The sequence below is a fragment of the Scomber scombrus genome, chromosome 20 (genome assembly GCF_963691925.1).
Source record: "Scomber scombrus chromosome 20, fScoSco1.1, whole genome shotgun sequence".
NCBI lineage: Eukaryota > Metazoa > Chordata > Actinopteri > Scombriformes > Scombridae > Scomber > Scomber scombrus.
In genome coordinates, this window is record NC_084989.1 from 23,562,914 (window position 1) to 23,635,002 (window position 72,089).

The following is a 72,089-nucleotide window of genomic DNA, read 5'->3' on the forward strand; positions in this document are numbered from 1 at the left end:
TGAGAGCTCAGGTGAGAGCAGGAGAACAGGTGATAGTAGCAGCTGTGACCGTTAATAAACAAAACAGCCACACAGTAACACACACACACACACACACACACACACACACACACACACACACACACACACACACGAATGAATGAGACTGCAGCAGGAGCAAGGGTCGCCAAGTTTATTAAGTCCCGCCTCTTCTAATCAGCCATTGGCCAACAGCTCCACACTGTCGTCATGCTGCGTTCATGACCAAAGGAAATTCAAGACACTGCAATCAGAGACTTTATCCATCAAACTACTCCCGCAGAGTTGCACACATGGAGTTCAGATCAGGGTTATATTAGTCTATAGTTTTGAAATGTTCATTAGTTTTTATTTTTATTTAGCTTTTCAGTTTGTTTCAAATATCAGTTTAGTTTTAGTTAAGTTTAATAAGTGATTAAGTATTTTTATTTTTATTTTGAGAAAATGTAAGTGTTTCTATTCAATGAATACTTTACAGAAATGTTAAGTTTAAACTTTGTCATGTGATGCTTAACTAGTTACGCATAGCATTCTTACAATTCTTATTCTTATTAAATATTTATGTGGTAATATCCATCCTATTCTCTTCCATTGTAGATGCTCTATATGTATCTTCTGGACCTGGGACCTGCTGGCTTTATTGTTATTGTAGAAGAAAAAACTAATTCTCCCCTTAAAGGAATCGACAGGTCTAACAGAGGAGATCTGAACAAGTTGTTTAATATACATTTATTATATTACATTATTTTTGGTCTGTTTATAAGTACAGTATTGATTTTGTATGTTTTAATTCACATAAAAAGACTCTGCTCCGATTACATATTTGTCTTTTTTTTTAAACAAAGAAAAAAAAAATGTTAATACCAGATTTAAAGGTAATGTGTAGAAATTTAGTGGCATCTAGTTGAACTGACTTATCAGAAATAGAATAAAATAGTTATAAGTATATTTTAATTGGTGTATAATCACCTGAAAATAAGAATCATTGTGTTTTTGTTACCTTAGAATGAACATTTATATTTACACAACCTTTCACCTTTAACATGAGTTTGGTGGCCACCATTGGGGTTCTCCTGCATGCTTGGAAGGGGAGGGTGAGAGGAGGGTTATTCAGTTGGATGCAATCTGCAACCTTACCACTAGATGGCACTAAAGTAGCCTATACACACTGGACTTGTAAAAGACATGCAAGAACTAAAATGGCCTGTTTCAGACAAGGGAGGCTTAACTGAGGCATAAAGGGCCAGTATAAGATAAATAAAGAGTTTTTAACTATAAATCATGCAAAGATATTCCATTAGGGGTTGAGAATATAAATATCGAAGAATATATGGGAAATATGGGATGCTTAATATGTCCCCTTCAAAAATTACAGTTAACAGGAGCTCATGTCCACCAGCAGATGGCTCTAAACTCACTCAATTTCATGTTCAGTCTGTACAAACAGATCAGGGAGATTCTCAGAAGAAGACAAACCACACAGCATCATCAACAGGAAACACAGCTTAGCCTGCTGCCCACAGCGCTGCATTATGGTAATATATAGGGCACTGCACCTGACTCTAAAGATGAGCATTCATGCCAGTAACTTTAGACCTGAGATAAATGAGTCATCAGTTGAAGACTTGTTCTGAAAATTTGCAGAATGTGGGGTCAGTTAAATGAATCTTGATCTTTCCTATATGCACAAATTTAAAATTTTATGTTGATTTAAAAAATTGCCTATCAGGCTTATCGAGTTAAATCTGCCCTGTCACTGGAATTCTTTCAAACAAATCAATTAACTTATATCGACCTGTCCGAAAGTAATATATGTACATTAAAATATAAATATCTGACAACTAATCAATGATATATAACATTTCTTAACCAATGGACAGTCAAGGGATTCAACAGGTCATGATCTCTAGGTGATGGACAGTAGATGAGACAGTTATATCTTCAGGCAAAACTCACAACTGTCAAATATGTCAAGACAAATTTACACATTTTTCTCTTAATTTCATGAAAAATTGTCAAACAGACAAACATTAAAAACTCAAACATTCGGGAGCATTGTTAGTGGTTACAGCCGATGCCACGTAACAGCAGCATCCCTGGTTTAATTCTGCCAAGGCACCGATGCTGGAGGTCATCCCCCTCTCTCTTTGTTTCCTGTTGGTCTCTCTGCCACCTGCTAACACAACAAAGGCAAAAAAGGCCAAAATAATAATAATGAAAAGAAAAAAAATTCAATAAGGGATTGACGGATTCTAACCAGCAGGTCAACATAAAGTCTATGTCCTGCCTCTTCATTGTGCTTCAGATCAACCCAAGATGTTCACAGAGGAAGGGGTCGACCTCACACAGAAACTCAATCATCTCTGAACTTGCAGCTTCACCTTTCTTCCTCACTGTGTCGATGACAAAACGAGCCTTGTCTCTTATGTTTTGCATCTCATCTGGTGACTCCCTCTCAGATTCAGTTATCACCTTTTTCTCAAACAGCTTATCCAGCAGACTTTTGAGAACAGGTCCTGATATCCCATCGATGAAGCAGGTCCGTATGTCCATCAATCTCTCATTTGAAGGGGAAGTCAGAGCGCTCTGCCCACAAGGCTTTCTTACTCCAGTGGACAAAAGACAAACGCGTCTTTCCCAGACACTGTGTGAGCTGTTGGTGTCTCTCAAAAACAGCTTAATACTTTTGATATTTTTTTCCCAGTTCACCTGGAATGATGGAAAGTAGTTGTCGTAGGACTCCTCATCAAATTCTGCGTCTGTTGGTTGAACTTGAACTGAGTCGTCTTCAGGACTAATGGACAGTGTGTACTCCTGCTTTGGGATCAGTTTACAGTGTGGAGATGTGTCGATGTACCTCTCATCTCCAACTAACTTCTTCCTCATTCGCAGCACATCACGCAGCACGACGTTCTTTGGTAGCAACAACACATTGAGGACAGATTCAGGATCAGGATCAGTTGGAGGTCTGTAGAACAACAGCACCAGCGCTCGGACCGGGTCAGGAGGAGAGTCTTCATCCTTGACATTACCAAAACCAGAAAACTCTGTGATGTTTATAATGACATGAGTTTCTGTTATCTTATGAGGAGTAATAAACTCGATGCCCTCATCATTCACATGAGCAACTGAGAAGACTTCACATCCACCTGTGGAGCGAATCTCACAGTGTGGGAGATGAAGCTGACACACAGACTGCTGGAGACATTTGATGTCAAACAGGGGTCCTGCAGGCTTCTTCTGATGTTGGGCCAGTAGCCTGTGGTTCCAGGGGACAATCCTGTAAACCACGTCCCCTTCTCCCTCCATGTGAAACACCAGACCTGTCACACTGCACTGGTACAGGCCTGGACAGGAGCAGTGGAACCTGTAGGTTTCCTCATTTTCATCAACAGTGATATCAGGTGTAAACTCCTCAAAGCTGTCTTTTAACAAGATGTTAGGTAAGCTCTTTGCTCTTGTAAAGTTCTTGTTCTTTGCAGAAGGTATTTTACTAAATGCAGGCGCACTGTGTGAATGAGGCAAGCTGCTGGTGTGTTTTCTCCTCAAACCAGGATTCAAGGAAGAGGCTTGGAGGTGGGAATGTGTTGGCAGGGTTTTAGTGACAGAGTAGTGCTCAACTTTAACAGGTGCCTCCATGTCCACCAGGGCTTTCCTGTCACCTCCTGACTCACTTTCAGACCATACAGACCAGTCACTGGGTGCCGCATATATTCCACCTGCATCAGTGCAGACAGTGAAGTCCTGGAAGACTGTGGGTCTGCTTTGGTGATGTGAAGGGCCAGAAACAGTAATGGGTATGTACAGAGAGCTATAAGAGCTGGAGCCACATTCAATGTTGATCATTCTGTCTGTGTTGTGGAAAGGTAACGATTGTCCCCTGCCTGGAGGATTTCTATTTTTTCTAGCTTGTGCACTAATGGTGGCCTGCTGGTATCCCCTAGGAAGTTCCCTGTTGATATCGACAGCTTTAGTACAGAAAGCACTGTGCAGAGAGCTATAACAGTCACCATTAGTTTTGTGATTTAATGTTGTGTAGTCGGAAAAATCCTGATTTCTTAAATCGGTCACCTGGATTGTTTCGTAGCTTCTGGATTCAGATGTATTGTGAGAATTATCTCTGCAAATCCTGGACAGAGCGTCCCTGATCATTCTGGCTGCTCTGCCGAAACACGAAGCTTGTCTTTCTGTTCTTCGAGGTTCCACAGCTGGTGAGCTCATGAAGTTATACGCGTAAGTGGTTCTCCTATTCAAACTTTCATAAGTATCTGTTGCTCTTCTATGTAATCTGTCATAAGTTTGACTCTCTGGTGTTTCAGATCTGCGTTTATTCTTTTTTTTACTCATTTTAGAAATGTTCACACTGCTCCCGTGCCCTGAAATGAAATAGAAGATGCAAAAATGAAATCTCCTGTTTGTCTATTCAACAAATACAATTCTGTGTCAGCTTTTAAGCCCAAATATCACATATTAAGTCTACTGTTGGCTCTGTCTCCTCTTCTTACCTCAATATGTCACACCCTTTGTGGATTTTCCATTATCATGAAGACCATGTGTTCACAAAAATAATCTATAAATGTCCTTTTATGAAATCTGCCTGGACTATTTTATGATGAAAACACCTGCTGGCACATATAGGTTTTGTCTTCATCAGATTTGGGGCTAGTAACTTTTTAAACCTTATAGATGGATTTGTGGGTGTCTTTTTAATGCATCAGTTGAACAGTTTACCTATAATTACAGGAAGTTTGACAGTTGTTCCTTCAGCCTTTTCTTTTCAGCACACTTTTAATAAATCCAAATATCAGATCATATTAAGTTAATTGGAACATCAAATAACACAAATCAAAGCCTAATACTCAGTTCAGTGTCCACTACACTGGTAAATCTGTCTGTTTTTTTTCTTTTTTATTGGAAATAATGCAGAATAATTCACCTGTTCATTTTCATTTGATTGAATAGTATTACCAGTATCACCAGATCCGCCTCATTTGATGTAAAGATAAACTGATCATCTCACACAATTGTACACCCTATAGTCTACATAAACTAACAAAATCAAGTTATACGTTTTAGCTGATATTTAAAATGTAAAGATATCCATTTTATATCTGACTTACCTATGAGTTGCACAAGTTCAATTGTCAATGATAAAAATGATTAAATGACAGATGGTTGGTGAACTTGTGGTTTTCAACCTTCTGTGTCTGTTTTTTCCCTACTGTGGTTTTGTTCACAATGTTCAAAACAACTTAGCTGAATATTAGTCGAATGTTATTTTCCGTTTCATCCTGTGATTTTTTAAAATTAAAAATGTACCCCAAACTAGCAACAACTAACAGAAAATACAACAGCCTAATAATGCTGTATTTTTATCATAATAAGGACTGTGAGTTTTAGACTTTGTTATACACTGATATGGCATTGATGACTGTTTATAATCCTATTTAGTTTATTTTTATTTTTATGTAGCTTCTGAAAATATATTTTTGCCTCATTCTCTTGTTCAATTTTGGTAAATTAATCTGCGTGTGTGAATGTTTCCATTTCCTTTTCCTGTAAAGCACTTTGTAATCTGTTCTTTTGATAATATCTATAAATCAAAACATTATTATATTATTATCAATTAGACAATTAACAGCACAGGAACAAGAAATACAACAAAATATATTTATTTCTTGTAGCAAATAAGAAGATTTAGTCAGAAGCACTCTCTGTCCTGTGTACAATTAACTCACTCAGTCATCATGTAATGAAGACTTTGTCTGCTCTGCTGCTTTTGTACTTTCTGCTTACTACCTTGTGCTTATACAACAGAACCAAATATAACACATAACAAACATTTCAATACAATTGACGACTCATACAAAATGCCATAAACACACATGACTATATTCCCTTTTTCGCAGGTTTACATATTTAAGCTAAGTGTTTATGTCCAATTATATTTCTCTTTTACACGGACTCCACACTATGGGTAAGTTACCAGGTAGCCTAAATAAGAGTCTATGTAACACTAGGCTACTCTCCTCCAAGTCAAGAGTCTACATGAAAACACAAGGTAAGTAATAGGAGTAATAGGTAAGTCTTTAACATAGTTCCAGTCTGCATGACAGTATGAACTTCTATTGTCTTATTACTACTTTTAAACCCTAATGATGCTCTTATGAATTAACAGTTTTCTTTACTAAAATCATGTAGCTATCACAGTGTCCCTAACTAACTTATATTTCCCCGTGTACTTGCAGAAAATTACAATAAAAAGCATCGGCAGTGAATAATGTATGAGGTCATTTTAAAACTTGTACTCTTATTTTACACATTAATGAGGCCATTAATGTGCTAAAAATCATCCCATCACTTCAGCCACATTTCACTCTGTTTATTACTGATATAAATCTCACATATGTGACTCTGTTCATTTATTCAACCAACTTTAGCTCACAGTGAAAAGCACCGAACTGTCTTGTAGTTAAACTAGTGGTAATATTTGAATAAATTCCCGCCATTTAACCGCAAAAAGCGAGGGAAAACCCATTTTCAGTAACGGCCATCTTTAACGTCTCTGCATGTTACAAACTAAGGATTTACTCAAATGTACTAATATTCTTCATTGCCAAGGTTTTGTTGATTGTTGACTTACCTGTACGGAATATGAAGATATACTGTAGTTTAGTCAGTATGCTCTCTGTCCTGTGTTTATTTAACTCATTCATCACTGAATGATGACACCTTCTGCTCTGCAGGCTTCAACTACTGATGCCCAGTGTAGTGTGATGCATAGACTGCCCCCTGCTGGCGATACTGTGCATAGCAGGAATTAAACATCCCAGTAAAAGACCCAACTACAAATAATGCAAGGTAAATGATGATGTAATATTATGTTTTTCTGACTTTAGCTTTCAATGAGTTAAAAAAAACCATTAAGGGGTGCTAATATTTCCCTTTCTTTCCAAACACACGGTGCCACATACACCGCCAAATTATTAATCTATTATTTTTCCCTACAATTGTTGCCTCTTTTCAAGTGATTTATAAGTCTTACTTCTTATCTTAAATCATGGCCAAAATTGGCCCCCAGATGAATGCATTCACCATGAATAAAACTTAAATTATGAAAGTCAAGTAAAATTGCTTTAAAGTGAATTTGTGCTCATATCATGCATAATCTGGTCTGGAGTTCGGACTCCTTCAGACTTGTTTCTTCCTCTGTGCACCTTGGAAGTAGGTGAAGTTGTGTCAGAAATCCCTGCTCTGCTTTTAATCACACTGGATTTACCACAAGTTGACTGGATAGTTGAAGTTCCTCTAAGCTCAAACTGGAGTCATAACAAAAGGTCTTGGTGTTTAAATGAGGTATTTCTGTATTTTAGTTGTATGAATCAAATCAAATCAAATCATAAAATGCTTTATTGTCCATCTTTGTTACAGGAAAGTATAAATGTGTCTTCAGCTTGCAGCATGACAATCAACATTTACATCACATCATTCACATCACATGTTATAAAAACAGTGAGTAAAAAAAGACACTATATTAGATGCAATTTCGTAAAAAAGAAAGGAAGATATAGCTTCAAATAATAAGACCAATTTGAGAAGTAGAATGATACATTGGATTCAAAACAATGTTGATCCAAAACAGATCCAAGATATTTAAAGGGGATCATTTGCTCCACCTCCTGGCTGTTTACTGTCACAGACTTTAATAAAGGGTTTGGCAGGGTTTTCTTATTACTGTCTGTGCACATCTCTTTGGTTTTAAACACATTTAACAGAAGATTACAGCTTTCAGACCAGTTTGTTAGTTTTGTCACATAAGAGTAAATAAAGAAAAGCAATGCAGTGTGTGTAAAATAATACATTTAAAACTGGAAATCTGCTGACTACCTTCAGTCATAGTACATCAGGATACTATTTGAAGAATTGTGACAGGAAATTGTTTGGGTGATGCAAAAACACCAATATACAGCATATTTACAGTACTGAACTTGTATATTTATAGTGAATTAATCCTTCAGAATAATAATACAGGATGAAGAAAGAAAATAAAAATGTTACTTTACAAATTACTAGCACATATGCCTCACACCCCTGACAAAACTAATTTAAAAAAAAGATTAAAGTTCTTTCTGGTGTAAAAGTCGAGAAATTTATTCTGCAATGAAATGCAATAAAACTAATGTGAGAAGGGAATTTATCTCCTAGATCATATTTAAACAATAAAATATTTAAGTCACATTAAATAATCTTCCTCGGAAGATGTATTTTCTACCGTTGCCTTGATTTTTTTTCTCTGAGTACTTGAAAGCCTTCTTTGGCCATATTGGCTTAAAAGTTCAACTCCGTCTCTGTCTGCACACAAGGAACATAATAGTGAAATGTATTTACTTCTATATTAGTTACAGGACAATCAGTTTCTAACCACCAGGTCAACATAAAGTCTATGTCCTGCCTCTTCATTGTGCTTCAGATCAACCCAAGATGTTCACAGAGGAAGGGGTCGACCTCACAGAGAAACTCAATCATCTCTGAACTCGCAGCTTCACCTTTCTTCCTCACCGTGTCGATGACAAAACGAGCCTTGTCACTTCTGTTTTGCATCACTTCCGCTGACTCCCTCTCAGATTCAGTTATCACCTTTTTCTCAAACAGCTTATCCAGCAAGCTTTTGAGAACAGATACTGATATCCTATCGATGAAGTAGGTCCATATGTCCATCAGTCGGTCATTTGAAGGGGAAGTCAGAGCACTCTGCCCACAGGGCTTTCTTACTCCAGTGGTCAAAAGGCGAACTTCTCTTTCCCAGACACTGTGGGAGCTGTTGGTGTCTCTCAAAAACAACTTAATATTTCTCATGATTGCTTCTAAAACAACCTGGAATGATGGAAAGTAGTTGTCGTAGGACTCCTCATCAAATTCTGCTTCTGTTGGTTGAACTAGAACGGAATCGTCTTCAGGACTAGTGGACAGTGTGTACTCCTGCTTGGGGATCAGTTTACAGTGTGGAGATATCTCGATATACCTCTCATCTCCAACTAACTTCTTCCTCATACGCAGCACATCACGCATCACTATGTTCTGTGGTAGCAACAACACATTGAGGACAGATTCAGGATCAGGATCAGTTGGAGGTCTGTAGAACAGCAGCACCAGCGCTCGGACCGGGTCAGGAGGAGAATCTTCATCCTTGACCATGCCAAAAGCAGAAAGCTCTGTGATGTTTATAATGACATGAGTTTCTGTTATCTTATGAGGAGTAATAAACTCGATGCCCTCATCAATCACATGAGCAACTGACAAGAATTTACATCCACCTGTGGAACAGATCTCACAGTGTGGGAGATGAAGCTGACACACAGACTGCTGGAGACATTTGATGTCAAACAGGGGTCCTGCAGGCTTCTTGTGATGTTGGGCCAGTAGCCTGTGGTTCCAGGGGACAATCCTGTAAACCACGTCCCCTTCTCCCTCCATGTGAAACACCAGACCTGTCACACTACACCAGTACAGGCCTGGACCGGAGCAGTGGAACCTGTAGGTTTCCTCATTTTCATCAACAGTGATATCAGGTGTAAACTCCTCAAAGCTGTCTTTTAACAGTATACCAGGTAAATTCTTTGCTCTTGTAAAGTTCTTGTTCTTTGCAGAAGGTATTTGACCAAATGCAGGCACACTGTGTGAATGAGGCAAGCTGCTGGAGTATCTTCTCCTCAAACCAGGATCCGAGGAGGAGGTTTGGAAGTGGGAATGTGTTGGCAGGGTAATAGGTGCTTCCATGTCCACCAGGACTTCATTGTCACCTCGTGACTCACTTTCAGAGCTTACAGACAAAAGATTTAATGCATCATGTACTTCACCTGCTTTACCTGCAGTGCAGACAGTGGAGTTCTGGAAGACTGTGGACCTGTAGGGGCTAACATCAGTAAGCGAGCAGTGCAAAGAGAAGGGAGAACTGGTGCTATAACTGGAGTCATAATCACATTTGTCATCATCAGCTAAATCAGTGTCAAGAAATTTGGAGAAGTTGGTGGAGAGTGGGAAGGAAGGAGCATGCTGATCCATTTCCCTGGTATTATCCTGATTTAATTTTATGCCTGAATCTGAGTAAATTCCGGATCCAGAGGTATTGTGAGAAATTACAAATCCTGAACGGAGCGCCCCTGCTGAAACATGACGCTTCTCTTTCAGTTCTAATACGTTTCACAGCTGGTGGCCCCGTGGTGGCCTGCTGGTACTTATCAATGTCTTTACTTTTGAACCCAGAAGAAATCTCTGTTTTTAGACATATTCACGCTGCTCCTGTACCCTGAAATGAAGTAGAAGATGCAAAAATGAAACCTCCCACAAATATTTCACTTTGTTAATTAAACAAAACACATTCTGTGTAGGTTTTTAACCATAAATACCACAAAATATTAGTCATATTAAGTCTGCTATTGGCTCCCCTTCTTACCTCAGTGCATCACAGCACTTGTGGATTTGCCATTGTCAGGAAAATATGTTCAAAAAAGGTGTCTCCAAATGTCTTGTTATTGACTTCAAATAAGTCCTTCTCTATTTCTTCACCAAATCCCTTTTCTAGAGCTCAACAACATTTTAAACCAGGATGCATCACAGTACGGAGTCCGCTCTTAAGGTAACAAATGATTTACTGCCATGACATTTTATTTTTTATTCATCTTTATAAATAATATTTTGTTCACACCAATAACATACATACATGAAAACCCACTAAAACCAAAATAATAAAAATGTAAATGTGAACAAAAACTGAAAATGTGTATGTTAGTAATTTTATAGTTTTTAAATTTTACTTCATCAAGTCATCAAAATAGCCCATATTATGTCACTAAGGTTACATTAGTAAGTTATTATATATATATATATATATAAGTTATATATATATTTAACTGATGTAATAAAAAGTGGCCAACAAACAAATCAACAAGCTTTGTAAACGCTACTGCGTCTCAAATTGTGACTTTATATTAAGAATAATCAGAAATAAACTTGGATAACAGAAAGGAGACTGTTATACATGTTAACCAGTAACAGTTATGCTGTTTTCCTGCCAGCTCAGCCTCTTTTGATGTAAATATGAACTTATCATCCCACACAATTGTACATCCTCTAATTTACATTTCTAGTAAACTCACAAACATGAGTTGTAAGTTTTAGCTGATATTTCAAATGTAAAGACATCAGTTTTATATGCGACTTACCTGTGAGCTGATTCTTCAAACAATGTTAAAAATGAAGAAATGACAGAGATGGTCAGTCTACCTGTGGTTTTCAAACCTTGGTGTCTGTGTTTTCTTCCTCGTCATCCACCGTATTCACAATTATGCACTGTTTATTTTCAGTTTCGTCCTACATTTTCCACAAACCACAAACAGAAAACTGAAAATAAAACAGTTTAATAATGCTGTACATATAACAGAATAAAGATTGTGTGTGTGGTCTCATAAGGGAAATTGTATTTGATACTTTCTGTTATGCAGTGGCATAACAGTTATGACTGATTATTATGGAGAGGATGGAACGGCCTGCCAGCAGTCCTGACCTCAACCCCATTGAACACTTGTGGGATCAGCTTGGACGTGCTGTTCGTGACAGAGTGACCAACACAACCACGTTGGCTGACTTGTGACAAATGCTGGTTGAAGAATTTGATGCCATCGCACGGCAGTGTGTGACCAGTCAGGTGACCAGCATGAGGATGAGATGCCAGGCTGTTTTGGCTGTGTATGGTTCTTCTACACACTACTGAGGCTCCTGTTTGTTAATCAATACATTGTTAAATTGCCAATATATCTTGTTTCTTTAGACTTCTTCACACAGTTTGGGCTCACTCCAAATAATGCTGCAAACTGCTGGTTTTGTGGAACACCAGCTTGAAGTTGCCCTATCGCACGGGCCCTATCCAGATCAGTCAAACATGGCATGCTGATTCTTGGAGCAGACACCAACTGACCTGCTCACAGGTGCCTGATTGGTACCTAATTGGCAGTACCTGGGGATACCAGAAGCTCAAAACAAGAGTCAATGGCAAAAGGAAAATAAGCTGTTCGGCATTGGCAGAGATTTGCCAAATTTTTCATGGGTGCAACCCTCATACTCAGCTCTGCTGCTCATCCAACAAATGCATGTTCCTTAAAAATGTGGCACCATTTAAAAGGGAAATAAACAGGCTTTCCAACGGTATAAGATTCATTGCCAAGAAGCATTGTTACAACAAATAAATACTCTTAATTTTCTCTGTGTGTATGTATATTATGTTTCGTTTTGGTTCTATACCTGTAACGTCAATGAGCCAAACCACTGCACTGTTACATGTTCCTCTTCCTCATTTTGAGATTTCCTGATTTGCATTTTTTTCATATTTTTTTTAATTGTGGTACTTAAACGGCTTTGTGGTTGAATCACATGATGCAAAATGCATATGTAGATTGAATGCTGGCATACAAAAGTCTGGTCTAAGTCTTTTCTCAAAAACAAATTTCCCACAAGAATAAATGCGGATGTGTACACTGAATCCTGAAGCAGTCACGTGTTGTTTTAACATTATTTTTTAGGGTTTTTTTTGCCTTTATCGGAGAGTTGGTGGCAGAGAGACTGAAGGGAAACAAGGGCAGGGAGAGAAATTGGTATGACATGCAGCAAAGGCCTCTTGCCGGACTCAAACCTGGGACTTTGCGAGTTTATGCTGTAACCAATCAGCTAAGAGGGCACTCAAGAGTCATGTGTTTTTGCGGAAATGTAAGGAATTGTCAATATTTAGTTTGCTGTAACATTTTCCAGAGAGCTTCAGTTTTGTCACCACTACAGAAACACCAGTTAACCATTAAAGTATGATGAGGTTGTCTGATGTTGGCTGCTGTAAGTTATTGGTTTGATTCATTATTCACAGCCCATGATCATGTGATGATCATGGGCAACCATTTACCAGACATCACATTAACAACACCATCAAGCACATGATGTGGTTGATGGTGTTGTTAATGACTCTTGAAACTTGCAAACTCCCTGCAAAAACATTGCCCTTCATCTTCCCCTTTTATAAGTCACGTATTCACCCAGTTTGTTGGCCAGCTGTCTTTTCCCAGGCTGCTGTATCTAGTGTATTTCATGCTGTTTATGGGGTTTCCAAACAGAAATTCTCCAACTTCCAGGAGCTGAAAGTGCTGTGTCTAGATGAAATGTCTAGTTGAAGGTGGTTTCTGTGGGCAGCTGTCGATATGAAATGTGACTGTCTGATCTAAGAAACATTAAACAATAACTATCAGCATGTAGTGTCTGTTATTTCTCTTCACATTTGTTCAATTGTAACTTATTATGTTATTATGTTATGTTATGTTATTATTTTCTTTTTGGCTGGTATTTCAAACAAATCACAGCACACATAAGGGCAGCTTCTGTTTCTTCTCAATTGTTCAACAGTTTTTCTTGTAAATTTCCACGAGGAGCAGGATGGGAAATAATATCAAAAGGAATCTAGTTCTTGCAAATACTGACCCTGCAATATCCCCAGTTTTTACATCTGTAAATAAAAACTCAGTGACGTATGACACAGTGTCTTTAAAGGTGAGATGGTGTCAAAGTCTTCTAGTGTATGGTAACCAATTGAGAAATCATCAGTGACCTGTTGGCCTGTTCTCAGGAACACTGGCTAAGCACAGTGTGTATGAAGAGTAACATAATGGTCCTTTTGGTCATTTGATAATCATGCTTGCCTGAGGGGAAATACAGAGCAGGGAAATTCTCAAATATGTCATGGTAATAACAATAATATGTTTTTGTTGAGTGTTACAGTTTGAAGTGTCCACATTAAGAAGGACAACATAGGTCATATTCAACCATCATGATCGTAGTTTCATTACTAATCACATTGTCCTGTTAATGACTATTATTGTGCATCCAGTTATGAACACTCCCTTTCTCTTCTGCAGACTCATTCTCCATTTCTTCAGCAACTTCTTTGCACCTTCCCCCACTTTAATTACATTATATAGATAATCTAGGCCAGTTGAAGAGACATCTCATGGATGATGCAAGGACATAGAGTTAATCTAAACTCATTTTGGGCTCATAACAAAAGGTCTTAGTGTTAAAATAGGTATTTCTGTTTTTTATTTTTTATTTTAGTTGGTTATGTCAGTGCATAGTATTGGACATTTTCAAGTGTGTCTTAAAGCAGCAGTCAGGTGTCCATATGAACAGTAAAGAGGTTTTCCTCTCTGTAATCATTCCTCCTGTTCATACTGACTATTAAAACCTTCAAATGTGCTTTCAATGTAAAGTGATGGAGGACTAAATCCACAGTGTTTCCACACAGTCATTTAAAAGTAGATGATCAGCTTCTATTGAGCTTCATTAGTCTGAGTTAGTCATATCAAGTGATATCTGACACATTTACAGTCTTTTTAGCATCAAATTCCCTCTTAGTGTTTCCCTGTTGAGCTGTGGTGGAAGTATAGTTACAAAAAGACTTTGCTACTAAAACACTGTAACGTTGAAACATAAAAGATGAAGATTTGACTCATTCAGACGACTGAAGCTTCATATTAGCTTCAGATCAACTTCCAAATACATGTTTACACAGAAAGAGGACTGTGGGGATTTAGTCCTCCATCACTTCCATTGTAAACATGATGAAGGGATCTTCTACTGGTCAGTATGAACAGGAGGAATCATTACAGTAAACATGATGAAGGGATCTTCTAATGGTCAGTATGAACAGGAGGAATCATTACAGCAAGAAGAACAGGTTTAGTGTTCCTATAGGCACTTGACTGTTGTTTTAAGAAACTTTAAAAACTGTAAACCCATCCTTCAAGTTGTCAGATGACTCACCATGGAAACATTTCCTGTTTCAAATTCAACCACCGCCCATCTATCCCACGTGACGTGACGCGGAAAACTGTTTATTATGAAAGACACGTATTGTAATACTAACATAATGAAGGAATTACAATAACAACTTCTCCTTCCTATACGGTGCATCTCTGTTTTTAGTGGCCGACAGTAAACTCTGACATGGGAGTCTACCACGAAGTGACTTAACCACGTCTGCAGGTAAAGGAAGCACTGCTCGCACGAGGAAGTCTGTTGAAGGTTTATTCAACACGAGGACACATCACAGTTTTGTGTTATTGAACCGTCATAATGTAAAATTCAATGACTGTCTAATAGCCTATTAGTTTACATTGTATATCCTATTAGTAATAGGATATATGAAATACAATGTAAACGCTTGAAAAATATGTAGGCTGAACTTGTCAGTATTTACATTTGTGAATGAAGACCACGAGCAACAGACTAAATTCCCTCCTCAAATTTTCAAATATAAAAAAGATTTCTGCTTTCATATAGGCTAACACATTTTAAGATCGAAATGGGTTTTAATGTAAAGTTATGTTTATTTGAACAGTATAGTTTTCAGTACTGGAAAACTTGATTGAAGGTAGATAAACGTGTGGGTTCAGCTTCATTACTGTATACATTTAAAAAAAAAATACTTGTGTAAGAAGCATAGGGAAATTATGCCATTAGGCTACAATAATTATTGTTTATTATGGGTTAATCTGACAATAATTCCCCCCACGAATAATTTCATTGTTTAGTCTGTGAAACGTCAGAAAGTGGTGAATGGTCAACTTCAAATGTTTTTTTTGTCCCAATTAACAGTCCACAACCCAAAAATATTCATTTTATGATCATAAGAAACAAAAAACACTAGAAAATGTTGTATTTAAGGAACTGCAACCAGAGAAGTTTAGCATTTTTTCTTAAAAAAGGAATGTAAAAGTTAATCAATAGTTGTCATTATTTCTGCATTTTTATAATCAAACAACCTACATACCTTTATGGTTGACAATAATTGTCCATTATCTTTTTGTTTTCCAGGGTTAAGAGTGTTTGAGAAACACTGAAGCCAAAAATATGAACAACACAAGAAGAAAATCTTAGAAAGGACAATACAAATGTATTCTGGATGGAGCCCTTTGGCACTGATGAGTTAACTTACAACTCAGATCCTGATGTAAATGGAAAATGTGTGCATACTGGAGGACGGGCCATAGAGGAAACATTGTCCTGTTTCTGTGTATTCCTCTGCCCTCCTGTTTACAGATCTCCTGGCTTCCCTGTCTTTTTTTATCCTGGCAACACAAGATACAACAGAGAGCTGTGCAGGCATCATATAAATGAGTCACTTTTCATATTCAACCAATCTTTGGTGCGCCCCTCTGATCCAAAGCAGGCAATAAGTATTGATTATTTGGCACGTGCTTTTAAAGAAATAGGTGACGCCTGTGAGGATCAAGACTCCTTGATTTGCCATATTCAACGTATAGGTGATAGGATAGAAGATAAACCTACATGGTTCACCTACTTTTCACATGTAGTCCCCCAAACAAAGTCCATGATTACTTCTGCTGCTGGTCATTTACTCACAAGCATTTTCACACAGAGACATGGAAGTGACCATGATGCTCCAGAGCAAATTAAGCCACTTACTGTAGCTGACCAAACCTCTGAAAACTCACTGCCAGCCCACTCTCACCTCCTACAACCCCAAGATAGCTTCAGGAGCAGAAGAGACTCCAGCTGCTTGCCTTGTTCTCACAGTGATCCCTCACTCAGTCAAATAAACCTTGCAAAGAACAGGAACTTTACAAGAGCTGAAAGTTTACCTGACATGTTGTTAAAAGACAGTTTTGAGGAGTTTACACCTGATATCACTGTTGATGAAAATGAGGAAACCTACAGGTTCCACTGCTCCTGTCCAGGCCTGTACCAGTGCAGTGTGACAGGTCTGGTGTTTCACATGGAGGGAGAAGGGGACATGGTTTACAGGATTGTCCCCTGGAACCACAGGCTACTGGCCCAACATCACAAGAAGCCTGCAGGACCCCTGTTTGACATCAAATGTCTCCAGCAGTCTGTGTGTCAGCTTCATCTCCCACACTGTGAGATCTGCTCCACAGGTGGATGTGAATTCTTCTCAGTTGCTCATGTGAATGATGAGGGCATTGAGTTTATTACTCCTCATAAGATAACAGAAACTCATGTCATTATAAACATCACAGAGTTTTCTGGTTTTGGTAATGTCAAGGATAAAGACTCTCCTCCTGACCCGGTCCGAGCACTGGTGCTGCTGTTCTACAGACCTCCAACTGATCCTGATCCTGAATCTGTCCTCAATGTGTTGTTGTTACCAAAGAACGTCGTGCTGCGTGATGTGCTGCGTATGAGGAAGAAGTTAGTTGGAGATGAGAGGTACATCGACACATCTCCACACTGTAAACTGATCCCAAAGCAGGAGTACACACTGTCCACTAGTCCTGAAGACGACTCAGTTCTAGTTCAACCAACAGACGCAGAATTTGATGAGGAGTCCTACGACAACTACTTTCCATCATTCCAGGTGAATTTAGAAACAATCATGAGATATATGAAGCTGTTTCTGACAGAAACCAACAGCTCCCACTGTGTCTGGGAAAGACGAGTTTGTCTTTTGTCCACTGGAGTAAGAAAGCCCTGTGGGCAGAGTGCTCTGACTTCCCCTTCAAATGAAAGACTGATGGACATACGGATCTGCTTCATCGATGGGATATCAGGACCTGTTCTCAAAAGTCTGCTGGACAAGCTTTTACAGGAAAAAGTGATAACTGAACCTGAGAGGGAGTCAGCGGAAGTGATGCAAAACATAAGAGACAAGGCTCGTTTTGTCATCGACACGGTGAGGAAGAAAGGTGAAGCTGCGAGTTCAGAGATGATTGAGTTTCTGTGTGAGGTCGACCCCTTCCTCTGTGAACATCTTGGGTTGATCTGAAGCACAATAGGCCCCATACAAGAATATTATTGTGTTCTTCTCCTCTTAGACATTTTTTTCTGAGTTGTTCTCATTTGAGTGTCTCTAGTCAGATTCAACAAACTCTCTTAACTGCACAAAGTTTGAGATTGCTTGTTTCAGCCTGTTGGAAGTGGCCTAATCACAAAAATTATAAAACCATAAAATCATTAAACCTTTCAGTATATTAGCAAACCATGGTGATAATGATATGTTGAACAGAATATTCATCTTGGATTAAGTTTGTTTTAGTTGTATATTATATTTTAGTTGATTTGATAAATATCTAAACTCCAAATTCAGTCAGATTCAGTCAAACAAGTATTTGTTTCTTGTGAAGGAAGGCAGAGTATCTGTTCAGGACTCATTAGATAGGTCTGAACTCTTAAATTACTACAACACAGATACCACAAACTTGCCGAAGTCACGTACATCCAATCTGTACGTATGAGAGGTTCTTGCATGAAGCCCATTGAAAACGTGGGAAATACAGTTCATGTTGACCTGGTGGCTAGAAAACGATCATTTATTATTTTCCTTGTGTGAGTGGAGCTCAGACGATTTTATTAAATGGTTATAAATATGTATGAACCTATTTGTTTTAATTTGCACTTTCATATGCTTTATGTTTGTACTCAGTGCTGCTAGACATACTGTATATGATCTAATGTTTCTATTTCTTGTCTGTCATACAGTCATATGACTTATGTTATTTATTCTGTAATATTCTTAATCTAGAAAAAAATTATGCTTATATTTGAAAAGTGTCATGTAAATGAAATGAGTTATTATTATTATAGTGTAATATAATCCAACCCCAGCTGAAACAACCACTTGTTACTTAGTTATGTAACTTACTGTCACAAGTCTCTTGTCTCAAACTTTACAAAGCAAATCTGCAGCAAAAAAACGTTTCCTTTAAAAACACTACTCAACATTTTTTTATTGTAAATGAAAAGGAACAAGTGGAATTTTGTTTTAATGCAATGAACTAGAAAACATAAAATGGCTTTCTGGACTCATGGTAACTTTATATAACTCACTGAGATTGTAAATGTAATTTACAGGAGTAATGCATTAAGGTTAAGAAAACATATAACACAAAATTAAAATAGTAAAATATTAACAAAGTAATCAAGCATACATAATAAAATGAAAAAAGTAAAATGGATCAAATAACTAATCAATATACAATTTACAGGGATTAAAAGCAGATACCAGTCAATTAAAATGTATTTAAAAAGTAAATATATCAATAAAACACTGATACTCACAATATGTCCCAGTATTACAGCAAATAAGATGTAGTTTAGAAACTCTGTCTTTTAAATCTTTTAAAAGCTAGTAAGGTAAAAGCTTCGTCCAATCAGAGCGAGCACCTTCAGGACAGAAAGAACATTTACACCAAACGTCCAGCAGATGGCGATATTTTACCTTTTATTGTAGAGTTTACTGTTCGGTTCAGGCTGACAGAATTCAGTTGATCCTCACACAGAAACACTAGTTTGATAACACAGTCAAACATAGAAGATGAGGAAAAAACATTTAGACATTAAACATTTTTACATACCAACATGAGATGAACCTGTATATTAAATAAACCAGCAGTAAGAACATCATTGTGTTACAACCAAAGGAATCAGTTTGTGGAATAACTGCAATGATGAGCTGAAAACAAACTAAATAAAACTAATACTGAACAGTTATGAGATAGATTAGATATAAATGTGGTTTGTTCATAAGTTGTTTGAAGGTGAATCTGTTTAGATTGTATTTTGTTCTTGTTTTGTCCTAAAGGGTTGATTTGTTTGAGTTGGCTGTAAATTAAACTTATATTTTCTACTTTCAGTGTATATACATCATGAGGGGGTGGCACTAGATAAGCTCTCAACTTCTTCTTACTTCTTATGAACATGATTAGTATTGTTTGAGTTGCCAGTTTGTTGTTATCTATTTTAACATGTTCAATAAACTATTCATTCACTCATTCACATAACTGACCCAAATGTCAACAGATTTGAGAGATTCAGGGTAAAATCTGATTGCAGAGACAGACACATTATTCTTTATATTGTAGAAAATATTTAGACCATATTTTGACTATTTTAGGTAGTTATTAGTAGTAATATTGATTTTGTGATTGACTGTCCAATATCTAAATGCGATATTTGAAGGTAAACATGAAATTACTCCTTTTCCATTTCCATATTCCTGCAGGAAAAGTCTTTTTACGTAAACACATTTATTATACATAGATAAAGAAGAAAAAGAATCAGAGGATACAGAGACACTTGGTTTATCACACAACTAAAGTTTATTTATCTCATCAGTTTACAAAGGTTAACAAAGAAAGAGAGAATCATTTCACCAGTACAGAAATATTTGGCTGATTTTAGAAATTTTATACACCACTTTAAAACAAATATAGTTAATTCAAGCTGTCGAATCATTTTACAGTCTGAACTGTTTTTATCTATATACAAAAAATCACATCCATCACTTTATTGATCTGGTCTGATACATGAACAGTTATTGTTTCTGCTGTTTATTTAACATCATGTTCACTGTCTGCATTAGCTTTGTTACTTGATGCTGACGTGAAACTCTGTTCTCAAAAACAACACACCTTCTGCCACACTGTTTAACTATGTTCTGGAGTTCAGGCTGGCAGTCCTGCAAAAACTCCTCCAAGCTAATGTCTGAACTCTGCAGATCTTCTCCACGAGTAAACAGGATGATTGTTCGTTCTTTAGCTCTGCAACCAAAAGTTTCTTCAAACTTTTTGAGTATGTCTCTCTCACCATCTGTGAATCTGCTAACATGCATCACAAGTAAGTAAACACAAGGATCTGACTGACAGAGCTGTTTGCACTGTTTCACATGTTGGTTCTTAACTGATGATTGGATTTCATCATCAAAAATGTCTGGGGTATCAATGACACGCACACATGTTACGTCTATCTTAGTTTCTGCTGACTGACACTCTCTGGTGACCGGCATTGAACTGGCTTTTGAAACAAACTTTGTCTCTCCAAGGATTGTGTTTCCAGTCTCACTCTTTCCAGTCCCGGACATTCCCAGCAGAACAAGGTTCACTTTGTTGTCAGAGTGATTTCCTGCATTGGTGTAGAACAAAGACATTCAATTTGCAATAATAATTCACAGCTATTCAGACACAACTTTAAAACACTGATCTCACCTTTTGAACTCTTGTTGTTGTCAGTGGAGGACTCTGTGAGAAAAAATGCCAAATAAGAGTGTGTGTGAGTTGTAATAGAAATTTTTGTCTGGTTGAAATAATTACTATTCACTACACTTACTTTTCTCAGAGTTGGACTGTTTCGCACCCATGTCTGTTTGAGTGTGTTGCTCTGCAGACCTATAAAGTAGAGACAGAATCATATTAACTGAGCAGGAAGTATTTTGTAGACCAGTTTAACTTTTGTGTAATAATATTATTAAATATATTAGTTGTTGTACTCGTAACAACAATGACAACAACAACAATAATAATAATAACTCTGTGTAGAAAGTTGTCATGACCAAACTTACTCTCAAACATGGCCCTCAGATCCAGAGCAGTACAGTACAGGAGTTATCTGCAGGAATCGTTGGTCTCCACCTGTTTATATAGAGCTGTTATGCAAATGTTAAGGGGCGTGTCAGCTGTGAAGCTATAAATGAAATACATCTTATTAACCCTTGTTTAGTCATAACATTCTGTATAAATGCTTTGTCCTAAAGGGAGAGGAAACGACCTGCCTTCACTAAACCCATAAAGGAAAGCAGATGAATTGAATTTTAAACACAAAATCATTTTTTTTTTTGAAGAAACAACCTGTCATTCAAAACAAACTTTATGAATATCTGGGTTTTTCCTCTTCAAAGTGCAGAAAGACTGCATTTAATCAGTGAACAAAACAACTGTCCTAACTGTTTTATTTACTAGAGGTTTACTATGTTTATTATTATTATTGCTAAAGGTACTGCATGTGTACTGCAGGTGTGAACATTATTTGTTTGCTAGATACTACTTGTGTAGCCTGAGAGAACCGTAGAAATGTGCAGGTTGTAGTTTTGAATGCATTTTTTTGAAGGGTGATAGCCTTGAATTTTTTGGCAACATATATTCTTTTATACTGTACAATAAGGAATTCAACTACAAAGTACTGGTCTTCTCCTTTTTTTGAACTATTGCCCCCACCCACAAGGTGTATCTGCTGTTACATCAGGCCCTGGGTTTTAGAGGTATAGCAGATGATTCAGTTATCAAATCATAGCATTCATGAGAAAGTGTGAAACACTTTCAGTGTTATTGTGGCTCATATAATTGCTCTTCCACTCTCTCATCCTGGAAACTAGATGAACTATACAGACCTGCTTAGATTAGCAGCACTATACACAGATCGAACTAAACCAATCTTTTTCCAGTCATTCCCACATTTACGGAAACCCAAATTTCAATCTCCAAGATGACTTTTCAATGACTGGTGTGATGAACATGTTGAACATTGAGGTTATGTCCTGAACAAGGACAACTGTACTGTATGTCTTGTGGGCACTGGGGTCATGGTCTGGGTTCTGTTCTTCCTAAACTTCTTCTTCCACCACCTCCTCCTCTTTTAAATCATTGTTCTCTTGTTACATCTGAAAAAATATCAGATGTACAACCTGTTGGGCCCTGATACTCATGGCTCCAGCTAAGAGAGAACTGGGGTTACTTTCATCTGCAGCACCTTTATAGCCTGTGACCACATTCATCATTAGTAAATAATGCTTTAAAGTAATGTTTACTTTGACTTAAATTGTTTTTATTTTGTCTGTGAACTTGAGTCGTGTGTGGTTGTGAAAGGAGATACTGCATAATGCACAAGAGAGTTCAATCAGTGGCACATATAATCTCAATTTATTATTGAAATAACAATAATAATAATAATAATAATAATGATAATAATAATAATTGTGTTTGTGTAGCACTTTTCATACAAGAATTGCATTAAGTGCTTCTCAGGAAAAAGACAATAAACAAAATCCAGTTGATGGTATAAATAGAAATAAGATGAAAAAAAGATCTCTCTTTTCACAACAGACACAGACCCATCACCAGCCTTAATTAACCAGAATAAGCCTCTCTGCTTACTCCATGATTTTAACCTCACTGTGGGTCTGATCTGTGTCAGCTGCAGCCTCCATGGTGGACACTAGGTGGTGCTGTATAAGTTAAAAACACACACACCACAGTTTATTGTTTTTTTTTGCTCAAACCCACCAACCACTGACCTCGGCTCTCTCTCTCTCTCTCTCTCTCTCTCTCTCTCTCTCTCTCTCTCTCTCTCTCTGTATGTTAATTATTGATTACCTTTGACCTCTGGTGGTGCACCATATCAAAAAAATATGTTCCATTGGCTTTACAATCTATCACAATTAAACTGGTCAATTTCAGCCTAAATGTAATAGAGGGGATACATTAAACAAACCATGTGAGATGTTACATTTTGTTAAACAGATAAACCAAAAAGTAATTTATTTATCTTTCTGTTATTTATATTTCTAATGTTTTATAAAGATCTGGTTAACCTCTGAGATGTGTGAGGTATTGATTATCAGGAAGAGAGGATCAGTACTTCAATCACTGCAGAGACAACTTGGTAAAGTTTATTTATCTCATCAGTTTACAAAGGTTAACAAAAGAAAGATGGAATCATTTCATTAGTAGAGAAATATTTGCTTATTTGACAAACTTTATGCACCAGTTTAAAACAAATATAGCATTAAAGTAAACCTGGTTAAATACTGATTATTAAGAAGTGAGAGGAAAACCATAAATGACATTTATAACTGACAAATCATTTCAAACTAAACAATCAGCTAATTCAAGCTGTTGAATCATTTTACAGTCTGAACTGTTTTTATCTATATACAAGAAATCACATCCATCACTTTATTGATCTGGTCTGATACACGAACAGTTATTGTTTCTGCTTTTTATTTAACATCATGTTCACTGTCTGCATTAGCTGTGTTACTTGATGCTGACGTAAGGTTTTGTTCTCAAAAACAACACACCTTCTGTCACACTGTTGAACTATGTTCTTGAGTTCAGACTGGCAGGAATTAATATAATCCTCAAAGCTCATTTGTGCACGCTGCAGCTCTTCCCCACGAGTAAACAGGAGGATTGTTTGTTCTTTAGCTTTGGGACCAAAAGCTGCTTCAAACTTTCTCAGTATGTCTCTCTCACCATCTGTGAATCTGCTAACATGTATCACAAGTAAGTAAACACAAGGATCTGACTGACAGATGAGCTGTTTGCACTTTGTCACATGTCTCTTATCTGATGATTTGATTTTATCATCAAACATGTCTGGAGTATCAATGACACGCACATGTGTACCATCTATCACAGTTTCTGCTGCCTGACACTCTGTGGTGACTGACTTTGAACTGGCTTTTGACAAGAACTTTGTCTTTCCAAGGATTGTGTTTCCACTCGCGCTCTTTCCAGTCCCGGACATTCCCAGCAGAACAAGGTTCACTTTGGTTTCAGAGTGATTTCCTGTATTGGTGCAGAACAAAAAAATAAGTTTGTAATAATAATTCACAACTGTTCAAACAAATCTTTAAAACACTTATCTCACTTTTTAATCTCTTACTGTTGTCAGTGAAGGATTCTGTTAGAGATCTCCAAACTGAATAAAAATCCAAATAAGAGTTTATGTGAGTTGCTATAAAAGCTTTTGTCTGGTTGAATTAATTAACCTTCACAAGGCATACACACATAGAATTAACAGTCTCTGAGAGAGGCTGTTGCTTACCTGTCCTACTGGTTTCAGGGTGTGTTTCATCAGCAGACCTATAAAACAGAGGCAGTATCATATTTAATGAACAGGAAGTTTTTTGTAGAACCAATTTATCTTTAGTGTAACAATCAGAATCTAATTCTACATCATTTGTTTTTTACCTTTGGTTGGTTGGCGTGGCATCTCTCTTTTTAGCCAGTTCACTGAATAAACTCTCCATGGTGTAGCAGTTGAATAGGTAAGATTCAGGTTTATATCTTAATGGCAGCACAACTATGAAATCCTCTGTGGGTTTCTCAGTTATCTTGTGCAGCTTTTCTACCTGCTCCCACACCTCTTTTGGTGAGAACCCATCCTCTACCACCAACAAACACATGTCATGGTGTACTGAAGACAATAATTTTTTTATTTCCTCTTTTGCTTCATACCAGTTTGGGGTAAATGTGACCTCATATGTATCATTGCCATTTGTCTCAATTTTCACATCACTAATTCTCTGTGCAAAAAATTCTTTGCCCAGTATGACAGATATTAGATTTTTCTTCAAATCATCTGCAGTCCCCAGGACAACAATCTTTGTTTCTGTGGAAAAAAAACACAATAAGTTTCTATTATATCTACTTATCCTATATGTGCTTACATTTCCCTAATCCTAAAACTTTTAATCTGACAGTGATGTTTTACTAACACAACGCAATCAGAATACTAACACCAATCATGCTGTATAGAAAAGTTATCACGGTCAAACTTACTGTCAGACATGGTCCTCAGATCCAGAGCAGTACAGTACAGGAGACGAGCTGTGTGTTATCTGCAGGACTCACTGATCTACACCTGTTTATATAGACCTGTTATGCAAGTATGGGGCGTGTCAACTGTGAACCTACAGTATAAATAAATGTCTTAAACAAATGTTATAACATTCATTGTCATCTGTGCAGAGACAACAGTGTTGAGAAAAGATGGCTTCAATTCCTGCAGGTGAGATTTCAACCAATTGTTTTATTTCATCTGGTGCATTTAACTGAATTGCTTTGAAATGTATCACAATGTGTTTATATTTACGAAATTATTATTCAAGCCACAGATGAACTCTTTTCAGGAACCTAAACAGAAGTTCTGATTTATTTTGCAGGTCCTGATTTGAGAATTGTTATGATTGGAAAAACTGGTGTGGGCAAGAGTGCTGTTGGAAACACAATCCTGGGAGAGAAGCACTTCAAATCCCGTCCTGCCGCTAAGTCAGTGACTGAGACCTGTGAAAAACGTGTGATAGTCTGTGGCAATAGAGTGGTTAGTGTGGTAGACACACCAGGGATCCTGGACACTGCGAAATCTGCAGAATTTATCAAAAAAGAAATTGTTAAATGTGTCAAAGTCTCAAGTCCTGGTCCTCATGTGTTCCTGCTGGTCCTCCAAGTTGGTCGATTCACCACTGAAGAGAAAAACTCAGTGGAAGCCCTGCAAGAGCTGTTTGGTTCAGAAGCAAACCAGCACATGATCGTGCTGTTTACCCGTGGTGGTGATCTTGGAGACGAGACCATACAAGAGTATGTATATGAGGGCAGCCCAGACCTCCAACGAGTCGTCCAGAGATGTGGAAACAGGTTCCACGTCTTTGACAACACCAAAAGTGACAGAAACCAAGTGATGCAGCTGATCAAGAAGATTGACCACATGGTTGCTGGAAACAGGGGAACACACTACACAGATGCCATGTATCAAGAAGTTCAGGCCGTTGCAAAAATACATAACATGAGAGAAGAGGACCTGAATGATGACATGCTCACATTTAGTGGTTCATTGCTGAGACGTGTCTTAATTTTCTTCTCAATACTTGCAAGACAGTAAAATACACAGAAACCATAATCAATCACCACACCACCTAATCAATAATCAGTGAAAATAGACAGCTTTTGTAGGCTGGTTGTGAAAAATGTTTGAGAAGACACAATATTTTAATCTAGTAATGTGAAAATGTTACTGCTGCAGGGGTATCATTTCCAATAATACAGTAAAAAAAACTAATATAACTGTATGATTATTAAGAATTTTATTGTTATGTGAAATTTTACACACTTTAATGAAGTAGTATGTATGACTGGAAAAGTATGGAAATAATAAAAGCTGAAAGTGAAATAAAATGATCTGAGACTGAAGTGTTGATTGTAAGTCACTTTACTGGATATAATCATTAAAACACTAAATTTCATCTTATCATCTTAAATCCATCACATTTACAGACTGACAATTAAGAAACAAATTCTATTAGTATGATGACCATCATAAAGTGCTGAAAACATTCCGAGTTAAATATAACAAGTAAAACATTTTTTTTAGTACAGTAACATGTATGGTGTATGTAGTTTATATAGATTCTTAGTTAGATAGTTTATTTATTCATTCGAACATGTTGAATTAACGAAACAAAATAAACACACAATTATTTAAAAAAAAAAAGAAATTTAGACAGACAACAAAATAAAAACCATCCAATTCAATGAAGAGCTGGTTCCCTTTAATTAAATAAATAAACCACCACCACAAATACCCATAATAGTAATAATATATTATTGACAATAATCAATAATAAATAATAATGATCTTAAATAATAATGATAATAATTTGTGTCTGTCTGTGAAGACACAGGCTGATGCTCCACCCAAATTAAGACCCTTACTGATGCTAACTGCAGCCCAATAACCATAAGACGGCATCTGTGAGAAAAGGGCTTAACAAAAAAAACATCTTGCCCAAACGAACTTGCCCATTTGGACTTTGCAAGGGAGCACCAACAACATGGGACATTTAAAATCCTGCCACGTTCAATGACAGAAAGCCTTTTTCGCCTTTGCTATCAGGAGGTCATGACAGTGTGAATGTCTGACAGAAAATTACATGAAAGCCATATTTTAGCGCAGATTTTGACTTTTTAAGGCTATGGTCTTAAACTTTTTGATCAGCTGACGAACAGCCTGTTTGAGTTTAAATGCGCTTTTCAATAAATTGCACACTTAATTTTTTGTCTCTTGCTCCTGTTTCTTCTTTTTGCATTTTGAAGCTCTACTTACAACCTGGTTATGATCCACCACTGCGAAATACTAATAATTGTAATTTTCCCCCCGGTCTTAAGATTTTGTTCAGGAGTGTATAAGGACCAAAAAAAAAAAAAAGATTGAGAATCGAATCGAATTGTGACCTTAAAATTGAAAATTCAATCGAATCAAGGATTTGGAGAATCATGACACCCCTAATAAATAAATGTAAATGAATCTTTCAACGCATCACTATTATATATCTTTAGTATCAAAATCACCATGTCATTTTGTCTGATCTACATTTTGCTGCTTCTATTGCAAAACAAGGGTGAGCAATTCTTTAGAGCTGATTCCAGGCCACCAGCCAGACTTCACTGAGCACTGTTTAATGCATCTGTAAAATGATTGAGTAGCTCATATGGTAAAACTTAAGTTGAGACCAGCTCTGGAAAAGACTCTGAACCTCAACCCCTTTGAGCTACAATTTAGCACTTTTTTGTTATTGATATATTATCATATTTAGGGGAAATGTGCATGATCAGGTTTTGATAATGTGCACAAATATTCATGTCAGATCCACTTTTTACTGCTTGTCTTGTAAAACAATAATAGCGAACTTTGGACCTTAAACAACTTATTGTGGCTAAATAAACAGAGTAATTGTTAACCACCAGAGGTTAGATGGGGTAACCAATGCATTTGTAAAGCACGCACAGAGATATCAACTTTTCAATTACTCAAGTTATATTGATTAAAATATATACAGTGATTGACTTCACATATAAAATAAGATCAAACACAGGATTCTTGAATGATTACATTTGATGTGCACAGTCAGAAAACTATTGCTCTCCCTGATCTAACCTGACAGCCAACAAATCAAAGACCTACTTACAGACTGTCAGAGCAGGAGGAAGACAGCAGGATCACATCACACAATCAGCACCTACACAGGTTAGTATCAGGTAATCATCTATATCAACCATATTATGCTTAAGGCCCCTTATGACCAGATTTCTTAATATATCATAATTTCAAAAAAAACATAATTCAAAATTGAACTCAAAATACTGCATACTCAGCTTTTCTTATTTAAATTTGAAACTCTTGATATGACTCCAACATACTGACCCCTTAATTGTTGACACACCAAATATACCAAATTAGATATCATGCAATCATGTCATATTACATTCATCAATATACATTCAACATCTAATTTTATTGATTCCCACATGCAACATGCCCAAAGTCTATAGTGTAAGTGTCCAAAGTGGTGCAGGTATAATTCCAATACACCATTCCTTGAGAAGTCCATGAAATGTAAATGTAGTGGGAAGCTGATAAATTGATTTATTCAAAGATATGTGAATGTGTTGGAATGTGTGTTTGTTCATGTATATGAATGCATTCGTGTAGATAATGGGCTTGAGAGTCAGTCTCAGTTGCACTCAGCTTTAAGCTTCCAGGAGTAAACAAAGCTTATCAATAGGTCTCTGCTGAACTTTTGTCTTAGTTTTAAACATAACAATCAAAACAAGAACTAGAGGCCAGGAGGTCTTTCACTTTCATCCAATATGACAATTACATCATTGACTTTGAGGTTTTATTTAGTTTGGTCCACTTTTGTCTTGGCTCAATGAGTAAGATGTATTCTTCAGTCCACCTTTGCCAGAACAGGTCTCTTTCAGATGTACAGGTCCTCTTTGTGAAAGAGTCCACTTGGCAAGAGTGGCTTAGTCTTTAGCTACAGCAGGTGGTTTGGTGTTAGGGGCTCTAGATCATTTGAATAACTTTACACAGTTGTGATTGCCCTTTCATTGACAATTGCTTTGACCTCACAAAAGGCTGTCTGTGGCATTTCATCCAGTGTGCTCAATCTTTCCCACACTCCTCCAAAGTGGACACCAAATGAAGGATTAAACACTCATTTCACTTGACTGGTCAACAGTACATCCTGAATCCTTTGGTGATCTAGGTGGCTTAAAGTGGGCTCTAGTTCTTTCTACGGCTACAAAATTAGTACCACAATCTGTTAGGATGTTAAGTATTGATCCTCTCTGACACAAACAACGCCATACGGTTCTGATAGGATATCTAATGTGTCTGCCACTTACAGATAAACAGCTCAACTCTCCAGGAAAATAAATATTACTACCCATTGCTTAACTTGAGCCTGACCTCTTTACCTGAAATAATCAATGCTCAAGTTTTGGATTGCTGCAACTCTATTAGCAATGTAGGTGTGGGAACATTTTGCTTGGTTGTGAATGTATTTCACTACCGATGTACTGTCTGTCCAGAAAGTAGAGTTCTGTAGATCCATATGTATTGAATCAGATCTGTGTTTTTAAAATCAAGAAAAACATCCTAAATATCAGACAAAAATAAGAATTTGAGAGAGAGAGAAAAAAAAAAGTAATCTCGTCTTTTACATTCTTGATAATATAATTATTTTGTTTACAGTTTCCTCTGCTTCTCTCTCTCTCTCCAGGCAGACTTTTGCTCTAACTCTGTTTTGCCACCCCTCTGTTCCGCTCCCTGACTTTTCGTTTGTGCTCTCAGAGGGGTTTTTTGCGCTTCTGACAAAAACCTGCCGCGTGGGCAGGTTCTGTCCAGGGCGTGTCCTCATTGGCAGAGCAGAAGCAGCAGCTGGGCATTCACTACTGACTAATATTAATGACATGTAAGTATTTATCATATACACATGTAGTCTGTGCTGTACTACACATTTTATTGATTGAAGAATAAAGCTAAGATTTGCTATGTAAGTTAGCTTTTACGTAACCAACATTAGCAACTTGCTAACTTATCTTAGTTACTTGTTATGAGTACACATACAGTCGCCTGTGGTTAGCATGTGATGATAGCATTTGTTAAAAAGCATGCAAATTTGCCATGGGAATCAATGGAGACTGACGGAGCTGTCCGGTATCTAACTGTCATCTTCTTCTCTAAGTAGAACAATGTAATATGGTGGGACCTGAGCAGGACCTTAACAGAGCTACAATGCAGTCCCAGGTTGGCCATTACCTACCTTTTCCAACAACTTGTGTGAGTGAGATGAGACCACCAATGATGACCTGCTGCTACAGAATGACATATGTGGTTAAGCAAAGGCAAGGCATTGGAACGCTTCTGTGTGATGCTGGATAAGGTTACGGTATTCCTTAGTTTGAGCAACAATAGGACAGTATCTGTAACTTTTTAGCAGATATATTTTGCCACCTAAACCAGCTTAACCTGCAGCTACAGGGGAGAGACAGAACCATAGTAGGCATGGTTGAAAATCTTGAATCTTTCACGAGGAAGTTGGCATTGTTAGAGTTAGACCTATCAACTGGCAGCGTCCTTCATTTCAGTACACTGAAAAACAGGCACCAGTACAAGTGACAGTCTAAAGACAGGCTGCTGCTGGACTTCACCAAGCAGCTACAAGCCAGCTTCTCTTCTAGGTTTGAAGACTATCCCAAAGGACATCATTGCTTTTGTACGTGACCCTCTCACAGTCCGACAAAGTGCAGACTTCTCTGCACTTTGTCATGAAAAAAAACATCCCGTCCTTGGATGAGGCTGCATTACAGATGAAGTTAATTGATTTCCAGGCAAACTTCCTGGTCAGAGATGCTTTCATAAGTGCATTGTTGGTGAGTGCCTTTTGGCTGGCATGCTCAGAGTAGTACATGATCAAGAGCCTCGCATTTTATGTGTGTCTCTGTGTGTGAAGTAATGTTCTTACTCATGACATGTGCGTACCGGCCAATTTTGATCTTGTTTGAAGCATTTTTGGCTTGTTAAAATGGTGCAATTTAATTAGTTTGAAAGACTGAACATCACTTCAGGTCTGGACAATGCTAAGAATGGACAACATGTTTTCCATAATAACACCTCTTTAAATCTAATCATCCAAAAAGTATACCGGCTCACGCCAGAATGCTCGGACTGACACTATTTGATTAAGGGATTACATTAAAAAACAAAAGGATTGAATTCTGCGTTTTGCACATTCCTTCATCAGATCTATGCTTATTTGCCATCATCAGTTATGCTTTTAAGTAGTCAGGTGCACCTGACTATTTAAAAGCATAACTGATAACCTGATGATAATTGTTTTTTAATGTTAGCCCTTAATAAAATAGTGACAATCCTCGTATCCTGGTCTGTACATTTTTTTGATGATTGTATTTTGCCCTGCATGAGCTGGTACACAGGAAAGAGACACTGCTGTGCATGAGCTATCTTCAGTTTTTTTACCTCTTTAAATCTACCCTACTTAAGTTTTGTGCCCAAAGGTTAAACCTAACAACATAGCGTGACAGTCTACTGTCTTCTGGATGTGAGATGATAGCACATCTAAAAGATAATTAAAATTAAACTAAGATAAAATAAGATAAGACTGATTCCTGTCAGTTTCCAGGAAAGATACATGTGTTTTTACTTGTGTGTTTATTGCATTATTATATCATTCTACAATATTCCTGCATCTATCATAAAGTGTCTATCAGCCAGTTGTCTCCCAAGTGAGTTGAGGGTTAGGGTTAGGGTTAGGGTTAGGGTTAGGGTTAGACAATTAGACATTGTGAGAACGATGTTGCAAGATGAAAGAAAGAATAAGCATCAACAGTCAAACTAGCAGCACTAACATTGCAGATAAGATAAGATAGATAATGTTAAGATCATTATGAGGTAAAAGTCAAAACTGTCCTGGGATGCCTTTGGTAACCTGTAATAAAGTGGTTTATGATGATTTGAGTCTGAAAGAATTTATTACGTTGTTTTTAGTGTGAGAATGGTGAAAGCAGAAAGGAAAATATATTAAGCAACTGTTAAGATCTTATGAGCAAATGAAATCTTAAAATGAAAAAGTGCTATGCTGTGATGTCTAAAACTTTACAGATATGCTATATTGGAAGTGTTATATGTATTTACAACATTATTCAAGGTAAGATGTGGTAATGTTGAAGTAAAAAAAAAGTTCTTATTTCCAGGATTATTTAAGTCATTCAGCAGTTATTTTTTCATAACTTAAGTTTTATGTTACTTGAGCTCTTAGGTGGCTACTGAAGTACATTGCATAGGGTTAGCTAGCTTACATGGTGGACCTTCATTTTCCAACCTTAAACACCACACAGAAGAGTCTCTATTTACTGACATAACTTAATGTAAATTAACTAGTAGTTAAACATGATCTGAGATAACAATGCTTTTACATTCACACTCATTCACACAGGATATGAAGGGTTTTGACATGAGAATATCAATCAATCTGTGAGTGAGATGGTTGCAGAGTATAATATTTAAACCCAGCTACATGTTGATTATCATCCATATTAGTTGTGAGTCCTAATTGCTAACGTTAGGAAGGATTTCTGGCTTGTTAAAATGGTGCAGTTTAATCAGTTTGAAAGACTCAACATCATGTTTCTATTGCAGAATATTTCTAAGCGTAAACTCCATGTAAGGTCTGGACAATGCTCCGTATGGAGAACATTTTCATTAATAACACATCTTTAGGGCTGCAAATAACAATTTTTTTAAATAATCAATTAATAGGCCGATTAATTTTTGGATTAATTGATTAATCAGATTTTTTTTTTTGAATTAATGCATTCCTGCCCCTTTATTCGAAAAGAGAACATTATTTTCAAATTACAAATGCAAAAAAGTGCACAAACAACACATTTCTGCCTGAACATCCCTGAGCTGTTAAAGTATATCAAATTATAAATAATAATTTATAAAAACAACTAAAAGTTGATGTCAAATAGCTCTAACAAAAAAATATACAAATGTATGCTATACAATGTCTGAAAAATATGTAGACTCCTTTTTTAATAAAGTGCACAAAAAGGGGTATTTTCTGTTGTCTACATGGATCTGAGCTGCCAGAACAATAAATTAAGTCTAAATAATAAAATAAAATGCAAATCAGCATACTGTTAACAGGATTAGTTTCAACATTCTGTGGCGGTTCTAGCTTGTGTGCCACCCTGGGTGAACTTCCCTTCAGTGCCCCTAAGATGTATGCATGTATGTATATAAAAAAATTCTAGTATATCAATATAAATAAAATAAGATAAAATTATTTATCACAAATTATATCATATTGGCAATAGATACTCTATATCACACACATTCACAAATCAATATTACCATCCTCCAGCAGTGTCAACCAAGAGTGAAGTCTAAAGCAGTTCACCTCTGTGGTGTTCTGGCTGATTTTATATTATTTTTAACGATTTCACATACAATTCACAAAAAATGCTACAATGTGTCTGAAACTACATATTAACAGTATGAATTGTGGTTCATTTATTTTTTTATGTAATTTTAATATTTGCATCACTAGGCTACATACAAAATTAGGTGGATTTCCCTGCTCATCTTACCTCAGGCTCTCAATGTAGAGACCTTAACCTACCGCCACTCCTCTCTCCATCTCCTACTTTTGACTGTGAGAAGAAGCCTGCTAGTTCACAAACTAGAACTAGGAATTAAATTCTTTGTCAACACTTTTAATAATTGATTTTTATCGATTCGTTGTCGCAGCCCTACATGAAGATTCTTTAAATCTAATCATCCAAAAAGTATACCAACTCACACCAGAATACTAGTACTGACACTATTTTATTAAGTAATTACATTAAAAAACAAAAGGAGTGAACTATGCATTTTGCACATTGCTTCATCAGATTCCCTATGATGCTTATTTGCCATTATCACGTATGCCTTTAAGTAGTCAGATGCACCTTAAAAGCATAACTGATGACCTGATGATGATTGTTTTTTAATGTAAGGCCTTAATAAAATAGTGTCAACACCAGGATCTTGGTGTGCCCTGGTGTACATTTTTTTGATGATTGTATTTTGCCCTGAATGAGCTGGTACACAGGAAAGAGACACTGCTGTGCATGAGCTATCTTCATTTTTTAAAAACCTCTTTAAACCTACTTTACTTAAGTTTTGTGCCCAAAGGTTAGACTTAACAACATAGCGTGACAGTCTACTGTCTTCTGGACATGAGATGTCAGTACATCTAAAAGATAATTTAAAGTAAATTAAGTTAAAATAAGATAAGACCGATTCCAGTCAGTTTCCAGGAAAGATAAATAAGTGTTTTGTTTGTTTGTTTACTGCATTGTTTTATCATTCTACAATATTCCTGCATCTATCATAAAGTGTCTATCAGCCAGTTGTCTCCCAAGTGAGTTGAGGACAAACAGCAATAGACATTGTGAGAAGGATGTTGCAAGATGAAAAAAGAATAAGCATCAACAGTCACACTAGCAGCACTAAGATTGCAGATAAGATAAGATAGATAATGTTAAGATCGAAGGTGTAATTTTGATCCATAGCACTCATTATGAGGTAAAAGTCTAAACTGTCCTGAGATGCCTTTGGTAACCTTTAATAAAGTGGTTTATGATGATTTGAAAAGAGTTGATGGTCTGAAAGAGTTTATTACATTGTTTTTTGTGTGAGAATGGTGAAAGCAGAAAGGACTGTTCTCAGATCTTATGAGCAAATGAGATCTTAAAATGAAAAAGTGCTATATTGTGATGTCTAAAATTTTGCTATTTTATGTTTTATTTGCTATATTAGAAGTGTTATATTTGCAAAGCTATTCAAGGTAAGAACTCGTGAAATGTTAATCTGGTAAAGTTGAAGTAAAAAAAAAACTGGATTCTTTAAGTCATTCAGCAAGGTTTAGTTATTTTTTCATAATCTTAGTTTTGTGTTACTTGAGCTCCTAGTTGGCTCCTGAAGTAGCAAAAGCACTCTTTCTACAAGCTGGTATTGTTTACAATGTTTAAAAACTCTGTCTTAGCTTGGCATTTTAGCTTGCTGTGCCGAATAGCAATAAACTCAGTTATTTTCTCATTAAACAAAGTACTGAACAAATTAACATTATGAACTGGTGATGGTGGAAGATGAAAAGTTAAAAGGATCCCCAAAGTTATTACACTTTATCTGTCTGAGTGTCAACATTTCATGGCAGTCCATCTATTGGGTTTGTCAAGATAATTTACCCAAAACCACATAAGAGGTAGATTGAGTTGCGTTTCCTTTTACACTTGTTTCTGCTTCTTCTATGTTCCACCCTCCCCCTCCACACAGTGATGTGTGTGGCTGAGTGCACAGACACCAATCTGTGAGTAAGACTGATAGGTTGCAGAATGACATGAATATTTAAACCCAGCTACATGTTGATTATCATCCATTTTATTTGTAAGTCTTAATTGCTAACATTAGAAAGCATTTTCTGGCTTGTTAAAATTGTGAAATGTAATCAGTTTGAAAGACTGAACATCATGTTTCTATTGCAGAACATTTCCAAGAACAAAATCCACCTCAGGTCTGGACAATGCTCAGTATGTACAATACGTTTTCCATAATAACACCTCTTTAAATCTAATCATCCAAAAAAAATATAACAACTCACGCCAGGATACTAGGACTGACATTATTTTATTTAGTGATTACATAAAAAAGGAGTGAACTATGCATTTTGCACATTGCTTCATCAGAATCCCTCTGTGCTTATTTGTCATCATCAGTTATGCTTTTAAGTAGTCATGTGCACCTTAAAAACACAACTGATGACCTGATGATGATTGTTTTTTAATGTAAGGCCTTAATAAAATGAGTGTCAATCCTTGTATCCTGGTGTTTGCTGGTGTGTACATTTTTTGATGATTGTATTTTGCCCTGAATGAGCTGGCACACAGGAAAGAGACACTGCTGTGCATGAGCTATCTTCAGTTTTTTTTACCTCTTTAAATCTACCCTACTTAAGTTTTGTGGGCAAAGGTTACACCGAACAACATAGCGTGACAGTGACCACTGAAGCACGTCTTCTGGACGTGACATGTTAGCAAATCGAAAAGATAATTAAAATTAAACTAAGACAAAATAAGATAAGACTGATTCCAGCCAGTTTCCAGGAAAGATAAATGTGTTTTTACTTGTTTGTTTATTGCATTATTGTATCATTCTACAATATTCCTGCATCTATCATAAAGTGTCTATCACCCAAGTGAGTTGAGGACAAACAGCAGTAGACATTGTGAGACCGATGTTGCAAGATGAAAAAAGAAGCATCAACAGCCACACTAGCAGCACTAAGATTGCAGATAAGATAAGATAGATAATGTTAAGATCGAAGGTGTAATTTTGATCCAGAACACTCATTATGAGGTAAATGTCTAAACTGTTCGGGGTGCCTTTGGTAACCTTTAATAAGTAAGTGTATGATGATTTGAGTATGAAAGGGTTTGGAGGCGTTTATTACATTGGGTTTTTTTGTGAGAATGGTGAAAGCAGAAAGGAAAATATATTAAGCTATATTAAACTTTTGAGATTTTATGAGCAAATGAGATCATGTGTTATATGTATTTATACCATATTCAGCTAGTTATACTGAGTTTCAGAACTTGATTTATTTGTTACTTAAGGGCATAACTGACTAATGAAGTAGCATAGGTACATTCTTTCTACATACTGGTGATGTTCAAAGTCATCATCTTAGCTTAACATACCAATCACTACTAAACTCAGCTGAAGTGGATAAGATGGTCATTCATTTTGTAGGTATTTTTCTCATAAACCAAAGTATTGAACAAATTGGATAAAAACATTAGGTGATAGATGAAAACTCAAAAGGATCACCGAAATTATTGCAATTTATCTAAGTGTCAACATTTCATGGCAGTCCATCTATTGGGTTTATCAAGATATTTCACTCAAAACCACAAATATCAATGTACTGAAGATTCTTGATGAAAAGTTAAGAAATAATCATCTATGAACCATGGGTATGTATGTAAGCAAAGTGTTATAGCAATGAAGACCAACATTTTGCTCTGAACCAACATGAACTACATTTCCCTTCTCAATAATCACACAGATGGCATTGCTAAACATATAAAACATTTGTTCTGTTTTGTGACAAATTGGTATAAGTAAACAATATGTTTATAAACCACTTTTTTGCCTGTTTGGAGATGTAACATTATTCATGGTTCCAGTGACTTTTGGTCTATTGTTGACACAGGAATTAACACTCAAGTAAAGACAAGAGGATGGAAAACCAACAATATGTATTTTACTCAAGAGGTCATGTGACTGTTGATTGTCCGATTATCTAAAATGAACTGTTAACTGTTTTTGGTTGGTTTGGTTTATTTTTAATCTTAAAAGCTCAATGAGTGGCAAATTAGTTGAAGGTTCAAATCCTTTAAGCATTTGAATAAGATTAGAGCTCCCTCTAGCTTTGGTTTAGCTTCCACCAACTCCTGAGAAAAAGTGTGTCTCTTCAGCTAGTGAATTCAGGTAGTTTAAGTGGGTTCTCTGCTGTATAGTGCTGTATTTTCTATATTTCTAAGACCACAGGGAAACAAAACTAGAGAGACAGATAGTACCTTATATGTGCAGATATTTAAAGTCCTGTAAATTAGTTTGGTAAATGGATTGTTTTAGCCTGTTAGGGTACTAAGGGATGGGTTCAGAGGGAAATATAGATATATATACTTTTGAGAATATTGCTGTTGTTTATGTTTTTTGTTTGGTGTGTTTATATTTGGATACTTTATTTGAGCATAGTCTAGCCAATAAAATAAGAGTTATTTAAAAAAGTGGAGGCAATTGGATTCCTTCTCTCACACTGAAGATATGAAAATGTCACATGTGGAAAGCAGAGCATGTGGACCCAAATGCAAGAAACGGCAAACCGGGCTGATAAAAGCTGAAAAAAAGAACTTTACTCTAGAACTGCACAAAAAGCAGATGCAGGACAAGACCAGACTAGGACAAGTAGAGTAAAACAGAACAAAAGCAGGCAAAAATCTAACAGAGAATCCAACAATGAAAGAACAGAAAACCAAGACTTAAATACACAAGCGGTGATTATAAGCAGGACACAGGTGAGTTAAACAAGACACAGGGGAAGCACAGGAGGAAATCAACAAGGGCAGGAAAACACAGGAACTACAATGAATGGTCTCACTAAGGGGAGTAGCACCATCTTGTGGTGAGAACTGGAAAACACCAGATCAATTCCATAATAGATTTCAGGTGAATAAACAAACACTGTACTCAAAAATAAATAAGTAAACCTAAACCTTCTGCTGCCATTAACATGCCGACATTAGTCATTATTTTCACACTATGGTTCCAGGGTACATTTTTATCCTGGTCTCTTATCTAATGTTCTTTTATTTTAGGCTACATGTAGGTTAGTAATGATTGCTTTTTTTGTGTGTGGGTGTTTTGTTTTGAGTGTTTGATCTTTGTTGTCAATAAAGAAATGTCATGTCTCTATTCCCCACCAGACAATTTGAGAACCGCGTACAGGGTCGCCCATTGGCTCCGCCCCTAGTTAAGGCACCTCTTTATGTTATTTTATTTTGCTTAAGCTTATCTGTAATCCAAGTGGAGATCCAGAAGAGAATCCAGCGTCTTGGCTCCGACTCAGATGTGACAGCAGTGGTCCTTGATAAACCTCCCACTCACTGAAGATCCTCTGTTGTCCTCCTAAAGAAAGCAACCATTAAAAAAACAATCTGCATACCGTATGAATTAACTTAAGTTCATTAAAAAAATATTTTTTTAGTATGCAAATGAATATCAAGATCTTAGTGTTATTTTCTAACCTTCTGTCAATTTATTGTTGGCTTAAATGTCCACAAACAGAACATAAAAAAGCCCATAAATTAAAAAAATAAATTCACACAATGTCTGCTACAGCAATAATATTTTGCATCTCATATCACTTCTCAGAAAATGCACACGACATATTTTTACAGTTTTTTCCGTTTAAGTCACTCACAACACTATCCACAGTCAAAGTTAACATGAGCTAACATCGATCTTTAAGCTAGCAAAGAAAAAAACACTCACCGGAGAATTTGTCATCAAAAACATCCTCTGGCGAATTACAGTATCCTGAAACAGGGTAAATCTCTTCTGGACAATTTTATATAGTATAACAAGCTTTTCTCTCTTTTACTCATGCTCATCATACACACACCGGGCTCCATTTTCTTGTTCTGCTCTATATACAGTCTATGGTCCTGCGCCATACTGCCCCCTGTCTTTCTGTTCTGCATCACTACTGACAACAGGCTAATTCTGCAGGTGTTTACCGCCACCGCGTGGAATTTTTGTGGAACTGCAACAATAACATTAAATTTGACTGAATATCTGTTTCTTCGCACTTTGCTGCACCCACTCTCTGGAACTCACTCTCCAAATCCATCCGTGACTGCACTGACCTCATCACATTCAAATTTCTCATCAATACCCAACTTTTTAAATCTGCTTTTAATGTTTGATTGCTTTGATGTATTTATTGATTTTGTTTTATTTATTCTGTATAGTTGTATTGTTTTTAATTGTCTTGCTCTCCTGTAAAGCGTCTTTGGGTATTGTTTAAAGTGCTCTATAAATAAAATGTATTATTATTATATATTGAGTGTTATATGAATCACCAGGGTTGGAAATGTAATAGGTTGCAGATTACAAGTTATTCTATTTAAAATGTGATAAATAATGTAACTATTTCAATTATTTAAACAAAGTAATGTAACTTATTACATTTGATGACTTTTTGATGACTTTTTCTAATTTTCTAACCAATGTTTTCAGCTGTTTTTCATGGAAACTGACATGATTTATAAGAAAGCATAAAAGCAACCATAAAGCAAGATTTATCTCTCATTTTAAAATGTATACATTAATTCATGTTTATTTTGGAATATAAAATAAAGAAATTTGATGAAGAAAGTGGGTTTAATTGGTACTGTGACTCCATTTAAGCCCATGTGTGCTCCAAATAATCCCACGTCAAAATATTGATTTCATAGAATTAAAAACAGCAATATATTCAGTAACGTGTTAAATATCAAAAAATGTTAAAAGTCTGACTTCAGATGTAACCTCCTTTGTAATCAACAACATTTTCATCAGTAACTGTAACGGATTACAATTACATTTATTTTGTCATTAAATTACGTAACACAGCTACATGAAACTTACTCCCCAACATTGTGAATCAGTGTGTATACAAAATCAATGAAGATCTAACTATAACTGTAACTTTCTTATGCCAAATACAAACAACAATAAACAAGGGGAGTTTAACAATAGTCTGTTAAATTAATGGAGGTTAATGTTTCTATTTCTTTTCTATGAAATGTTGACATTTATGTTATTATTATTATTGTTATAGTGTAATATAATGCAACCCCAGCTGAAACAATCGCTTGTGTTAGTTAATTACTTAGTGATGTAACTTATTGTCAAGTGTCTAGTCAGACTTACAAGACAGCAGATGTGCTTCTGTAGTGGTGAAACATCAGTCAGGCAAGAAAAGTGCTTCTTACATGACAAAAACCTCTTTGTCTCTTTTTGACCCAAATCTGCAACAAAAAAGGTTTCCTTTAAAAACACAGATTGACTATATAAAAAAATAAAACATAAAATGGCCTTCTGGACTCATGATAATTTGATCTAACCAGAAAAAAGTCTCATTATATTAAAACTGTCATTTATAGCAGTAAAACATGAAGGTTAACTAAACATACAGCACAAAATTAAAAGAGTAAAATATAAACAAAGTAATCAGGGATCAGTAAAACAACAATAATAATAATAATAAATAAATACGTGATAAAACGGAAAATGTTAAAATGGATGAAATAACAGTAACCTATATACTGTTGACGGGGATTAAAAGTAGATACCAGTCAATTAAAAAATTTAATATGTAAATATAAAAATAAAACACTGATAATCACTATATATTCCCAATATTACAACAAAGAAGTTGCAGATAAGAAATGCTGATAACTTGCCTCAAAAAAGCTTGTAAGGAAATAATTTCCTGAAGTTTATGTCTAACTGAAGTCTAGTGCAATCAGAGCGAGCACCTTCAGGACAGAAAGAACATTTACACCAAACGTCCAGCAGATGGCGTTATTTGACCTTTTATTGTAGAGTTTACTGTTCGGTTCAGGCTGACAGAGTTCAGTTGATCCTCACACAGAAACACTAGTTTGATTACACAGTTAAACATACAGGATGAGGAAAAAACATTTAGACATTAAACATTTTTACATACCAACATGAGAGGAACCTGTATATTAATTAAACCAGCAGTAAGAACATCATTGTGTTACAACCAAAGGAATCAGTTTGTGGAATAACTGCAATGATGAGCTGAAAACAGGTGAGACTTTAAACTAATACTGAACAGTTAACAGATGTTCATAAGTTGTTTGAAGGATTCAGGGAATTTGCTCGGATTGTATTTTGTTCTTGTTTTGTCCTAAAGGGTTGATTTGTTTGAGTTAGATAACACAGACACTGATGGCTGTAAATTGAACTTATATTTTCTATTATCAGTGTTTGTACAGCATGAGGGGGTAGGACTAGAAAGATTCTTAACTTCTTCTTACCTCTTTATGAAAATGGTTGGTATTGTTTGAGTTGCCAATTTGTTGTTCATGTTAGTTTTTTATTTTATTGTAATATGTTTAATAAACTAAATTAATTAATTAATTAAAATAACTGATCCAAATGTCAACAGATCTGAGAGATTCAGGGTAAAATCTGAAACATTATTCTATATATTGTAGAAAATTGTGAGTACTACTTTTTATATCTCTCTCTTTATATAGAATTTATATATTCCTGAAGATAAAGTCATATACCTCAGAGAAAAACAGGTCAATTTGAGCCTAAATGTAATAGGGGGATAACTTAAACTAACCACACCACATTTTACATTGTGTCACACAGATAGAGAAGAAAAAAGTAATTTATTTATGTTTTTGTTATTTATTTTTCTAATGTTTTATAAGGATCTGGTTAACCTCTGAGATGTGTGAGGTATTGATTATCAGGAAGAGAGGATCAGTACTTCAATCACTGCAGAGACACTGGGTTTATCACACAACTTGGTTTTATTGGTAAATGTAAAGTTTATTTATCTCATTTCATCAGTTTATAAAGGTTAACAAAGAAAGAGGGAATCATTTCACCTGCAGAGAAATATATAGCTTATTTGTCTCTGTGCACCAAATTCAAACAAACAAACATTAAAATAAACTTGGTTAAATACTGATTATTAAGAAGTGAGAGGAAAACCTAACCTCACCTAACCCTAACCCTAACTGACAAATCATTTCAAACTAAACAATCAGTTAATTCAATCTGTACAGTCTGAACTGTTTTGATCTGGTCTGATACATGAACAGTTATTGTTTCTGCTGTTTATTTAACATCATGTTCACTGTCTGCATTAGCTCTGTTATTTGAGGTTGACGTGAGGTTTTGTTCTCAAAAACAACACACCTTCTGTCACACTGTTTAACTATCTTCTTGAGTTCAGGCTGGCAGTCATGCAAAAAATCCTTCAAGCTCATTTTATCACGCTGCAGATCTTCCCCACGGGTAAACAGGATGATTGTTTGTTCTTTAGCATTTTGACCAAAAGCTGCTTCAACCTTTCTAAGTATGTTTCTCTCACCATCTGTGAATCTGCTAACATGCATCACAAGTAAGTAAACACAAGGATCTGACTGACAGAGCTGTTTGCACTGAGTCACATGTTGATTCCTAACTGATGATTCGATTTCATCATCAAAGATGTCTGGAGTATCAATGACACGAACACGTGTAACATCCATCTCAGTTTCTGCTGCCTGACACTTTGTGGTGACCGGCATTGAACTGGCTTTTGACATAAACTGTCTCTTTCCGAGGATTGTGTTTCCACTCGCACTCTTTCCAGTCCCGGACATTCCCAGCAGAACAAGATTCACTTTGTTGACAGAGTGATTTTCTGCATTGGTTTAAAACAAAAAGATTAAGTTTGTAATAATAATTCACAATTGTTCAGACACATCTTAAAAAACACTGGTCTCACCTTTTGAACTGTTCTTGTCATCAGTGGAGGGCCATGACAAAGATTTCCAAACTGAATAAAAAGGCCAAATAAGAGTTTATGTGAGTTGATATAAAAGCTTTTGTCTATTAAATTAATTAACCTTCATTAAACATACATGCCCAGGAAGGCTGTGGCTTCTCTGCCACTGTTTGCTCAGCAGGCCTTTAATGCAGAGGAAGAATTATATTAACTAAGGAGGAAGCTGTTTGTATAAGTTCATCTTTGTTGAAATATATATTGTTACTAATAACAACAACAACAACAATAATTTGTACACAAGGTTAGATATGATGCTAAATCTACATCAACTTTTTCAAATCTTTAATTTTTCACCCTTTTTACCTTTTGCTTGATGGCATCAGATTTCTGTTTTCAGCATTTTTTTTCAGTGTCTTGAATAAATCGTCCATGGTGTGGGATTTTAATGCGTAAGATTCAGGTTTACATCCTAATGGCAACACAACTCTGAACATGTCTTTGGGTTTTCCAGTTGACTTGTGCAAGTCTTCTATGTACTGCCTCATGTTTTCTGCTGAAAACCCATCCTCTACCAACAACACACACATGTCAAGGTTTCGTTCTGAACACAATAATGTTATTTTCTCACTTGCTTCATGCAAATTTGAAGTTGTGACCACATATGTTTCATTTTCATATGGCTCATTTATCACATCATTACTTCCCTGTGCAAATGCATCTCTCTTCAGGATGAGAGATATGAGACTTTTCTTCAAATAATCTTCAGTCCCCAAAATAACAATTGAAATTTTCTTTTCTGTGAGAAAAAAACAATATAATTTATATCACACACATATAATGAAAAACAATAAGATTATTTTTGTAATAATAATTCACAGCTGTTCAAACACAGGACAACACTCTTCTTTTCTGTGAGAAACGCACACACACACACAATAGAGTTTATATCATACACATATAATACGATAAAATCGTATATACTCAAATTTGCCTTGAGTTTTCTTTCACTCTGACAGTGCTGTCTTACTACTACAAAACAGTCAGAATATAAACAACAATCATGCTGTATAGAAAGTTATCAAACTTACTGTCAGACATTGTCCTCAGATCCAGAGCAGTAAACAGGGGACAAGCTGTGTGTTATCTGCAGGAATCGCTGATCTACATGTGAATTATATATACCTGTTATGCAAATGTTATGGGGTGTGTCATCTGTGAAGGTATAAATAAATGTATTAAGTGTTTCATTGTTACATTCATTGATAACTGTGTCAAGACAACGTCATTGATAAACGATGGGTTCAGATCAATCTACAGGTCAGACTTAATTTTAATTGTTTTATTTTATCTACTGTTTGTAAGTCATTTGCTCTAAAATTTCTTTCTAAAAATCTTTATATTCACTTAATTATTTATACATGAAGCCAAAGATAAACTCTTTCAGGAACACGTACTGATTTGATTTGCAGGTACTGATAGTTCTGCAGGTCCTGATTTGAGAATTGTGATGATTGGAAAAACTGGCGTGGGCAAGAGTGCTGTTGGAAACACCATTCTGGGAAAGAATCACTTCAGATCCCGTTCTTGCTCTGGGTCAGTGACTGAATTATGTAAAAGAGGTGACACTTACTGGGGTAACAGAATGGTTAGTGTGGTAGACACACCAGGGATCCTGGACACTTCAAAATCACCAGAGGACATCAAAAGAGAAATTGTGAGATGTATCAAAGTCTCGAGTCCTGGTCCTCATGTGTTCCTGCTGGTCATCCAAGTTGGTCGATTCACCACTGAAGAGAAAAACTCAGTGGAAGGCCTGCAAGAGCTGTTTGGTTCAAAAGCAAATCAGCACATGATCGTGCTGTTTACCCGTGGTGGTGATCTCGATGGCACCATACAAGAGTATGTACGTGAGGGCAGCAAAGACCTCCGACGAGTCATCCAGAGCTGTGGAAACAGGTTCCACGTCTTTGAAAACAACAAAAATGACAGAAACCAAGTGGTGGAGCTGATCAAGATGATTGACAACATGGTTGCTGGAAATGGGGGGGAGTGCTACACAGATGCAATGTATCAAGAAGTTCAGGCTGCTGCAAAAAAACAAAACGTGAAAGCAGAGGACTTGGACAATGAGAAGCTCACATTCATTGCTGAATTGATGGAACGTATTATCAAGTTCCGTGAAATACTTGAAAAACCGTAAAAGACACAGTGTGAAACCATAATCAATGATTATGACACCTAATCAATAATCAGGGAAAATAGGACAGCTTCTGTAGGCTGGATGTTTTGACTGAAGAAAAAATAACATAATATACTATCATGAATCCTTTCGAATAATACATCAGTCAAGAAAAATCCTTGTAAACTGTATGATGATGAAAAAGAGAATTAAGGAAATGACGAAGACTGTAAAGTGACTACTGTTTGTATGTTTTTGTGGGATGAATAATATACATTTACACTGTATACATGGTTTGGTGTTTGAGTTTTTATTGTACTTTGAAATTGAACATAGTTTGATTAAGCATGAAATGGCATGAAAAATAATAATAAAAACTGAATGAAATAAAAGAATCGGAGCCCGAAGTGTTTATTGTAGCTCACAGGCATCTGTATCTAGTGGGTATATTGTAGACTGTCAAAAATAAATACAGTAGAATTCATTTATTAGTATTTACACTGAACTTGTGGGATTCAGATAAATAAAATAAGAATAAAAAAAGAACAAGATAAATACATTTTCTTTTCTCATATCAAATAAAGATGACATTTTAAAATAAAGTGCATTACAAAAAGATTTCGATTGTGCTCATCCACTGGCTCCCCCCAGGGGTGTGTCTTGTCCCCCCTGCTCTACATTTTATACACCAATGACTGCCTTATCCTCTACGAAAATAGATACATTATTAAGTTTGTGGATGACTGACAAAGGTTGTGAAGGTGGCCAGCAAGATAGTGGGAGTGGAGTTTAGCAGTCTTGCAGAATTTTATAACAAGGTGGTGTTAAACAAAGCAAATAACATTTATCAAGACAAAAGTCATCCCCTGCATGGAGAGTATACGCTTTTACCATTTGGCAGGTGCTTCAGCACTCCCATAGCTTTTAAACAGTGATACAAAAATGCCTTTATCCCTCTTTCCATCCAGGCACTGAATGCACTTTACAGAGAGAGATAGTCCTTGTCCATCCTAGTCCCCCCGTCCCCGGCTTGGACGTATTTATTAGTTTTTTCTTTTATAAAATTCATGTTTTTAACTGAAATTAATTAATTAATTTTGTTGTTGTGTTTAATCTGTTTTGTGAAGTTATGTAACATTGGTGGTAAATGCGCAGCACCATTAATTTTTCAAATTGAGTGTCTCATTCCATCATTGTTAAGTTGTAGCCACGAATATATATTTTCTGCGCCAGTTGCCCTGACACTTGTGTTTGGACACCCGCTTCATCTTAGTAATGTTACTGTTAGCTGTTGGAGGATCCTGAGGATAAACATTATTGATGTTGACATCACTGCCGCTGATGTTTGTATCCTTTTGGGAAGTCAGACTGTATGATCCAGCCATCCTGCATTAAGCACCAGTGCAAACGCTGGCTGAACATTAATATACATCGCAGTAAATGTGTGAATTTCCTGCATTATAAGGGTTAGATTTGACAGATTCAATTAAACTATGTGCAATACCTGCAGTAAAATTCAGGCCCTGGTATTGTGCCCAAAGGTTACACCCAGCAACATAGCGTGAGAAACAACTGAAATACGACTTCTTGATGTGAGATGATACAACGAAAGATTATGAGAATGAAACTAAGATTAAAAAAAGATTCAACATTTTTGCATCTATTGTGAACTGTCTCTATCAGTCGATCATCTCCGAAGCGAGCCCAGGACAAACAGCAACAAGTATAGTGAGAGGGATGCTTCACAATGATAACAGCCACACTAGCGGCACTAAGATTGCAGATAAGATAAGATAGATAATGTTGAAGCTTCAGAAGGCAAAATATCCTCTTTGTGTTTCCCCGGACAGTGTTTCCCTGTTGAGCTGTGGTGGAAGTAAAGTAACAAAAAGAGGGACCTTTATACCGTCTATTTTTGATCCATAGCACTCATTATGAGGTAAATGTCAAAATTGGCCAGGAATGCCTTTGGTAACCTGAGTCTGAAATGGTTTACGATGATTTGAGTATGAAAGGGTTAAGACGTGTATTTAATTAGCATTTTTTTTATGAGAACAGTCTAAGCAGAAAGGAAAATATAATAAGCAACTTGTGAGATTTTATGAACAAATGAACTCATAAAATAAAAAAGTGCTGAACTGCAATTTAGGTGGTCAAAGTGCAGATAAAGATATTAAAAACAAGTAAATAGATACACAAATGTGCTTCTTCCCTCCCCAAGCTAGCAACTGCCGCTTTATGACCTTGAAAGTAACACATTTATCAAACCTTAGTTGATCATCAATTTCAATTCCTAAGTATTTATAGATGTTGACGTCCAGGAAGTTGTCTGAGCACCATTTAATAAAGTTTCATACTTCTTCCTCGAAACCAGCCAGTGATGTATTTTTCAGGTTTTAGGTACCCCACCAGGGTGGTGTCATCTACATACTTAAAATAGATATGGGTGGGGACGAGAGCGCAACACTCGTTGATATAGGCAAGGCAAGGCAAGGCAAGTTTATTTGTATAATTCATACACTGGGCACTTTTTTTTTTTTTTTAAACACCTCACTTGCTCTGTTCTTGAGCAGAGAAATGATCTATTGATAGAAGTTAAAAGAAAAAAGAAAACAAGTAAATAAATAAGTAAAAATTGGAATAAGAACAGATAAGGTTTAAAGTAATAATAAAAAATAAAACAAAATAGGAGCAAAAAAACCCAGCAAGTAGGTATTAAATTTAAGAAAACGCGACAGTAAACAATAAAGTTTTTAGCCCTGATATAAAAGAGTTTGAGCAGACCTCAAATCTACATTAAGTTTGTTCCACAGATGAGGAGCATACTAACTAAATGCTGCCTCACTTTGTCCGATTCTTGTTCTTGGGACACACAACAGCCCGGTTCCAGATGATATAGAGTGTATACAGTGTGGGAGACAAGACGTAGCCCTGTGGGGCCCCAGTGTCCATAGACTTGGAGGGAGAGATAGCTGAATTAAATCTGACCTGTTGGGTCAGATCAAGGAGAAAATTATTAATCCATAGGGTAAGCCTTGGGTTAACGCCAAGATACACCAGTTCGCCCACTGGCAGGTGACGTTGTATAATCAATCAATCAATCAATCTTTATCTATATAGCACCAAATCACAACAAACGTCATCTCAAGGCACTTTACACATGGAGCAGGTCTAAACCGTACTTTTCAAGTTTAATTTTAAAGAGACCCAACATTCCCACATGAGCAGCACTTGGCGACAGTGGCAAGAAAAAACTTGCTTTTAACAGGAAGAAACCTCAGACAGAAACAGGATCAAAGTGGGCGGCCATCTGCCTCGACCAGTTGGGGTAGAGAGGAGAGAGAGGAAGGATAGGAGAGAGAGAGAAGGATAGGAGAGAGAGAGAAGCACAATGAAAATAAACATTGAAGCTAGAAGGTCCACGACTGGAATCTGTCATCCAGACGTCTACAGGCCAAGATTACCTGTGAGATGAGAAAGCACAGACAACTCAGGGGAAGAAGTTTACGTTATTGAACGTATTAATAGTACATGAATGTTAATAGATATAGATGGATGGATAGAGAGAAAGAGGGAGGAGCAGAGAGGAGCTCAGTGCATCATGGGAGTCCCCCGGCAGTCTAAGCCTATAGCAGCATAAACTAGGAGCTGGAGCCCTAACTCAGGGCGGCTGTGGCTCAGGAGATAGCGGTTGTCCTCCAATTGGAAGATTGGCGGTTCGATTCCCAGCTCCTCCAGTCCACATGTCGATGTGTCCTTGGGCAAGACACTTAACCCCAAATTGCTCCTGTTGCTGTGCCTGATCAGTAAGAGCTTTGAAAGTGAGGAGAAGGATTTTAAATTCTATTCTAGATTTTACGGGAAGCCAATGCAGTGAAGCTAAAATGGAGTAATATCTCTTTCTAGTTTTTGTCAGAACGCGTGCAGCTGCATTCTGGACCAGCTGGAGAGTCTTTAGAGACTTGTTAGGACAGCCTGATAATAATGAATTACAATAACAAGCCTAGAAGTAACAAATGCATGGATTAGTTTTTCAGCAGCATTTTGAGACAGAATGTGTCTGATTTTTGTAATATTATGCAGATGAAAAAAAGACCTTGAAATTTGTTTTATGTGGGAATTGAAGGACAAATCCTGATCAAATATAACTCTTAGATTCCTTACAACGGTGCTGGAGGCCAGAGTGATGGCATCCAGAGTAGTTATATCATTAGATAATGTGTTGCTAAGGTGTTTTGGGCCAAGGACAATGACAGTTTTTTCATGTATGATGTTGAATGCACTGCTGAAGTCAATGAAAACTATCTTCACAAAGTTGTGAGGTTCTTTTAAGTGCTCATATATACTGTTAGTCATTGTCAGCAATGCATCCTCAACCCCCCCGCTCTGGCTGGTATGCAAACTGGTATGGATCTAGAGATGATGATACTTCAGTGAGTAAATGTTTTAACATTATCTTTTCTAAGCACTTCATGTCAAGTGTAAAACACTTAAGTATAATATAGTTCAGAGAATATAACTACTTAACTTGATAATACTATATAACTTCTAATTACTATATAATATAGTTTAGGGAATATCTTAACTATATAATATACACTCACTGGCCTCTTTATTAGGTACACCGGTTTAATCTAATTCAATCCAATTATTTAATTGTTATATGTATATTAATCAATTTTGTTGACAAGGAGGTAATAATTCTACATTATGTTTATTGTCAAGGGATGGAGGTGCATTAGGGTACATTATATTGAAAGGTGTTCCTAATATGTTGCCCACCCCATTAACATGCATGAGGAGGGCAAAATATTAGGAACACCAGACAATATAATGCACTAGAATTATCACTTTTCTGACAATGTTAACAAAAACTGGAAATGTATAAACTTCATAAAAGTAGAATTTATAGCAGAGCTGTTGTATTGGATTGAATCAGATTGTACAGGTGTTTCTAATGAAGTGGACGGTGACTTAAGTAGTTATATTCTATTAACTAAAGTATATACTAAATAACTAATTACTATATAATGTAGTTCAGAGAATACCTCAAATTGAAGGAGAGCGACAAAATGCAATCTGCGGTAAGAATAGGACACAGTTAGACCTATAGTCCCTTTCAACAAAGTAAAATAACCCCTATGTGAACCATTTAAGGGGGTAATTCTCCTGGATTTTATAAAATGAAAAGTTTTTTGTGTGGTGTGTATATGCTGGGATACTTCACTAAAAAACAAAAACAACGAGTTATTTTAAAAAGTGGAGACAGTAAAAGCAATGTTACATTTATTAAGAATAACTGACAGAGCTTATAACTTAATAACAAGCTATTTTCTACGGCATACAGAAAATACCTTACTTAGGTATTGTGCCCAAAGGTTACATACAGCAACATTACGTGAGAGACAACTGAGAGCAACTTCTTCACATGAGATGTTACCACGTATAAAAGATTATAAAAATGAAACTAAGATTTAAAAAAAGATAAGACTGATTTCTGTCAGATGACAGTAAAGCTAAAAATGTTTGTACTTTCATGTTAGACACAACTAATTGTCCAGTCACTCTACAACATTTTTGCATTTACTGTGCACTGTCTATAATCAGCTGAAGAAATCAGCCCAGGACAAACAACAACAAGTATAGTGAGAGGGATGTTTCACAATGAAAACAAGACTAAATGCCAACAGCCACACTAGTAGCACTAAGATTGTAGATAAGATGAACAATGTTGAGGCTTCAGAAGGCTAAATGTCCTCTTTATGTTTCCCTGTTGAGCTGTGGTGGAAGCTATTTTTGATGCATAGCTATCATTATGAGGTAAATGTCAAAACTGACCAGGGGTCCTCTGGTAACCTGAATTAAAATAGTTTATGATGATTTGAGAATGAAAGGGTTAAGAGATGTTCATCACATTGCAGGTTTCTGTATGCGTGTAATATACACTCACTGGCCTCTTTATTAGGTACACCTGTTTAATCAAATTCAATCAAATTATTTAATTGTTATATGTAAATTAATCAGTTTTTGTTGACAAGGGATGGGGGTGTATTAGGGTACATCATATTGAAAGGTGTTCCTAATATTTTGCTCACCCAATTAACATGCATGAGGAGGGCAACATTTTAGGAACACCAGTCAATATAATGCACTACAATTATCATTTTTCTGACAATGTTAACAAAAACTGGAAATGTATAAACTTCATTAACATAGAATTTATAGCAGAGCTGTTGTATTGGATTGAATTAGATTGTACAGGTGTTCCTAATGAAGTGGACAGTGACTGTAGTTAAGAGAATATAACTACTTAAGTATATACTAAATAACTAAATAATATATAATATAGTTCAGAGAATACCTCAAATTGAGGGAGAGCGACAAAATGCAATCTGTGGTTTACGAGTTATTTAAAAAAGTGGAGACAGTTAAAGCAATGTTACATTTACTGAGCTTATAACTTAATAAAAAGCTATTTTCTATGGCATACAGAAAATACCTTATCAATCAATCAATCAATCAATCTTTATTTGTATAGCGCCAAATCACAACAAAGTTATCTCAAGGCACTTTACACATAGAGCAGGTTCTAAACCGAACTCTTCAAGTTTTAATTTTAAAGAGACCCAACATTCCCACATGAGCAAGCACTTAGTGACAATGGCAAGAAAAAACTCCCTTTTAACAGGAAGAAACCTCAGGCAGAACCAGGCTCAAAGTGGGCGACCATCTGCCTCGACCGGTTGGGGTAGAGGGGAGAGAGAGGAAGAATAGGAGAGAGAGAGAAGCACATAGTTCATAAACATTGAAGCTAGAAGGTCCGGGACTGGAATCTGTCATCCGGACGTCTACAGGCCCAGATTGCCTGTGAGATGAGAAAGCACAGACAACTCCGGGGAAGAAGTGTAGGTTACTGAATGCATTAATAGTACATGAATGTTATTGGATATAGATGGATGGATAGAGAGAGAGAGAGGAGGAGAGAGGAGCTCAGTGCATCATGGAGGTAGGAGTCCCCCGGCAGTCTAAGCCTATAGCAGCATAAACTAGGAGCTTGCTAACTATAAGCTCTATCAAAAAGGAAAGTTTTAAGCCTACTCTTAAAAGTAGAGAGGGTGTCTGCCCTCTGGACCGAATCTGGGAGATGGTTCCACAGGAGAGGAGCCTGATAACTGAAGGCTCTGCCTCCCATTCTACTTTTAGAGATACTAGGTACCACAAGTAGGCCTGCGCCTGGGAGCGCAGTGTTCTGGTAGGTACATAGGGTACTATAAGCTCTTTAAGGTATGATGGAGCCTGACCATTAAGAGCTTTAAAAGTGAGGAGAAGGATTTTAAATTCTATTCTTGATTTTATGGGAAGCCAATGCAGTGAAGCTAAAATAGGAGTAATGTGATCTCTCTTTCTAGTTTTTGTCAGAACGCGTGCAGCTGCATTCTGGACCAGTTGGAGAGTCTTTAGAGACTTGTTAGGGCAGCCTGATAATAATGAATTACAATAATCCAGCCTAGAAGTAACAAATGCATGGATTAGTTTTTCAGCATCATTTTGAGACAGAATATGTCTGATTTTTGAAATGTTACGCAGATGAAAATAGGCAGACCTTGAAATTTGTTTTATGTGGGAATTAAAGGACAGATCCTGGTCAAATATAACTCCTAGGTTCCTTACAGTAGTACTGGAGGCCAAAGTAATGCCATCCAGAGTAGTTATATCATTGGATAATGTGTTTCTAAGGTGTTTAGGGCCAAGCACAATAACTTCAGTTTTTTTCTGAGTTTAACAGCAGGAAGTTACAGGTCATCCAGGCCTTTATGTCCTTGATGCATGTTTGTAGTTTAGTTAACTGGTTGATTTCATTAGGCTTTATTGATAGATATAATTGAGTGTCATCTGCATAACAATGAAAATGTATTGAGTGTTTCCGAATAATATTTCCTAAAGGAAGCATATATAAGGAGAATAGTATTGGTCCAAGCACTGAACCCTGAGGAACACCGTGTTTTACTTTTGTTTGCATAGAGGATTTATCATTGACATTTACAAACTGAAATCTATCTGACAGATAGGATTTAAACCAATTTAATGCTGTTCCTTTAATACCAATTAAATGTTCAAGTCTCTTTAACAGGATTTGATGATCAATAGTATCTAAGGCAGCACTAAGATCTAACAGGACGAGGACAGAGAGAAGTCCATTGTCTGATGAAGTTAAGAGGTCATTTGTAACTTTTACCAGTGCAGTTTCTGTGCTATGATGAGCTCTAAATCCAGACTGAAAATCCTCAAATAAGCTATTATTATTTAGAAAGTTACACAGCTGATTAACAACTGCTTTCTCGAGGATCTTAGAGAGAAAGGGGAGGTTCGATATGGGCCTATAGTTGGCTAGAACCTCTGAATCAAGAGTTGGCTTCTTAAGAAGTGGTTTAATGACAGCTACTTTAAAAGACTGTGGTACATATCCTGTCACTAAAGACAGATTGATCATATTTAATAAGGAAGTACTAACAGAGGGAAAGACTTCCTTAAGCAGCCTAGTTGGAATCGGGTCTAAAAGACAGGTTGATGGTTTAGAGGAAGTGATCATTGAGGTTAATTCTATAAGGTCGACTGGAGAGAAACAGTCTAAATAAATATCAGGTTTAACAGCAGTTTCTGAGTTTCCTATGTTAGAGGATGAATCAGTGCTTATTGAGGGCAAGAGGTGATTAATTGTATCCCTAATAGTTAAGATTTTGTCATTAAAGAAACTCATGAAGTCATCACTACTGAGAGTTAAAGGAATACATGGATCAGTAGTGTTATGACTCTTTGTCAGTTTAGCCAAAGTACTGAAAAGAAACCTTGGACTATTTTTATTCTCCTCTATTAGTGATGAGTAGTAGGCAGCTCTGGTGTTACGGAGGGCCTTCTTATATGTTTTAAGTCTGTCTTGCCAGGTTAGGTGAGATTCTTCTGATTTAGTGGAGCGCCATATTCTTTCTAGGTATTCTTTCTTACTTAGGTATTTTGCCCAAAGGTTACATACAGCAACATTACGTGAGAGACAACTGATAACAACTTCTTCACATGAGATGTTACCACGTATAAAATATTATAAAAATGAAACTAAGATTTAAAAAAAGATGAGAATGATTCCTGTCAGATGACAGTAAAGATAAAAATGTTTGTACTTGCATGTTAGACACAACTAATTGTCCAGTCACTCTACAACATTTTTGCCTTCACTGTGCACTGTCTCTATCAGCTGATTGTCTGCGAAGCGAGTCCAGGACAAACAACAACAGGTATAGTGAGAGGGATGCTTCATAATGAAAACAAGACTAAATGTCAACAGCCACACTAGTAGCACTAAGATTGCAGATAAGATGAACAATGTTGAGGCTTCAGAAGGCAAAATCTCCTCTTTATGTTTCCCTGTTGAGCTGTGGTGGAAGCTATTTTTGATCCATAGCTATCATTATAAGGTAAATGTCAAAACTGACCAGGGGTCCTCTGGTAACCTGAATTAAAATAGTTTATGATGATTTGAGAATGAAAGGGTTAAGAGATGTTCATCACAGTGCAGTTTTTTGTATGCGTGTAATATACACTCACTGGCCTCTTTATTAGGTACACCTGTTTAATCAAATTCAATCCAATTATTGAATTGTTATATGTAAATTAATCAGTTTTTGTTGACAAGGGATGGGGGTGTATTAGGGTACATCATATTGAAAGGTGTTCCTAATATTTTGCTCACCCAATTAACATGCATGAGGAGGGCAACATTTTAGGAACACCAGTCAATATAATGCACTACAATTATCATTTTTCTGACAATGTTAACAAAAACTGGAAATGTATAAACTTCATAAAAGTAGAATTTATAGCAGAGCTGTTGTATTGGATTGAATTATATTACACATGTGTTCCTAATGAAGTGGACGGTGACTTTAGTTAATAGAATATAACTACTTAAGTATATACTAAATAACTAATTATTATATAATATAGTTCAGAGAATACCTCAAATTGAGGGAGAGCGACAAAATGCAATCTGCGGTAAGAATAGGACACAGTTAGACCTATAGTCCCTTTCAACAAAGTAAAATAACCCATATGTGAAGCATTTAAGGGGGTAATTCTCCTGGATTTTATAAAATGAATTTCAGGCCCTGTATATTGGGAATATTGTTGTTTAAGTTTTTTGTGTGGTGTGTTTATGCTGGGATACTTCATTTAAAAAAAAAGAGTTATTTAAAAAAGTAGAGACAGTAAAAGCAATGTTACATTTATTAAGAATAACTGACAGAGCTTATAACTTAATAACAAGCTATTTTCTACGGCATACAGAAAATACCTTACTTAGGTATTTTGCCCAAAGGTTACATACAGCAACATTACGTGAGAGACAACTGAGAGCAACTTCTTCACATGAGATGTTACCACGTATAAAAGATTATAAAAATGAAACTAAGATTTAAAAAAAGATAAGACTGATTTCTGTCAGATGACAGTAAAGCTAAAAATGTTTGTACTTTCATGTTAGACACAACTAATTGTCCAGTCACTCTACAACATTTTTGCATTTACTGTGCACTGTCTATAATCAGCTGAAGAAATCAGTCCAGGACAAACAACAACAGGTATAGTGAGAGGGATGTTTCACAATGAAAACAAGACTAAATGTCAACAGCCACACTAGTAGCACTAAGATTGCAGATAAGATGAGACGGACGGACGGCTTCGGAAGTCAAACTTTCCTCTTTATGTTCCCCTGTTGAGCTGTGGTGGAAGTAAAGTGACAAAAAATGTCTTTTCCATAGCTATAATTATGAGGTAAATGTCAATACTGCCTGAATTAAAATGGTTTATGATGATTTGAGTATGTAAGGGTTAAGAGATGTTCATTACATTGGGTTTTTTTGTGTGGGAATGGTGTAAACAGAAAGGAAAATATATTAAGCAACTTATGAGATTTTATGAGCAAATGAGCTCATAAAATGAAAAAGTGCTAAACTGTAATGCACAAAATGTTATAGGTTTGCTATATTATACGTGTTATATGTATTTACAACGCTTTCAGCTAGTTATACTGAAAACAGATTTCTTTCTTTGTTGCTCAAGGTCATAGCTGGCTAGTGAAGTAGCATAAGCACACTCTTTCTACAAGCTGGTAATGTTTAAAGTCATCATCTTAGCTTGGCATATTAGCAGTCTAACATTTGTTTACATGCCAGTTAGCACTAAACTCAGCTGAGGTGGATTTTTTCTGAGCAGGTTCCACTTCAGATTATGTACACTTACATTGTAGCTAGCAGCCCATGTTGGTATGGCTTCAAGTTAATATCACTGTAAACTTGTCTTGTATATGCTAAGAGATTCTGCAGCAGCCTTGTAGAGTGCAGGAGAAAGCGCTCCTGTAACCTACTAACGCAGGGGTGTTTAACTAATTTTCACTCAGGGCCACATCAGCATTATGGTTGTCCTCAAAAGGCCAGTTGTAATTGTAAGACTGTATAAAGTACTCCTTAACATATTGTTGACTAATGGGGACTGAGGGATGGGTTCAGAGGGAAATTATATATATATATATATATATATATATATATATATATATATATATATATATATATATATATATATATATATATATATATATATATATATATATATATATATATATATATATATATATATATATATATATATATATATACACTATTGAAATTATTGTTGTTTATGTTTTTTGTTTATATTGGGATACTTAGTTTGAGCATAGTCTAGAAAATAAAATAAAGAGTTATTAAAAAAGTGGAGACAGTTAAAGCATTGTACATTTTACTAAGAAAAACTGACAGAATTTATAGTCAATAACAAACTATTTTATGCCACGCACAGAAAATACTGAAAACTTTCATCAATAAGGATTGTTGATAATAAAGACTCAGGCAGCTGGATTCCTTCTCTCACACTGAAGATATGAAAATGTCACGTGTGGAAAGCGGAGCATGTGGACCCAAATGCAAGAAACTACAAACCGGGCTGATAAAAGCTGAACAAAATAACTTTACTCTAGAACTGAGCAAAAAGCAGATGCAGGACAAGTCAAGATCAGGACAAGTAGAGTAAAACAAGAAAAAAAGCAGGCAAAAATCTAACAGAGAATCCAACAATGAAAGAACAGAAAATGAATACTTAAATACACAAGATGTGATTACAAACAGGACACAGGTGAGTTAAACAAGACACAGGGGAAGCACAGGAGGAAATCAACAAGGGCAGGAAAACACAGGAACTACAATGAATGGTCTCACTAAGGTGAGTAGCACCATCTTGTGGTGAGAACTGGAAAACACCAGATCAATTCCATAATAGATTTCCAGTGAATAAACAAACACTGTACTCAAAAATAAATAAGTAAACCTAATAAATAATAAAAAGTGACAAGCAGTTTTTATAGAGTAAAAGGTTCAACAATATTAAAGAGTGAATTAAATATTACGACTCACAAATAAGAACAATAACACTGCAAATTAAATCAAACGTTGGTTGTGAACAGAATTATAATAATATAATAATTATATAGAATTACTTAATTAATCAAGTCAGGCTGAAAAAATATATGATATTTTTGAAGAGGTTGGGTCACAATATATGTATAGTAATAATTTATCGTGTTATCATGTTGTATACCCACAATTACAACAAAGCTACTTGCTGTATTTGAGGCAATATGCTGAAATGATATTTTGTTAGAACCCAACGTCGAACATATTCAAATCAAGCACAGTTATGGCCCTGAATCCTATGTTACAGCAAACTTAACAAGAAGTCAAAGGTCCTTAGTAACACAGTTGAGAACAGGAACCCTTCCCTTAAACCTTGAAGTTGGCAGATTTAAAAATATTCAAGAGGATGACCGGTTATGTGAATTGTGTGAACTTGGAGAAGTTGAAAATGAGTCACATCTTCTTCTGTATTCTCCTTTTTATGATGAGTTAAGAACACCATTATTTAATGAAATGTCTGTTCAAAAACCAGAGATGTTTTGGTGCTCTGATGATGACTTAATGGGATGGTTGTTTAATTTTAATGTTTATAAGTTGGCTACTTTTGTCTCTAAAGCTTAGAAAAAATGTCAGGGGGGTTTATTTGTTTAGCAATACCTGTATCTGGTATCTGGTCTGTGCGTATCTGGTGTGTGTGGCGCCTTGTAAGCCTGTTTGGGCTGGGCACTTTGGACCTGAGAGGGAGTCAGCAGAAGAGATGCAAAACAAAAGAGACAAGGCTCGTTTTGTCATAGACACGGTGAGTAAGAAAGGTGAAGCTGCAAGTTCAGAGATGATTAAGTTTCTCTGTAAGGTCAACCCTTTCCTCTGTGAACATCAACTACGTAGTTTCAGTTCAGTTAGGGCCCCCCCCCCCCCCTTTTAGTGAAACTGCCACAATGACATTAGCATTTAATTTGACTCAATATCTGGTAAATGTAAGAAGGTTACAAATGCATCAGTGTGTGTACAAAATCAATGAAGATTTAACTGTAACTTTCTTATACCAAATACAAACAACTATAAACAAAGGGAGTTAAACAATAGAGTGTAGAGTCTGTTACATTTATGGGAGTTACGCTTATAAATATTTATGAACTTATTTATTTTAATTTTCACCTTCATCTGTTTTACGTTCGGGTTAGTGCTACTATATGTGATCTAATGTTTTTATTACTTTATATGAAATGTGAACATTTATATTATTATCATTGTTAAAGTGTAATATAATCCAACTCCAGCTGAAACAATAATTTTTTGTTAGTTACTTACTTACTTACTTAGTTAAGTTACTCATTGTCACAAGTGTCAGACTTGTAATACAAACGGACCCCTGCTCACATTTTCATCCAGAACAGTAAACTGAATACTCATATTTACATTTGTTTATTGTGTAGACTGAAAAAAATTTCCAAACATGTTTATGTCAAATAAAATACATTTATTTGACAGTTATTATTCTGGTTTCGTTTTTTACATTTCTTCATTCTTTTTTAGTTCAAACTAGTAAATTGCAGGTTGAATAACAGGAAGTGGTAATAAAACTTACATTGTAGAATTATAATAATATAATAATTATATAGAATTACTTAATTAATCAAGTCAGGCTGAAAAAATATATGATTTTTTTGAAGAGGTTGGGTCACAATATATGTATAGTAATAATTTATCATGTTTTATACCCACAATTACAACAAAGCTACTTGCTGTATTTGAGGCAATATGCTGAAATGATATTTTGTTAGAACCCAACGTCGAACATATTCAAATCAAGCACAGTTATGGCCCTGAATCCTATGTTACAGCAAACTTAACAAGAAGTCAAAGGTCCTTAGTAACACAGTTGAGAACAGGAACCCTTCCCTTAAACCTTGAAGTTGGCAGATTTAAAAATATTCAAGAGGATGACCGGTTATGTGAATTGTGTGAACTTGGAGAAGTTGAAAATGAGTCACATCTTCTTCTGTATTCTGCTTTTTATGATGAGTTAAGAACACCATTATTTAATGAAATGTCTGTTCAAAAACCAGAGATGTTTTGGTGCTCTGATGATGACTTAATGGGATGGTTGTTTAATTTTAATGTTTATAAGTTGGCTACTTTTGTCTCTAAAGCTTAGAAAAAATGTCAGGGGGGTTTATTTGTTTAGCAATACCTGTATCTGGTATCTGGTCTGTGCGTATCTGGTGTGTATGGCGCCTTGTAAGCCTGTTTGGGCTGGGCACTTTGGACCTGAGAGGGAGTCAGCAGAAGAGATGCAAAACAAAAGAGACAAGGCTCGTTTTGTCATAGACACGGTGAGTAAGAAAGGTGAAGCTGCGAGTTCAGAGATGATTAAGTTTCTCTGTAAGGTCAACCCTTTCCTCTGTGAACATCAACTACGTAGTTTCAGTTCAGTTAGGGCCCCCCCCCCCCCTTTTAGTGAAACTGCCACAATGACATTAGCATTTAATTTGACTCAATATCTGGTAAATGTAAGAAGGTTACAAATGCATCAGTGTGTGTACAAAATCAATGAATATTTAACTGTAACTTTCTTATACCAAATACAAACAAACTATAAACAAAGGGAGTTAAACAATAGAGTGTAGAGTCTGTTACATTTATGGGAGTTACGCTTATAAATATTTATGAACTTATTTATTTTAATTTTCACCTTCATCTGTTTTACGTTTGGGTTAGTGCTACTATATGTGATCTAATGTTTTTATTTCTTTATATGAAATGTGAACATTTATATTATTATCATTGTTAAAGTGTAATATAATCCAACTCCAGCTGAAACAATAATTTTTTGTTAGTTACTTACTTACTTACTTAGTTAAGTTACTCATTGTCACAAGTGTCAGACTTGTAATACAAACGGGCCCCTGCTCACATTTTCATCCAGAACAGTAAACTGAATACTCATATTTACATTTGTTTATTGTGTAGACTGAAAAAAATTTCCAAACATGTTTATGTCAAATAAAATAGCCTGTTTGGGCTTTGGGCAAATAAGATGATGCAGGGAACCTGTCCCTGATCCTCCACAGCAGCTGGGGATGGCTAACCAGTGCCTACAGAAACATGCTGTCAATAGATGAAATGTCTATAAGCAGCATAACGGTACTCCAGTAGTCATCCCGAGGTTTAGCCAAATACTGTAATGTCATCCTTTCACTGTCTGTAAATGCACAAAAAGCTTCTAGGCAGTATTCGGTTCACACAACCTGCATGATCCTGGTCACAGCATTTCCTCTCCTGGTCTGTAGGAATGTCCACACAGTTACTGTAAGTACACCATGGCACTCCTGACACTCCAGTGAAAGGTGAGGCACAATGTCTACACTGATGCATCATCATGGCATCGAAAATGAACCCTTGCTGAGTTCACCGGTGAGCTGCCTGTGCTCATCCAAGATCATCCCTCGAAGAAGTGTCTGTAAAAAACACATAAAGGAAAAACACAGATAAGGTTTCCTCAGCTATAAGCTTCACGATATTATGTTGGAAATATGGTAATATCAGTGCAGAATATGGACTGTGGGCTGTCCAGCGTTTTCCAACATGTCTACGACAATCATTTTAATTAAAAAAAAATTAAAATATAGATGATACTGGTCCTACATGGTATTTATATATTCATTTAGTTGTGTAGCTGATGTTTACAATGATTCACGTTACATTGTGATACGTCAAATAGACTACAGTAATGTAAAGCACAGAGCTGCTAAAAACCACTGTGTGTTGTTAATACCGTGCAGGACGGATAGGAATATAATTAAATAACGTATAAACCTCAGTCGGGTCCCTCCGGTCCCTCTGGAGGGTTTCCAGCCTCCACTTCTTCCCTTGCAGCCGCTGTGCCGGTGTTTGCTCTCCTCCCTGTCCCGCCTCACCTGGCCCTGCCTGCGGCCGCACCTCTGCCTGTCCCTCTCCCTCTAACCTCCGATACTTCACTCGACAGAGGGATAAAAAAACGTGTATCCTGATACATATATATGATGTAAGTTGTAAGCCTAAATTTGTGTTGGGATTAAGAGGGGGTCCTTGCAAAATATTTTGCGCCCTTAGGGGTCCCCGACCCCATTAAGTTTGAGAACCCCCTTCAAAAACGTTTGGAAAGGGAGGGGTGAGCGGCGGAGTGTTGCAATCTACAATTTCACCGCTAGATACCGCTAAAAACAACATAAATTACACACTGTACCTTTAAGTAAACTGTACAATACAAAGTACATGAACAGGTATTGTTTCTACCATGTATTTAACATCATGCTCACTGTCTGCATTAGCTCTGTTACTTGATGCTGACGTGAGGTTTTGTTCTCAAAAACAACACACCTTCTGTCACACTGTTGAACTATGTTCTTGAGTTCGGGATGGCAGTCATGCAAAAAATCCTCCAAGCTCATTTCTGCACGCTGCAACTCTTCTCCACGAGTAAACAGGAGGATTGTTTGTTTTTTAGCTCTACGACCAAAAGCTGCTTCAAACTTACTCAGTATGTCTCTCTCACCATCTGTGAATCTGCTCACATGCATCACAAGTAAGTAAACACAAGGATCTGACTGACAGAGCCGTCTGCACTTTGTCACATGATGGTACTTAACTGATGATTTGATGTCATCATCAAAGATGTCTGGAGTATCAATGACACGCACACATGTACCGTTTATCTCAATTTCTTCAACCTGACACTCTGTGGTGATCGGCATTGAACTGGCTTTTGACACAAACTTTCTCTTTCTGAGGATTGTGTTTCCACTCGCACTCTTTCCAGTCCCGGACATTCCCAGCAGAACAAGGTTCACTTTGTTGTCAGAGTGATTTCCTGCATTGGTGTAGAACAAAAAGATTAAGTTTGTAATAATAATACTTCTCAACTGTTCAGACTAGGGCTGTCAGTCGTTTAAAATATTTCATCATTAATCGCAAATTAATCGCACATTTTTAAATTATTTTTGTTAATGTATTTTAAAGGGATATTTTTCAAGTTTGAAATACTCTTATTAACATGGGAGTGGATACATATTCTTTCTTTATGCAAATGTATGTTTATTATTATTAAAACAATCGATTGCAATACAAATACTGCCTGCTCCATAAATCTCCTCTCAGTTATGATATCTGATAAAACTAGCTACATTCACTCACTCGTTAACACACTCACACACACACACACACACACACACACACACACACACACACACACACACACACACACAATCACACACACACACACACAAACACACACACACACACACACACACACACACACACACACACACACACACACACACACACACACACACACACACACACACACACACACACACACACACACACACACACACACAGCACAGAAGAATGTAATAAGAGCAAAATACACAGCCCTAGTTCAGACATATCTTGAAAACATTGGTCTCACCTCTTATACTATTTTTGGTGAAAGTGAAGTTCTCTTGGTTGTATCTGCCACCTGAATAAAAAGGCCAAATAACAGTTTATGTGAGTTACTATAAAAGGTTTTGTCTGGTTGAATTTATTAACCATCACTACACATACTTTCTGCAGATAAAGATGGTGGATTTTCCATCTCCATTCGAGTGTTTGGTTGTTCAGCAGACCTATAAAACAGGAGCAGAATCATGTTAACTGAGCAGGGAGATTTTTTTAGACCCAGTTTATCTTTAGTGTAATAGTGTGTTATAATAATAACAATAATAATACATTAAAATTTAGTATGTTAGGTCATCTACATCCTTCATTTTTCACCCTTACCTTTTGTTGGATGGCATGATATTTGTGTATTCAGCCAGTCTTCTGAATAAAACCTCCATGGTGTAGAAGTTGAATGAGTAAGATTCTTCAGGTTTATATCTTAACAAGCACAACTATACGGTCCTCTGGGGGGTTTCCAGTTGTCTCATTTAGTTTATATATCTGCTGCCACACTTCCTGTGTTGAAACACCATCCTCCACCACCAACAAACACATGTCAGAGTGTCATTGTGAAGAAAAAAAACTTTCTTGTGTCCTCATTTGATTAGTACAAGTTTGGGGCAAATGTGACCTTATATATGTAATTTCCATATTTCTCAATTTTCACATCCCTCCCTAGGCTAAGAGATATTAGTGTTTTCTTCAAAATAAATTCAGTCCCCTGGAAAGCAATTGAAAAAAACAACACAATAGAGTTTTTGTGTTTTTTTCAAACAGTTTTTAAATTTTTTTTTATAAATACAATAAAAAAAATTGTATGTGTTCAAATTTCCTTTCATAATCTAAAAGACTGTGCTGTGTTACTTAAAGAAAGCAATCAGGATATTAACATCAATCATGCTGTATAGAAAGTTATTATGGTCAAACTTACTGTCAGACTCCTCAGATCCAGAGCAGCACAGTACACGAGACAAGCTGTGTGTTATCTGCAGGAATCGCTGGTCTACACCTGCGTTATATAGACCTGTTGTGCAAATACTATGGGGCGTGTCAGCTGTGAAGCTACACTATAAATAAATAATGTCTTTAACAAATGTTATAGCATTCATTGACACCTGTGCAGAGACAACAGTGCTGAGAAAAGATGGCTTCAATTGCGGCAGGTGAGATTTCAAGCAATTATTTTATTTAATCTACTGTATTTACTTGAACTGTTTGAAAAACGATGTGTGGTTAGCGTGAATGGTAAATGGATTTTACTTATATATCACTTTTCTAGTCATTATGATCACTCAAAGCATTACATTACATGTCTCATTCACTAATTCACACATTCATACACTGATAGCAGGGCCTACCAAGCAGGGTGCCAACCTGCTCATCAGGAGGAAACTAACCATTCATACACATTCATACACTGTTGGCACAGGAACGGGAGCAATTTGGGGTTAAGTGTGGTTAGATTCACTAAATCATTTATACATAGGGCTAAAGATAAATTATTCAGAGAGGTTAAACAGAAGTTCTGATTTGTTTTCAGGTTCGAATCTGAGAATTGTGATGATCGGAAAAACTGGTGTGGGCAAGAGTGCTACTGGAAACACCATCCTGGGAGAGAAGCGCTTCAAATCCCGTCCCTGGTCTGAGTCAGTGACTCAGTTCTGTGAAAAACACGTGATACGCTGGGATGACAGAGAAGTTACTGTGGTAGACACACCAGGGATCCTTGAGACTTCGAAATCCCCAGAGCTCATCAGAGAAGAAATTGTGAAATGTGTCAAAGTCTCATGTCCTGGTCCTCATGTGTTCCTGCTGGTCCTCCAAGTTGGTCGATTCACCAGGGAAGAGAGAAACTCAGTGGAAGCCCTGCAAGCGCTGTTTGGTCCAGAGGCAAACAAGTACATGATCGTGCTGTTTACCCGTCGTGAAGAACTCAAAGACATAACCATACAAGAGTATGTATATGAGGGCAGCCCAGACCTCCGACGAGTCATCCAGAGCTGTGGAGACAGGTTCCATTTCTTTGACAACACCAACAAAGACAGAAACCAAATGGTGGAGCTGATCAAGAAGATTGATGACATGGTTGCTGGAAATGATGGGGCACACTACACAGATGCCATGTATGAAGAAGTTCAGGCTGTCGCAGAAAGACAAAATGTGAACCCAGACAACTTAGGCAATGACATGTTTTCATTTATGGAGGCATTGTTGACACGTGTTAATGAGTTCCTCAGAATACTTGACAGACTGACTACTGCACTGGGTATAGGGTATAGAATTTGGAACCAGAATCAATAATAAAGACAGCTTCTGAAGGCTGTGTGTAATTGAAGATTTTAAAAATTACGACAACATATTATACTGTAAACTGTACTGTTTTACATGCTTACATGCATGAAATATGGAATAGCTTAAAATATAATAAAAACTGAAAGTGAAATAAAATGTTCTGACACTGACATCTAAATATTCTATTATTTCTCAAAACCTATGTTTATTGCTGTGCATTTTTATACACCACATCAACCATCATTATGTCTTTTTAAAAGGACAAGCTATATTGTATTAAAATATCCAAAAGGCATTGAGTCAGTAGCAACTGGACCAGTTGTTTAGAAACACTAATACTAATACACTGTTCCAAATCCAATGTGTTGTTTACAGGGATATATTAACAATTCGTACTGACACTTTTTTTTCCTCATCCCATTCTTTCTTTATTTTTCTACATTCTTTAATATTTTTATTCTTTTTATGTATATATTTTGTCATATATGTGTACATCATAATAATATTTTAATACTATATATGTTATATTAAGATATATATACATGTTTAAGGGGAGGAAGGGAGGGGGGAGGAAGGGAGGGGGGGAAAAAAACGAAGGGTATTGATGTTAATTTGGTTCAAAAGTGTATCGATCATGGCAAGATTGTTTTATCATATATATTTTTGGATTTACAACAAGTGCAAGCGTTGGAAAAAAAGAACAAAGCATTTATGAGAAGAGTGGTACCTCACACCCCATGATCTGTGTTTTCCCCGAAACAAAGATGGCATGAGCTACATGCTCAGGGCGAGGTGTTAAACCACAAACAGCATAGTTAAATAACAGGAAGACAAGTAGGCGTGCACATTTGTGGTTGAGTGGTGTCTAGTGGAGGGCATGCCGCATACACAGTGGACCCCGGTTTGTGTCCCGGCCGGTGGACCTTTGCTGCATGTCAAACCCCCCTGTCTCCATACTGTCAATAAAAGTGTCTATGCCGAACCGCCCCCCCCCCCCCCAACTTTTTGAGTAACTTCCTCTTACACACATTAAAACAAATCATTTAACATTTTTAGTATAGAATCACAGAATGCTGCTTTGTCTATAAATATTTACAATGCTGTTACATTTACCTGCTTGTTAGTCCTTCATATCCTAAATAACTAGGAACCTCATCTCATGCCAGATGTTTGTTCTATCATGTTGTTATGAAAACTGGAGAAAATCACATTTACACATTAATAAGAAGAAACCCTGATTAATTTAGGAAATTATGGACATTTATTTTATCCTATTTTCCATGGTCACAATGATAGCACCTCTTATGTGCATTTATTAACGGTACTGTGAATGTGTTGTATCAAAGTATTTTTTTATGTGTATGAGTAATTTATTTCTTTTTACTTAGTGATTCTTATAGTTTGTTATTTTACATTATAAATGATTGTTGTAACCTGTTTTTTTAGTGTACAATACTGAGTTGTTTATTTTTTTGTTTTTGTGTTGTTTGTATGTCTGGATACCTTGTTTGTATATAACCTAGACTTGAATAAAAAGATGTATATTATATTATAAAAATCAAAAGAATACTGGATAGGCCTGAAGTAAAAACAATGTTACATGTTATGAAGAATAATTCACAGACCTTAATACCAATAATAACACACTATATTTTTTGCATAAAGAAAATACTGAAAACTGTCATCATGAAGCTCTGTGGATCAGACAGAAACATGCAGCTTCTCCATGGTCAGGTCTACCATACGAGCAATCCGGGCAAGTACCCAGGGTCCCTTGAGCAAAAAGAGGCCCTCAATGATGGGAGAAAAAAAAGTGTACACTTAAAGATTTTATAATTAGAACGAAGCATTTCTGACGATAGGCAAAACTCACACCTCTACACTGTGAACGTTAGAGACATGATCTGTTGTTTGTGTTTTTACAGAGACAGCAGGAGCTACGTGCTCAGGACGAGCTGTTAACCACAAAGTCAGTTTGAATAACAACTCAAGATAGAACTAACTGAACAAATGCTTGTATAGATGATACAATAAAAAGCCGTTTTTACTGTGATGTGTGAGTTTCAGGTACAGATCACTTTATTTGTACCTGTAGGTAGATTTGTTTTTGATAGAAAAATTTAATACAAGACTGAGGCAAAGACCAAGTTCAAAAGTCAAGTTACTTTTAATTCTTGCAAGAAGGAGCAAATCAAAAATACACAGCCATCACGATGGACAAAATAGAAATGCTCAGCAGGGCGGTCCTCCTGAGCCGGTTTTATACTTAACAAAAGTAACAAATCATTCTTGTAAACAATGTTATCAAGGCACCAGGTGCTGGGCTGTTTCTTCTCTGGACCCTCCCGTTCTTTCTCTCCGCGACCTTCACATTCTCTTAGTCAATACAGTTCACAAACACAGGCTTGGAAATTTACTGCTTCTTTAACCTTTTAGCTTCGTGGCCTCTACTCCACAAATGTGGAATGCAAAGTATAATGCATACACTTTTAATCATTACTATAGTCATAAAAATAGTCACACTAACCATTCTAACACATATTCTAATATAAAAGTACAATCAATGAATATAAGACATTAGTATTACTGGTTATAGGAACATAAAATGAATAAGACTTTTGTATTTTCCCATCATTCCTTCCTGTTTATACATGTTTCCACTGTATAAATCCTCCTGGAAAATAGAAAGCACACAGGGTTACTTGCAAAATGAATATAGTCACAAATAACAGTAAAAGGCATGCAATAATATGTATTTACACCCTCTTATTCAACTGCTCATTTAGGCTATGTTTTAGTAAACATTTGTCATCACCAATACCACTTCTTCTCGATTTTCAGTATGTGAATAATTATGCCATCAAGTCAGTTTTCGGTAAAGAGGTCAATGTCAGTCTCAGTGAAGTAGATGTCAGCATAGCAGGGTGAGGCATGGCGACCAGGTTTGAGCAATTCCCAAACATCATCCTCCTCATCAGAAGCTGGTCGTGCGATCTGCAGCATGTGCCCCCCCACCAGAGTATTCACTGTCTTGGATATTGGAGGTTTCAGACAAGGCAACACACAGCATGCGAAGACAGCAAATGCCATCAAAAACACTAAGACAGGTGTTACCAACTTCAGAAGTGCAGCTTTCCACCCTCCTGTTGTCAGCCATGTCCACAAATTGAATCCTCTAGCCTCCTCCATGTCGAGGGCTTTCTCACTGGCTAAAAGATCATTCAGATGTGAAACAACATGGGTCATATTATCAGAATAGTCAGGGACATATGTACAGCCATCACTTCAGATACATTCAGAGGCCGGGGAATCACAGGCACTGTATACCCAGCTGAGTGTGGCCACTGCGCACACACATACTGTAGCAGCTCTCATTGCCCCCCACCCTCCGTGTGCAGAGATGTATTGTTTTGTACCACAGATTATCCCCTCCGGCTACATTGTCATCCTGTGTGAGAGCTCTAGTCAGTCGTTTCAGTCCAGTACTGTTAGTTTGGTTCCCCCCCCCTTAAGCCCATGGTAAGATTCGTATAAAACAGTCAAGCTTGACACGGTCATCACAACTATAAGGCTCAAAGTCAGGAAAACACAAGTGGTTCCTCTCAGTCCACACAACCCTGGGAGTCTGAAAGGGTGCCATGGTCTGTTGTCTCTAGTCTGCATGGTGTTGGTGATGCAATGTTACCTTAAGGTTGCCAATCAGAACTTCAGCAGTTAGGTTTCCCCAAGAACCCTCCTCCCAGTTCCCCTTCTACTCCCCAGGACACTTTTTGGAGAACAGCCTGATTCTTCACCGGTTTGAGAGGAGCGTGCCTAGAGCAACAGCCCCCCTTTGCAGCCGGTCTTGGTCCACTGAGGAAACAGGGAAAACAGGTTAGACAGGTAATCAAGGCAAACTCTAGTCTGACAGTTCTTTCACCTTTTTACAATATGACAGGTGTATCCAGGAAGTTCTTTCAGCTATCCTTATCGCTGTTGGTGTTGAGAGGAGCACTTGGTATGGTCCCTCCCACCTTGGAGAGTGCCAGTACTTCCTCTTTATGACCCTTATGAAAGTCCAGTCACCGGGTTTCAGAAGTGGATCCTAGTCTGTTGTTTCCTGTGAAGGAGAAATGATGGAGGACGTAATAGCTTGTTTCTTTAACATTTTTGCCATATAGTCAGCTAATGTTGCCTCCATTTCACTGTCATCTCGAATAAATGGTTTCAACTCTGGCAGTGTGTAAGGTCTTCCATATAATATCTCAAATGGTGAAATCCCCCTCACCCCTGGAAGAATGTGCATGTTTAGCATAACCAAACCTAGGGATAATATCCCTTGTTAATGCTTTTGCTACTGTTAATGCATCCTGATGTTTTGTTGGGAACACTTCAATCCATTTTGAAAACATATCAATTATCACCAAACAGTATTTCTTTCCTTCACATGGTGTCAGTCCAATGAAATCCATACATATCTTTTGGAAAGGATATTGTGCTTCAGGTATTTTCCCTTGTGACGGTCTGAAATTACCCTGCGGATTATTTTTAGCACAAATAGTACATGCTGCACAAATTTTTTTAGAGTAATTTGTAAAACCGTATGTGGTAAATGCCATATTAACTATAGATACCATACTTTATGGCCTTGCTGTGCCAAGAACTGTAACAACGCTAAAGTATCAGCTTTACATTGTTTTTTTTGTCTCTGAAGTGAGCAAAATGTCATCTACGTACAATAAAATCTGACTACCCTGCGGTGGGGTAAATTTAGAAATATTGCTTTGCATGGCCTGTGAAAATATGGTTGGACTTTCACAGTAACCTTGAGGCATCCGAGTCCATGTCCATTTTTTCCCTTTAAACTGAAAACAGAACCAAAATTGACTATCTGGATGCACAGGTATTGAAAAGAAATCATTTGCTATGTCTATCACAGAAAAGTATTTTGATTTTGGTTCCAAGTCATTTAGCAGTACATGTGGATCTGGTACTATGGGGGCTCTAGGAATTACAGCTTTGTTTACTGCTTGTAAATCCTGCACCATTCTCCATCCTGTGGAAGGGGCTGCCTTCCTTACAGGAAATAGAGGAGTGTTACATGGTGAATCTGGACATGATCTGATGACCCTGATTTTAATAATGATTCAAAAATGCCCTCAATCGCTTCCTGCTTTAATGGATATTGTCTCTGATAAGGTCTATACGAGCCTTTAGGTGTTATTGATATAGGCAGTGGGTCTTTCATTAATCCTACATCAGCTGGGCCCTCAGACCATAATGTCAATGGTATTTGTTTTAGCTCCCCCTCCTCTTCCGCAGTCAGACTGAGCATGACTCATTGCTGTTTTGGCTTTTCGGTCATGTGTACGGCCTTTACTGCCTGTGTACACCAGTTTAGTTTTTTACAATAAGTTTGTAATCCTGGCGAATAGTATACATCAGGATCACCGCTTACTGGTACCCACTGTATGTTTGACATCTCAGCTTTTGTCACAAACATTCCCACATCCCCCCATCTGGCCTGCTCTGGCTTTGTTAAGGAAACATGAGGTGTTCTGCAACCCTGATACAGCTTTCTGTCTTCCTCAAGGAGAGAACACACAACCCCCATAAATCCTGTTGTATCCCAATAGAGTTTGTTGAGCTTTAGCTTGCTGTTTAGCTTTTTGAAAAAGAATCTTTCATAGTCTTTATATGGCCCTGGGATGTGGTTATTCAACATGGTGCAATGCATGTCTTGTGGGTTTTGTTTTTTGTGCTCTTGGAGAAGTTTTGTCTACAGCTAGTTTTCTCAACTCACTGGTAACAGAACTGGGCCCAGTCGTCACCAGGTCCAGACTGTACCAGTAAGTTGGTTCTAGTTGTCCCTCTAACACATTGAACCCCATCTCTCCCACCCTTACTGCTTTCATACCCCCTGCAGTTGGTATTACCCCTATTCCTAGCTCAATCATTACATCTCTTCCCAGCAGATTCACAGGGCAGAGGGATGATATCGCTATAGGAAGTGTAACCTTCCTTTTAGTTTCGGGATCTT

At 36.7% G+C, this 72,089-nt stretch overlaps 9 protein-coding genes across 9 annotated transcripts; 4 read left to right on the forward strand and 5 right to left on the reverse strand.

Annotated features, from left to right (window-relative positions):
- Positions 1-2,319: 2,319 nt before the first annotated feature.
- On the reverse strand, positions 2,320-3,864 carry LOC134002149 (NACHT, LRR and PYD domains-containing protein 1b allele 3-like). Its single transcript, XM_062441432.1, has one exon. The coding sequence runs from the start codon at positions 3,862-3,864 to the stop codon at positions 2,320-2,322; it is 1,545 nt and encodes a 514-aa protein (XP_062297416.1).
- A 4,620-nt stretch (positions 3,865-8,484) lies between these two features.
- On the reverse strand, positions 8,485-10,080 carry LOC134002150 (NACHT, LRR and PYD domains-containing protein 1b allele 3-like). Its single transcript, XM_062441433.1, has one exon. The coding sequence runs from the start codon at positions 10,078-10,080 to the stop codon at positions 8,485-8,487; it is 1,596 nt and encodes a 531-aa protein (XP_062297417.1).
- Positions 10,081-14,989: 4,909 nt separating this feature from the next.
- Positions 14,990-18,433, forward strand: LOC134002036 (NACHT, LRR and PYD domains-containing protein 1b allele 3-like). Its single transcript, XM_062441285.1, has 2 exons — positions 14,990-15,093; positions 15,925-18,433. The coding sequence occupies exon 2, from the start codon at positions 16,013-16,015 to the stop codon at positions 17,852-17,854; it is 1,842 nt and encodes a 613-aa protein (XP_062297269.1). The 5' UTR covers positions 14,990-15,093; positions 15,925-16,012; the 3' UTR covers positions 17,855-18,433.
- Positions 18,434-20,401: 1,968 nt separating this feature from the next.
- LOC134002151 (GTPase IMAP family member 8-like) lies at positions 20,402-23,065 on the reverse strand. The gene is made up of 4 exons (XM_062441434.1): positions 23,013-23,065; positions 21,193-21,251; positions 21,072-21,104; positions 20,402-20,988 (listed from the first exon to the last, which is right to left on the reverse strand). Exons 1-4 carry the CDS (start codon positions 23,063-23,065, stop codon positions 20,402-20,404), a joined length of 732 nt encoding a protein of 243 aa, XP_062297418.1.
- A 776-nt stretch (positions 23,066-23,841) lies between these two features.
- Positions 23,842-25,048, reverse strand: LOC134002152 (GTPase IMAP family member 8-like). The gene is made up of 3 exons (XM_062441435.1): positions 24,834-25,048; positions 24,688-24,725; positions 23,842-24,428 (listed from the first exon to the last, which is right to left on the reverse strand). The coding sequence occupies exons 1-3, from the start codon at positions 25,046-25,048 to the stop codon at positions 23,842-23,844; spliced, it is 840 nt and encodes a 279-aa protein (XP_062297419.1).
- Positions 25,049-25,634: 586 nt separating this feature from the next.
- On the forward strand, positions 25,635-26,523 carry LOC134002153 (GTPase IMAP family member 4-like). The gene is made up of 2 exons (XM_062441437.1): positions 25,635-25,653; positions 25,808-26,523. Exons 1-2 carry the CDS (start codon positions 25,635-25,637, stop codon positions 26,521-26,523), a joined length of 735 nt encoding a protein of 244 aa, XP_062297421.1.
- Positions 26,524-42,968: 16,445 nt separating this feature from the next.
- Positions 42,969-44,184, reverse strand: LOC134002154 (GTPase IMAP family member 8-like). Its single transcript, XM_062441438.1, has 3 exons — positions 44,106-44,184; positions 43,640-43,690; positions 42,969-43,555 (listed from the first exon to the last, which is right to left on the reverse strand). Exons 1-3 carry the CDS (start codon positions 44,182-44,184, stop codon positions 42,969-42,971), a joined length of 717 nt encoding a protein of 238 aa, XP_062297422.1.
- A 750-nt stretch (positions 44,185-44,934) lies between these two features.
- Positions 44,935-45,839, forward strand: LOC134002155 (GTPase IMAP family member 4-like). Its single transcript, XM_062441439.1, has 2 exons — positions 44,935-44,956; positions 45,109-45,839. The coding sequence occupies exons 1-2, from the start codon at positions 44,935-44,937 to the stop codon at positions 45,837-45,839; spliced, it is 753 nt and encodes a 250-aa protein (XP_062297423.1).
- A 19,083-nt stretch (positions 45,840-64,922) lies between these two features.
- On the forward strand, positions 64,923-66,079 carry LOC134002156 (GTPase IMAP family member 7-like). The gene is made up of 2 exons (XM_062441440.1): positions 64,923-64,941; positions 65,319-66,079. The coding sequence occupies exons 1-2, from the start codon at positions 64,923-64,925 to the stop codon at positions 66,077-66,079; spliced, it is 780 nt and encodes a 259-aa protein (XP_062297424.1).
- The last annotated feature ends 6,010 nt before the right edge of the window (positions 66,080-72,089 follow it).

Coding starts and splice junctions, on each gene's coding strand:
- LOC134002150 (XM_062441433.1), bottom strand. CDS start 10,080: ATGGATCAGCATGCTCCTTCCTTCCCACTCTCCACCAACTTCTCCAAA.
- LOC134002152 (XM_062441435.1), bottom strand. CDS start 25,048: ATGTGTTTGTTGGTGGTAGAGGATGGGTTCTCACCAAAAGAGGTGTGG. Junction 24,726..24,833: donor GCCACGCCAACCAACCAAAG/GTAAAAAACAAA, acceptor TCTGTTTTATAG/GTCTGCTGATGAAACACACC. Junction 24,429..24,687: donor CCCTGAAACCAGTAGGACAG/GTAAGCAACAGC, acceptor GCACCAATACAG/GAAATCACTCTGAAACCAAA.
- LOC134002154 (XM_062441438.1), bottom strand. CDS start 44,184: ATGAGGCAGTACATAGAAGACTTGCACAAGTCAACTGGAAAACCCAAA. Junction 43,691..44,105: donor AGTTGTGTTGCCATTAGGAT/GTAAACCTGAAT, acceptor CTTTTTATTCAG/TTTGGAAATCTTTGTCATGG. Junction 43,556..43,639: donor TGACAAGAACAGTTCAAAAG/GTGAGACCAGTG, acceptor AAACCAATGCAG/AAAATCACTCTGTCAACAAA.
- LOC134002036 (XM_062441285.1), top strand. CDS start 16,013: ATGGAGCCCTTTGGCACTGATGAGTTAACTTACAACTCAGATCCTGAT.
- LOC134002151 (XM_062441434.1), bottom strand. CDS start 23,065: ATGGAGGCTGCAGCTGACACAGATCAGACCCACAGTGAGGTTAAAATC. Junction 21,252..23,012: donor AGTGAGGTTAAAATCATGGA/GTAAGCAGAGAG, acceptor TCTACTTTATAG/GTCTGCAGAGCAACACACTC. Junction 21,105..21,192: donor ACAGTCCAACTCTGAGAAAA/GTAAGTGTAGTG, acceptor TTTTTCTCACAG/AGTCCTCCACTGACAACAAC.
- LOC134002155 (XM_062441439.1), top strand. CDS start 44,935: ATGGGTTCAGATCAATCTACAG. Junction 44,957..45,108: donor GGGTTCAGATCAATCTACAG/GTCAGACTTAAT, acceptor TTTGATTTGCAG/GTACTGATAGTTCTGCAGGT.
- LOC134002149 (XM_062441432.1), bottom strand. CDS start 3,864: ATGATCAACATTGAATGTGGCTCCAGCTCTTATAGCTCTCTGTACATA.